The 69,172-nt window shown below is 49.8% G+C and overlaps 4 protein-coding genes across 14 annotated transcripts in view; 3 read left to right on the top strand and 1 right to left on the bottom strand.

Moving 5' to 3' along the window:
• The first annotated feature begins 16,040 nt into the window (after positions 1-16,040).
• Positions 16,041-24,217, top strand: AQP2 (aquaporin 2). Of its 2 annotated transcripts, XM_017894818.1 has the most exons (5): positions 16,041-16,523; positions 17,283-17,420; positions 19,486-19,650; positions 19,976-20,056; positions 20,752-24,217. In XM_017894818.1, the coding sequence occupies exons 1-5, from the start codon at positions 16,164-16,166 to the stop codon at positions 20,959-20,961; spliced, it is 954 nt and encodes a 317-aa protein (XP_017750307.1). In that variant the 5' UTR covers positions 16,041-16,163; the 3' UTR covers positions 20,962-24,217. The 2 variants fall into 2 exon arrangements, with proteins under 2 accessions (XP_017750307.1, XP_017750308.1); XM_017894819.1 differs by lacking the exon at positions 17,283-17,420 and having other exon boundaries at positions 16,045-16,523.
• Positions 24,218-26,760: 2,543 nt separating this feature from the next.
• On the top strand, positions 26,761-30,919 carry AQP5 (aquaporin 5). The gene is made up of 4 exons (XM_017894820.1): positions 26,761-27,639; positions 28,728-28,892; positions 29,344-29,427; positions 30,239-30,919. Exons 1-4 carry the CDS (start codon positions 27,277-27,279, stop codon positions 30,422-30,424), a joined length of 798 nt encoding a protein of 265 aa, XP_017750309.1. The 5' UTR covers positions 26,761-27,276; the 3' UTR covers positions 30,425-30,919.
• Positions 30,920-38,416: 7,497 nt separating this feature from the next.
• Positions 38,417-42,837, top strand: AQP6 (aquaporin 6). Its single transcript, XM_017894841.1, has 4 exons — positions 38,417-39,152; positions 39,947-40,105; positions 40,369-40,449; positions 41,146-42,837. Exons 1-4 carry the CDS (start codon positions 38,751-38,753, stop codon positions 41,356-41,358), a joined length of 855 nt encoding a protein of 284 aa, XP_017750330.1. The 5' UTR covers positions 38,417-38,750; the 3' UTR covers positions 41,359-42,837.
• A 12,544-nt stretch (positions 42,838-55,381) lies between these two features.
• Positions 55,382-69,172, bottom strand: part of RACGAP1 (Rac GTPase activating protein 1) — a 36,167-nt gene continuing 22,376 nt past the window's right edge. For all 10 annotated transcript variants that reach the window (XM_017894809.1, XM_017894810.1, XM_017894808.1 and 7 more), the window contains 12 exons: positions 68,458-68,511; positions 67,388-67,468; positions 65,807-65,924; positions 65,332-65,462; positions 63,232-63,396; positions 60,648-60,743; positions 60,365-60,563; positions 58,738-58,843; positions 58,432-58,564; positions 58,162-58,297; positions 56,890-56,998; positions 55,382-56,557 (listed from right to left, as the gene is read on the bottom strand). In XM_017894809.1, coding sequence (XP_017750298.1) covers positions 56,482-56,557; positions 56,890-56,998; positions 58,162-58,297; positions 58,432-58,564; positions 58,738-58,843; positions 60,365-60,563; positions 60,648-60,743; positions 63,232-63,396; positions 65,332-65,462; positions 65,807-65,924; positions 67,388-67,468; positions 68,458-68,511 — 1,404 coding nt within the window. In that variant the 3' untranslated portion in view covers positions 55,382-56,481. The remainder of the gene's footprint in view (positions 56,558-56,889; positions 56,999-58,161; positions 58,298-58,431; positions 58,565-58,737; positions 58,844-60,364; positions 60,564-60,647; positions 60,744-63,231; positions 63,397-65,331; positions 65,463-65,806; positions 65,925-67,387; positions 67,469-68,457; positions 68,512-69,172) is intronic.

Below are 69,172 nucleotides of genomic sequence, written 5' to 3'. Positions count from 1 at the left end.
TTAAATATGTGACCTTTGGTGATTGGCTTATTTCACTTAGCATAATGTCTTCAAGGTTCTTCTACGTTATAACATGTGTCAGAATTTCCTCCTTCTTAAAGCTAAATAATATTCCATTGTATGGACATACCACACTGCTTATCCATTCTTCTGTTGGTGGACACTTGAGTTGCTTCTCCCTTTTGGCCACCGTGAATAGTGCTGCTATGAAAACTGGCATACAGTGATCTGCTTGAGAATCTGTTTTCAGTTCTTTGGGGTGGGTACCCTAGTACTGGAAGTGCAATATAGCAATTCTATATTTAGCTTTTTGGGAAAATACCACATTGCTTTCCACAGCAGCTGCACAATTTTACATCTCCACCAGCAATATATGAGGGCTGCGATTTCTTCACATCCCTGTCAACATTTGTTAGTGTCTGTTTTTGTTATAGTCATGATAGTGGGTGTGAAGTAGTATCCTATTGTGGTTCTTATTTGCATTTTCCTAATGACTAATGATGTTGAGCATCTTTTTATATGCTTATTATTATTAGCTATTTGTATCTATATTTTGGAAAATATCTATTCACATCTTTTGCCCATTTTAAATTGAGTTGCCTTTTATTTTTGAGTTGTATGAGTTCCTTAGATATTTTGGAAACTAGATCTTTATCAGACATATGACTTGCTAATATTGTCTCCCATTCTATCAGTTGTTTTTTCATTTTCTTGATGGTGTCTTCTGAAGCACAAAAGTTTTAAATTTTGATGAAGTCCAATTTATCTTTTTTAACTTGGGCTTTGGATGTCTGAATTGCCTAATGTGCCTAATTAAAGGTAAAATATACTTACCTCTATGTTTTCTGAGAGTTTTATTATTTTTATTTATTTAATTTTTGTAGAGATGGCGTCTCACTATGTTGCCCAGGTTGGTCCTGAACTCTTGGCCTCAAGTGATCCTCCTGCCTCAGCCTCCTAAAGCGTAGGGATTACAGGCATGAGTCAGCAAGTTTGGCTGTGTTTTCAGAGAGTTTTAAGTTTTGCCTCTTACATTTAGGTCTTTGATCATTTTAGTTAATTTTGTTTAGGGGTCCAGATTCACTGTCATGTAGATATGCAGTTTTCCAGGATCATTTGTTGAAAAGACTACTATTTCTCTTTTCTCCCATTGCCCTGGCACCTTTGTTGAAAACCAATTGCCCATAAATATATTGGTTTATTTCTAGACTATCAATTCTATTCCATTGATCTATGATATCTATCCTTATGCCAGTTACACACAGTCTTGATGCTTGATACAGAGTATGAATATAGCTTTGTAGTAAGTTTTAAAATCAGGAGCCGGTGTAGTGGTGCACATCTCTAATCTCAGCTACTTAGGAGGCTGAGGTGGGAGGATCTCTTGAGCCCAGGAGTTTGAGACCAGCCTGAGCAACATAGCAAGACCCTGTCTCAAAAAATTAAATTAAAAATAAAAATAAATTCACATAGTTGGAAAGTGGCAGAACCAGGTGTGACCCCAGGACCCTGCTATAAAAAAAGTTTTAAAATCAAAAAGTGTGATTCCTACAACTTCATTCTCCTTTTTCAAGATTGCTTTGGCCATTCTAAAGCACGAATTCCTTTCATAGAAGGGAAAAAATATGTTGCTATTAACAAAATCCTGCATATTCAAGTCATTCCAAGCCAATTGCTATGTCCTCTAGGGAACTTTCCCCAGGCTCACCATTTGGAATATGCCTTCCTCTGGACATTTTGTTAGTATTCCTCTTAGAGTGTCTTGTATTCAAATGAGGCTGCTGGGATCTCCAATCTTATTGGAAGGTAAGCTTGTTAAGGGCAGGGGTCTTGTTCACTTGAAAGTATTCCCCAGGCCAGGTGCGGTGGCTCACACCTGTAACCCCAGCACTTTGGGAGGCTGAAGTGGGTGGATCACCTGAGGTCAGGGGTTTGAGACTAGCCTGGCCAACATGGTGAAACCCCATCTCTACTAAAAATACAAAATTAGCCAGGCATGGTGGTGCATACCTGTAGTCCCAGCTACTCGAGAGGCTGAGGCAGGAGAATCACCTGAACCCAGGAGGTGGAGGTTGTAGTGAGCCAAGATTACACCATTGCACTCTACCCTGGGGGACAGCCTGAGTGACAAGAGCGAAACTCCATCAAAAAAAAAAAGAAAGAGAAAGAAAGAAAGAATTTCCTATGGCCCCTGGCATGAAGCCTAGGACTATGGTGGGGCTGAGGATTTGGTAAATGAATGAATGAGTGGGTAACTAAATGAATGCTATTGCATCATTCACACCATTTCTATTCTGGTCAGAACCTAGGCAAACATCCTTAACAAAGAAGCACTTGGGAAATGCATTCATTAAATTAATGGTCACACCTTTATTGACAAGCATAGTCATGTGTTGTTTCACCGGAGGTTTCTTTGGTTTATTATAGTCATTATAACACTCGTCAATAAGAGAAAAATGTGCCCAAATCACTTGAGGAATTATGTGTGAATTGCATACTCAGGCATTCCATAGCTAAGGCTCAGCCTCAATCAATACGGTAACCCAGTGACAGGTCTTATCAAACATTGGATCCTGCTTAAGTTAAAAGATTTTTAGCCTTTGAATTAGCACTCTGAACAGGACTCTTAATTAATCTGCTAATGATTTTCTTTGTTTAGAGGGATAGTCCCAATTGATTCTAATATGTGCTCCTAGAGATATATGCACTTATATATTCCCTTAAACAATCCCGACAAGAGAGCTGGAGTGTCGTAACCCCTGTCCTCAGGGACGGCACAGTCCAGAATCGGAGGCAGCACACCCTACTATTCTGATTGGTGGGGTGAGTGCTAGGTCATATGGTGGGTCCAGAGAAGGAGTAAAGGATTCATTCTGCCTGGGAGGCAAGGAGGTGTCAGGCCTCAGACCACATCACACATTTGAACCGAGCCTTGAAGCATGCCTAGGATTTGACCAGGTAGAGACAAGGCTGGAGGGTTTCAGGCAGTTGGATAAAGTGTTCCAGGCAGAAGGAACAGCTAGAATGAAGGCATGTTCACAGGCACATACTTGTACCAATACACACTCATACACTCAGCTGCATTCTTCACCCAAGAACTGGGCCAGTACGAAACTGTCTGAAAGATGTCATTGTGTTCACCTGAGTCAGCTCACAGTTCCAAGGTCCACCAGGCCCTGGGTTGCAGCTGTTCTTTGCCCAGGAGGGCATTTAATATCTGCTGTCTCCTGCCTGCCTTACTACCAGTGCAGGCCCTCTCCCTGTCACCAGGTTGGACATTCCCCTCAGGGTCCTTACTCACTGCAACTGCAGCTTAAATCCCAGGAGGCTCCATGTGACTGGGCCAGAGATTACTGGTCCTGATGAGGCTTGGGTATTGCAAGATGCAGAATTTTCCACCTCCCTGTGCTGGGGCCTTTGACTGACTGGCCAAGCTGCAGCTGTGGGGAGGGAGGGCCTCCACGGCACTGTGGACGGCTGATGGTGGTGTAATTCCGTCCAATAGTCAACACATTGCTTAGAAACAGGCCCAAGGTGCTGTCTTCCATCATTTAAGATGAGTATTTATTGATCGTTTAAATTTAACTTTTTAAAAATTTTAATTGAAGTATACAAACATACTTTAAAACGCACATGTCATTAGTGTGCAACCTGATGCATTTCCACCCACTGAACATATCTGTGTAACCAGAACCCTGGTCCAGAAACAGAGCTTGGCCAACACCCACACTCTACTTCCCCTTCCAGGTGCCACCTTCTCCAAGGGTGACCACTGTCCTGGCTTGTGACAGCATAGATCAATTTCTTCTGGTTTTGTACTTTATACAAATGGAATCATATAGTATGGACTCTTTTGGCACTTACTCTTGAACAAACAGGTTGGTCAAAGACTCTGGAGAGAGAAGGCAAGGGGATATTGAAAGACTGCTCTCATGAGGAATAGGAAACTACAAATGTGGAACGGAGTAAATCACATGTATGAGGGTCCCTGTGGTCCCCGGGAGAGTGGGGAAGGCAGGTGGCCTGGTAGAAAGTGCTCTGGTCCAGGAGTCAGGGACTTGTGCTCACATTTAGTATGTATCCATGGTTTGCTGTGCAGCCTTGGGAAAACTTCTTTCCCTCTCTGGACCCCAGGTACATCCCCTGCAGGGTTGGGGTGAATCAGTTCCTATCTTTTCACCAGAAGAGACACTGTCTTTTATCTATCTCCACCTCCATTGCTGCTGTGGATGTCATGCTTTGAAAAATGTTTCTAGGCCAGGCACGGTGGCTCACGCCTGTAACCCTAGCACTTTGTGAGGCCGAGATGGGTAGATCACGAGGTCAGTAGTTCGAGACCAGCCTGGCCAACATGGTGAAACTCTGTCTCTACTAAAACTACAAAACTCAGCCAGGCATGGTGGTGCATGCCTGTAATCCCAGCTACTCAGGAGACTGAGGCAGGAGAATCGTTTTAACCTGGGAGGCAGAGGTTGTAGTGAACCAAGATTTCAAAAAAAAAAAAAGAAAGAAAGAAAGAAAGAGAAAGAAAAGAAAGAAGAAAGAAAGAAAGAGAGAGAGAGAAAGGAAGGAAGGAAGGAAGGAAGGAAGGAAGGAAGGAAGGAAGGAAGGAAGGAAAGGAAAGAGAGAGAGAGAGAAAGAAAGAAAGAAAGAAAGAAAGAAAGAAAGAAAGAAAGAAAGAAAGAAAGAGAGAAAGAAATGTTTCTGATGGAGCAAAGTGAAGATTAATTTGTTTCCCCATTTCTTATTAACTAGGAGGAAGACTCATGGAGCAGACTCAGATTTGCAGCAGATAGCAAGCGGTGCCCCTGGGTGGACAGAATTCCAGTCAAAAGCAGAGGCTCTTTCTGGCTGAGTTACTTGACTGCAGCCTCATATCAGGAAAGTATTCAGAGCCTAGTGTACCCAGTGAAATATAGCAAATAGTTCGAGAACACTTAAACTATTGTACAGCCCTGGGCCCTGGGCCCAGGAACCACTGAAAAGACAGACAATCAGTAACTTTCTTTCCAGTTCTGATAAGTCAAAGGTCTGGGGTAACCCAGCTCTCCTTGAAATTGACTGCAGAGTTGTGGGGTGTGAAACCCCTCCCTTAATCTAGACCCCCAACCCCATCCTATGCCCTTCACCCCAGCAGGCCCCCTGCCCAGCCCATTGCTGGAGTCCTAGAGGACCCAGGGCTATCTCATGTTGCTCTGGGGGACTATTGGGAAACTGCTGATGGAGCCTGAGTCAGTAGAACACTTGACCACTGCTCCCTACAGCTCCATGAAGCTCCCTCCAGTCCAGGGAGAGAACCTCGGGGGGCTCTATAGGAATGTGACCTGGCCCCCAGGAGCTCCTCCTCCTACAGTCCTGGTTGCCCAGAGTTCAGGCTCCAGGGCCTCATTCCCCTCTGTGCACCCCCGAGAGTTCTCTGCTTTCTAGTCCTGTTTCCATTTCTGTCCATGATCCTAGGATAGGGTGAAGTCTGCTTGAGGACATTAAACCCCCTGATTGGGAGCCAGAACCACACCCAGAATAAGTCAGAATCTGACTAGAGCTGAGAACAGGGAGGAAGAAAGCTTAGGGGAAAAGGACTTGGTCAAGGAGAGCTTCTCGGCCAGGCACGGTGGCTCACACTTGTAATCCCCAGCATTTTGGGAGGCCGAGTCAGGCAGATCACCTAAGGTCAGGAGTTTGAGACCTGCTTGGCCAACATGGCGAAACCCCATCTCTACTAAAAATACAAAAATTAGCCAGGCATGGTGGCATGCATCTGTAATCCCAGCTACTCAGGAGGCTGAGGCAGGAGAATCACTTGAACCCAGGAGGCAGAGGTTGCAGTGAGCTGAGATCACCCCACTGTACTCCAGCCTGGGCAACAGAGTGAGACTCTATCTAAAAAAAAAAAAAAAAAAAAAAAGATTGCTTCTTGGAGAAGGGAACTCATGGATGGATGCAGAGGAAGGGGCCAGAGCTCTATGAAATGAGGGTATCCCAGGCAGGGATGTCGCAGTTGGGACAGTCTCCATGCAGTATTCTGAGCAGTATGAGGGTGTGCAGGGGACCCAAGAGGTCACCTCTGGAGGAATGAAGTAGCCAGAAATTCCCTAGAGTGATGAGGTGGGCAGGGGTGGCATGCAATGAGTCTGCTGAGAATTTGGAACTTGATATCAAGACACCCAAAAGCCTCAGTTGGATATTTAGACATGCCTGGGGCAGATAACTGAATGTCCAAGGACGAACAGCCCATCAATCCAGCATCTGATCCATTTTCAATGTCTTCAGGGCAGGTGGTGGGTCTTTGCATAGTGAGATGTAAAGTGGATTGAGGGGTGAGGCCAGTGGTGTCACCTTGGGAGGAAGAAATTCTTGCCCACTAGTCCATCTGGGTAGGCTTCTTGAAAGAGCAGCAATTTTGGAACAATGTGACAGGTGCGACAGAGGGTTTGGTTATAGGAAACGGTTATTGAGCATGTGCTCTGGGCTGGTGGAGCTCTAGAAAATAAGGGTGAAGAGTGGTAACCCCTACCCTGATCATGCCATTGCACTCCAGCCTGGGCAACAAGAGTGAAACTCTGTCTCAAAAAAAAAAAAAAAAAACCATATAATGTTTTTCAGGTTCATTCGTGTTGTAGCAAGCATCAGTATTTCCTTCCCTTTTATGAACGAATAACATTTCACTGTGTGGCTATAGCACAATTTGTTTATCCATTTATGTATTGATGGACATTTAAATCGTTTCTACATTTTGGCTATTGTGAATAATGTTGCTACGAACATGTGTGTACAAGTTACTGTTTGAACACCTGATTTTGATTCTAGGAGTGGGATTGTGGGATCACATGTTAACTCTGTGTTTAACTTTTTAAGTAATAGCCCATACTTCTAATTGCATTACTTAAATTCAAGCAGCGGTGGTAAGACAGGGGTAAAGATGACGTCTGAGAGTTCACACTGTTATTTTTCAATATTTACAATTTCTTTTCATCTCTTTTTCTTCAGGTTCTTTAAAGTGGAGGAGAACAAGCTGAGATGGGCCATCATCCAGTAAACTGCCCCACAGACTGAATAAACTCCTTTGTACTGTAAGCCCCACCAGGCCAGGGATCTTTGTCAGTTTCAATTCCTGACATATTTCAACTTTAGAACAGTGAATGGCATATGGTTGGCGGTCAGCACATGGCTGGTGCTCAATAAATATTTGTTGCATGAATAAATAAATACAATGAACTGCCTCAAGTGTGCTAAAATCTCAAGAAAACAGACATCCATCAAGTAGAACCAGAGGAGAATGGGCCGATTTTGTAGCCAGAGGTGCATGGTTAGACATGGTAAAGGACTTCCCAGAGCTATGGGGCCCTCAGCCCTTGGGGAAGCCTCAACTCCTATTCTTTTAACACCTGCCATGTGCAGGTCATTTTACATATGTTTATACGGAAGCTCTGAGAGCCTGGATGGCTGTGGATTCCACAGCCAGGCAGCCTAGACAGTGAAACCTGAATCCACCCCCAGGCTGCTGGTCGCAGGCCTTGCTCCCGCCGTGGGGACGGTGGTTCCTCCATCCCAAGGCCAATGCCGAGCCTTGAGAAGGCCTGGGGGTGAGGTCAGCCCAAGGGTACCCAAGAGGCCTTCATAAGAGCCGTGGAAAATACACAGTGCAGCCAGAGGAGGAAGGAAGGATGGCAGCAGAGCGTGCAAATTGGAGGCTGATATTGAATTGCAGCAAAATGAGCAGAGGATTAGATGCCCCACCTGGACCCACCCCAGAGAATACCAAGGCCTGGGCTGGCCCTTGTGAGAAGCCGGCAGGCCCAGTCCCAGGTGGAAGCCTGGCCCCTGGCCCAATGAGCAGGGACGATGAGGCAGGGTGGGTGATCCCAGGCAGGAAGACACCACTGGTTTGGCTGAGGCCCTCCTTCCGGGGCCCTCCACCCTCAGCCCAGGCATCCCACACTCATAGAGCTCCTCCTGGTTCTGGGGGCGGAGCAGGATCAGAGTCAAGCTGAGACCCTATCCCAAGTTTATGCCTTCAGAGAGTGCAGGGGAGAGGGGAATAGGAACACATCCAAATGCCCAGGATTCTGAGGGGGTTGGGGGAAGGGGAAGCTGCCTTGACTGAGTAAGTCAGAGAAGGCTTCCTGGAGGAGGGTGAAGGGTGTGGGGCTGAGATACAGGAAGATCTGGGTTTGAATTATAGCTTGGCTGCTTCCTAGCTGTTTGATCTTGGACAAACCTTTCGTTCATTTTACATTTTTTGGAGTGTCTACTCCATGCCAGTCATGTGTGAAATGTTGGGACAACAAAGGCGAATTCGATCTGGCTCTCGTCCTCGGAGCTTCAGCAAATCATCTGGGGTGGCGTGACCCGTGCTACGATGGAGGTGAAATACGGGGCTGCAGGGCGGGGCCACGGGACATGGTGGGCAGCTTAACCTCCTTAAGCCTCCCTATCCCTAATTCACGTGATGGGGTTTGTAACCACTTCTCACATCGTTGAGAAAAAAAGGTGAGCCTGACTCAGAGCTGTGGCAAAGGAAGGGCAGGGCAGGCTTTAAGGAGAGGCACAGGGCTGTCAGAGGCTAGGGAGGGGCAGGAGGGGGTGTGAGGCAGGGTGGGAGAGAGCACAGCCCTGTGCAGATGCTGAGCCAGGTCCTGCAGGTCACCCAGTCACTTGAGTCCCTGAATGCTGGAGGCAGGCACTGGAGAGCCAGGGCGGTTCAGCCGCAGCTCCTCCGAGCAGGGAGTCAAACAGGTTTGGGTGACCCTTGTGAGCAATGTCCCGGGGCATCACTAATTTCCACCCCCTTCTCTGGTAATGACCCCAGTGCAGCCTGGCCCTGGCAGTCACAGCTCCTCCCTCTCCCTATAGGGCTGAAACAGACATTGGCTCTCCAGGACCAGCTGGTAAGAGCTTCTCCACTGGCCCCCAGCCCTGAGAGAAGGAGTCCCACAGTGTGTATGGAAGCCCAGGGAGCTGGGAGGCTACAGAGGCACCATTGGCTCTGGGGCCTGCAGCCCAGACAGCCCCGTCCAGAGGTAATGGGGGAGGAAGCCAGGGACTGGGAGGAATTCAGAGGTCAGAGGAGGAGCAGTATCAGGAGATATGCCCTCCTGCAACTCCTCCTCCCAGCTGCTCTCCCCTCCTGCTAGTGCCCACAATGGCTCCCAGCTGCCTCCTATAAGGAAGCTTTATTAGCCTGCAGCTCCTCCACACAGCAGAGCTGACAGGACCCCCATTAGTCAGCTTATTCAACCCTTTCCCTGGTGCACAAACCCTTGCCAAGCTTTTCTGGCATTTTGCTCAGCCTGCTTGGACCCTCCAAGCAGGTAGGAATTCACTATTTCACAAAGCAGTGTTATTAGAAAGGTTTCCCTGACCCTAGCCCCCCACATCTAATCTTTGTCAAATGTGGGCAGACTTGTTCCCGGCCCCTTATCCCACCAATTCACACATGCACAAGCTCCCTCTCTCCCTCCAAGCTCCAAGAATCAACCTCTCCCCTGAACCAGGTCCCTGAGGACCACCACGTGGCTGCAACACAGCAGGTGTGGGGCAGGGCGCAAGTGGGCTTAGGGGAGTATAATGGCTGGCAGTTTGCTCATTGATTCACTCGACAAACATATACTGAGCACCTCTAAAGGGCCAGGGCCTGTGCTAGGCACTACAGTGCCATAGTGAGCAAATCCAGAAATGGACCCTGCCCTCTAGGAGTTCACAGTCCAGAGGAGAAGCCCGACGCTGAACAGAGGTGAGCAACACAAAAGGCAAACCCTGGGCAGACGCTCCCGGGACTGTGTGTTACGGGCTACAGGAAGCCTCTCCCAATGGAAAAGCAAGTTTTCAGCCAGAACCTCCACCAGTGTCTCTCAAACTGTGAGTGGCAACCCATTCGTGGGTCTTAAAATCAGTTTAGTAGTTGTGACCTGAATTACTTGTTAGTGAAATAGAGAGGAATTTACAACATCACATTTAGGAAATACTGTTTTGTGAAATGTTAGTTTCAGTTATCTAACTATCTGTCTTTCTGAGAGATCATGTTTATTAGTTAGGATATTAAATGTATTTCTCACTACAGATCTCAATCACAAAGGTCTGAAAGCCACTGGCCTAGAGTTTGAGGAAGAGTTAGCCATGAGAAATGGTGGTGACATGGGTTCCAAAGAGAAGAAACAATAGGTATCAGGCTCACAGATGAAAGGGCTAGAAGGAGGACACGCCAAGTTCAAGGTCTGGCCTTGTCTCGAGGGCAATGGGTAGCCATGGGAGGTTAGCAAGATCCCATCTTCTTCATCCCTGGGTCTCACCCAATGGGCAGGAGGGAAATGGCAGGAAGCTGTCTTTGTGTCTCCCCAGGAGCCTGGACCTGTGACCTTCCCTGCCTCCACCTGGGCCTCAACTGTCACGACCACCTGGGCTTCGAGGTAGGGTTTGGAGGAGGAAGTCAGCCTATTGTCAAGAGAAGGCTTGAATTTCTATATTCATAGCTTGTTTCTGTCACGTACTAGCCTTGTGATGATGGGTAACTTGTCTAATCTCTTTGTTCCTCAGTTTCCTCCTGTGTAAAATAGGTCTCATAGAACTGATTCCCAAAAGTCCTTGTGAAGATTTAGTTTGTAACCCAGAAGTCTGCAGACCTCCAGTGAAAGAATATGTTTTTAGTATTAGTATGTATGTCCCAAACATCGCTTGGAATATGCCTATACTAACAAAATCATTTGTTTTTTATCTGAAATTCAAATTTACCTGGATGTCCTGTATTTTATCTGGAAACCCTATACAGAAATCAAACGGCTCACGCTGTGTCTCAGAGCTGCAAGGATCCAATGCCCTCCATCCTTCGGTGGCTGTCTGAGGCCCCAGCCACGACTCCCACTCTCCTCTCCTGCCAGCCGCAGCCAGGGGCTGCTCTCTTCACTCCGTCCCGCTTTGCCCCGACTGTGGATCTACCCGCTCCCTTCTCCCTCAGTCCCCAAAGCACCAGACTCACAGGCCTGCTGTGTGACCCACTTTTACCGACCTTTCAGGGAGAGTAGAGGGCATTTGTGACTCAGCTCAGAGCAGGAAACACACCTCATGTCAACTGTCAGACAGCGCTGCTCCGAATTCCATCACAGTGCTCCAGCAGGGGGCGTCCTCACCGTCCATGGCCACAGCCACTGGTCAACCAGGCCCAGCTCCCAGACACCCTCCTTCCACCTCCTCTTTTCCACCGCCCCCGTCTCCTCTTTCAAGCCACCAGCAAACAACACCCTAATCCATGTCTTTATTATTCAAAGAACTTAAGCACTCTTTCCCACCGCGTTCCCATCTTGATTATTTCAGGGAGTGAGTTAGGGATTCACCTTTACAATCAAAAGTTCTCTCAAAGCCAGGTTACTGGAGTTCTAATTCTGCCTTCCCACTTACTAGCTGTGAAATCTCAGGAAAGTTACTTGACCTCTCTCTGCCTCATTTTCCTCATCTTTAAAAAAACAGGATGACAATATTTAGCTCCTAAGATGGTTGTGAGGGTTTAAGTGAGCTGATATATCCAAGAATGTCTAGAACAGTGCATGGCAGAATGGGCATTGCATATGGGTTTAATCTTGTAACTGCCATGTTTCACCAATTCTGAGGTGTATCTCGTTTCTCATCATAAGAGCTCTTCTGCTCGTGTGGCAGCTGGGAGTGGCCGTCATTGCCTGCACATACCTAAACTTGGTCAGGTGAGTTCCGCTCCTTCAGCTTAATTGCTGTTTAAAATGTCTTCAAAAAGGTTACACTGTGGTTTAGCATTTAAACACAGTTATTGTGTATGCAGAAAGGCGGGCAAACAGAATAGTGTAGCAAGAATTTGATATTAGTGAAGCAGTTATCATTGAAGAATGACCACAATTTCATATTTTCTTGCAAAACAGCAGCCAAGTGTTTTATGAGACCTAAGAAAGGAAGAGCCTCGTAAGTAAATGGAACTGTTGTGTTGTTTTATTACCGAGAAAAGGGCAAAATGATTGCTAGTCACACATGAAGCAAGAAAATACCGGCAATAAAGCTTGCAGAATGAGTAGCTGAGGCTTGAAAATAAATGCTGGAAACAATAGTGGACAATCTTTTAAAGAATGGCACATTGCCAATGCTCCTGATGGCACAGAAGATGATACCATGCAGAAAATCAAGGACTCTGAGTCAAAGACGGTTTCAGGAAAATTGGACTCTGAATGTGAAGAAATTTGGAAACTATTTTAGCCAATTTGTTTTACCTATAATTTCCTTTTATGCATGCAAAAGAGCAATTTTGACTTTAAAGACTGATATCTAAATAAATTTAAAATATCTTTTTTTTTTTTTTTTTTTTGTGATATAGTATCTTGCCCTTTTGCCCAGGCTGGAGTGCAGTGGTGTAATCTCAGCTCACTGCAATTTCTGCCTCCCAGGCTCAAGCAATCCTCCCACCTCAGCCGGGACTACAGGTGCACACCACCATGTCTAGCTAACGTTTTGTGAGTATTTTTTGTAAAGACAGGGTTTCACCATGTTGCCAGGCTGGTCTCAAACTCCTGGGCTCAAGTGATCTGCCCACCTTGGCCTTCCAAAGTGCTGGGATTACAGGCATGAGCCACAAAGCCCAGCCTATAAAATACGCATAACATAAAATTTACCATCTTAACCTTTTTTTTTTGACACTAATTTTCACTCTTGTTGCCCAGACTGGAGTGCAATGGCACGATCACGATCTCGGATCACTGCAACCCCTGCCTCCTGGGTTCAAGTGATTCTCCTGCCTCAGCCTCCTGAGTAGCTGGGATTACAGGCATGTGCCACCACACCTGGCTAATTTTGTATTTATAGTAGAGATGGGGTTTCTCCATGTTAGTCAGGCTGGTCTCAAACTTCCGACCTCAGGTGATCTGCCAACCTCAGCCTCCCAAAGTGCTGGGATTATAGGCATGAGCCACTGCGCCTGGCCCTCATCTTAACCATTTTTAAGTGCACAGTTCAGTGGCATTAAGCACATTCACATTGCTGTGAATTCATCAGCAATTTTTGTCATGTTCTAATTAATAGTGCATGATAGATGAATAGATTTCCTAAGACACAGCACAGTGACCATTTTAGAAAAAATGCAGCCATCCCTTCAGGGGAGCAGAGCTGCCAGCCAGAAGCACAGCCAAGCCCCACCAGCTTTGATGGGAACAACTTCTTCCTCCCTGGCATGAAGGGCAAATGCAAACACAGGCACGAGCCGGGTCATCGTTGGCCCCTTCCTCTCCTCCCAGACTAGGGGCCAGATCAGAATGTGAGTCCTGACTACTATTGTAAGCTGTGCGGCAGGTCACACTCTGGAATTCATGTTCTTATCACGGCAACTGAAATCCATGGGCAAGATGATCTCCAAGATCCCATCAGGTTCTAAATGTATGATTGTGTGGCTGAACAACCACACAACACACACACCACAAACATATGCAAATTCGGGTTGGGGCTTTGTGGTCTCCAAGGAGAAGCTGTCATACCTATCCTGGTGTATTGGGAAGCAAGAGATTTTACCTGACTGGGTTAGCGGTGGTTCTTCCCAGAATCAAGGGTCAGTGGGCCACTCCTCAAGATCGTGAATACCTTGACAAAAGAAGGAGAGACCAGAAAGGATGTGCGGCCCGTCCGAGAGCACACAGCAACTAAATGGTTGGGTGTGGATTTAGAAGCCACTGTCACAGCTTCAGTTCACATGAGGCCCAAAGAGAAGGTTTTCCAGGGACCCTGAGACTCAGTCCTGAACTTGGCCAGTTGGGGTGGACAGTATGTCCGAAGGTCAGGAGAAGTGATACATGAAGCCACAAAAGAAAGGATTAGGCCAGGCGCGGTGGCTCATGCCTGTAATCCCAGCACTTTGGGAGGTCGAGGCGGGTGGATCCCAAGGTCAGGAGTTGGAGACCAGCCTGGCCAATATGGTGAAACCCCATCTCTACTAAAAGAAATATAAAACTTAGCCGGGCATGGTGGCGTGTGCCTGTAATCCCAGCTACTCAGGAGGCTGAGGCGAGAGAATTGCTTGAAACTGGGAGGTAGAGGTTGTAGCAGCAGTGGGGAAGGCATATTCCCTGGGTGGGGGCAGAGGCACACCCAAGCCAGACCCCTCTGTGTCCTTGTCTCTTCCCATGTGCAGAGTCTGGAGGTGGGTCCCAGATGCCCTTTATATGACAGGGATAGGGGTCCCCCTCTCCCTCGATCTTCTCCCAGAGGACCCAGAATGCCTGAAGTTGGGAGGGATGGCTGAGGGAAGAGTGCTAGGGTGCCAGGTGTCTATGTGTCAGGCCAGGCGTTAGGCACTGGAAATACACTGGAGAACAAACCCCACAGGAATCCCTGCTCTTTTGGAGCATCCCTTCTGTATGGGTAATTTTTATTCTTTCTTCCTCCCCTTCCTCTTCCCCTTTCTCCTCCTCCTCCTTCACAATAGCAGGAGTCACGAGTCCCCATATATATGTGTATGATACATTCTCAGTTGCAAAATACTTTCCCGTTCATTATCTTACTGCATTCTCAAAACAACTTTATGGGGTAGGCATCTACACTCCCATTGTCCCGACAAGGAAACTGAGGCACAGAGTGTGGCTCTGTAGTGTGGGGTGTGGCAGAAAGCTCCAGACCAGGCTCAGTCCCAGCTCAGCCACTAACCTGCTGGAGCACCCTAGATGAGTCACTCCCCTCCCTGGGCCTACACTCACCCCACATCCCCATGATACAACATAAAGCGGTCCACTCCAGTCTCCAATCTCTCCCAGATTCTGTTGCTGGGACTGTGACTTGCCCAGGGACCTGCTGGACAAGAGCTAGGGCAGGTTGCAGAAGCCCATCCTTCTGCCCCCACTCTGAGCCCAACCCTGCTGTGAATGCCCAGGAGGGGGAGCGAGGCTGGAGGGATTAGGGAAGGGCCAGTGAGTGGGACTGGGGAAACTTCTAGAGTTGAATGCCTCCAGGACCCCAATGGCCACAGTGGCATTGATAGCAGGAGGCAGCACTGCCCAGGTGCTGGGCTGAGTGGGCACCAAGGCCAGAGAGCTGCTTATCAGCCATCATAGCCGCCCTGAGCCTGCACAGCTCACTGCCCCACAGAAATGTCTTTCTCTTGTGGCCAGAGTGGCCCTGAGCTCCTTGGGGTTCCTAGGACCTGTCACAGCTTCTGGGACCCCAACACGTGAGTGTGCAAAGACCTGTTCTCCTCAAAGTGTAAATAATACTGTAAGGAACGGCTGATATTCATTGACCACCTACTGTGGACCAGGCACTGCTCTGAGCACTTGACATACATTGTTTCATTCAATCCAAACCCCAATCCACTAGGTCAGTTTTATTCTCCCCATTTTACAGAGAAAGACAAGAAAGGTTAAGTCACATAGATGGAACAGGCTGATGTCAGAATGGACACCCTCAGCTTCCTCAGCTGCCCCCAGGTTGACTCCATCACCGAGGGCCAGGGTCCCAGTGCCCCCAGGCTCTAGGAGCTGCTATTTGGCTGGGGCTCCCAGGAGAAGGCGAAGCTTAATGATTTATGGGTGATTAGCTGCAAGAATGCGAACACAGAAGACACAAACCTTTATGTCCTGGAAATTTGTCACAAGCCAACCAGTTGTTTTCCATCCCTGTGAAGCAGGAGTAACTGGAGGTCTGACAGAAGAACTTCCCAGTTACCAGAAGGAGCAGCACTCATGTACTCTCTTAGTTTTGTGTGAGGTATTGCCCCTGCCTTGGTCAACAGTTTGAGTCAGAGAGAGGGGCACTGGGCACAATCCCCACCAGAGGTTCCCATTCACAAGACCCCATGGGGGCTGGGAGAGGCCCTGGGGCAGCAGCCCTGGGGTAACCAAGGGAACAAACACGGAAAACCAGGGACGTCAGTCCTTATCTGGAGCTCATTAAATGGGGAACATTAGTCAGCTGTGAAGGCTAAGATAGGGTGATAGGCACGTGGGTGGGCTGGGATGGGGCATGGGGGCAGAGGCTGCCATGGAGAAGAGGTACTGGCCTCAACGACTCCACCTCCCCACCACGTGCCCAGATCCGGGATGGAAGTACCCTATAAAGGCCCACAACCCAGCCTCCCCAAAGGCCTTGAGAAAGAGAGCAGTAGAGAGCGAAAGAGAGTGCCCAGAGCCTCCTGGCCCTGAGACGGCCGGGCCAGCCACGCAGGACTCCGCAGCATGTGGGAGCTCCGCTCCATAGCCTTCTCCAGGGCCGTGTTCGCAGAGTTCCTGGCCACACTCCTCTTTGTCTTCTTTGGCCTCGGCTCGGCCCTCAACTGGCCACAGGCCCTGCCCTCTGTGCTACAGATCGCCATGGCATTCGGCTTGGGTATTGGCACCCTGGTACAGGCTCTGGGCCACGTAAGCGGGGCCCACATCAACCCAGCCGTGACTGTGGCCTGCCTGGTGGGCTGCCATGTCTCCTTTCTCCGAGCCACCTTCTACGTGGCTGCCCAGCTGCTGGGGGCTGTGGCCGGAGCTGCTCTGCTCCATGAGATCACGCCAGCAGACATCCGCGGGGACCTGGCTGTCAATGCTGTGAGTAGCCACAACTTTGCCATCCACAAGGGGCAGATCCTGGGGAATCCCTTGTAAGGGATGAGATGGGAGGGATGGGCTCTGGGTGAGGTGGGGAGAGAGATGGAGACAGAGGCAGAGAGACAGAGAGAGACAGAGCCTGGAGTCAGGAACATAGCCACCATAGGAGGGTCAGGATGAAAGAAGCAATGATACCAGAGCAAAGGCAGGATGCAGACAGACTGTAGGCCTCTTCCACCCTGACCATCGTGCAGGAAGAGCCTCATCTGGGTTTCTGTTGGACTCAATGCCTACATTACAGTAAGGAGCAGGATGTACCTCAGCAGGGGTTAGTGTCCCAAGCAGACATGCTTTTCAAGCTGCGGGGAGCCTTGGAGTGCTCATGACAGGGTCCTCAAGAGAGAAGAGGGGCCCAGCCTTTCTTCTGCTTTGAGGGTTTGCAGGCCCCATGGCAGGTGCTCCTTCCAGGCCAGGCTCAGACACACCACAGCCCTACAAGCAGCAATGGGCATACTTCCTTCTCCAAACCCTGAGGAGGTCCCTGGAGCCCATAAGCTGGCTGCTGATTACATGACACGGGTGCTAACTGGGTCCCGTGGGTCCTTCGGGAGCGAGGGTGGTGCCACGGTCCCTTCCCCCATGTCCCACCCCCTTCCCCTCTCAGGTCTGTGTGGGCCCTGTGAATCCAAGAGACATGAGTGTGGAGGAACGACCTGTGCTCCCAACAGACCAGCTCTCACTCTGTACCCCCATCCTAAGCCAGGACAGCAAGTGCCTCTTTTGTGCCTCAGTCTCCAGTATTTCCTGGCCTCTTCCATCCCTGGGCCACTGGACAAGAGTCCTGATGTCTCTGACAAGTCCTGCACAATCTCTGTGGCCACCCGCGTCTCTGCACAGGTAGCCCTTCCTCATTTGTGGGACAGGGGTATCCCAATTAGGGAGCTTCTCTGTTTTGTTTTGTTCTGAGATGGAGTCTCATTCTGTTGCCCAGGCTGGAGTGCAGTGGTACAATCTCAGCTCACTGCAACCTCTATCTCAAGTCATTCTCTTGCCTCAGCCTCCCAAGTAGCTGGGATTACAGGCATGTGCCACCATGCCCAGCTAATTGCTGTATTTTTAGTAGAGACAGGGTTCACCATGTTGGTAAGGCTGGTTTCGAACTCCTAACCTCAAGTGATCCACCCGTCTCCACCTCCCAAAGTGCTAGGATTATAGGTATGAGCCACCACACCCAGCCTCTGTTCTTTAAAGAGGAAAATGTGACAAGGTTGGGGGCCAGGGGCCAAGGAAAGGCTAGGGGACAAGCAGAGGAGTGGGCTCATCTCCTCAGAGAACAAAATTAGTTCCGTTTACAGCAAGAAGAGATCCAGTTAGACTGAGAGCATGACCAGGAAGTTCTCCTGTAATAGCAGGGCACTGGCAGTGAGAGGCCATGGGAAACGCAGTCCTCCTCCTCCATCATTTCACAACTGACTGGGGCCCTCAGAAGAGAAAGGTCTGGGAGGACTCCTCCATGCCACTTCTCAGCATTTACCACCTTGAGGACCTGGGGAGAACCCTGCCTGGATATAATGGGGCAGTGGTTGGACCAACTTGTCCTGAAGCTAAAGAGAGCCAGATGATCCTCAAGACCATCCCACATGTCCTTTGAGGACACTGAGAGCCAGCCTGGCCACCAGGAAGTTAATCATTGACATGCACCCGCCCTATGCCAGGCCAGCTATCATCTCATCATTGGTACAATGCTATAAGGGAATTTCTGTGGTTCCCCCCTATTGTGAGTGGCAAATTGAGGCTCAATAGTCAATTGATCCAAGTCACAGAACCAACAAGTCATTTCCGGTCCTCCCACCGTCCTCCAGAATCCATTTTGTTATCCCATTTCGCAGAAGGAGAAACTGAGGCCAAATTAAATAGTCTCATGTCAAGTCAGAGGCCTCTAAAGTGTCTGCTTCCAAAGCTCTTTTCACTGTCCTCTAGAGACTCTGCATTGGACAACAACAGAAGGGATTGAGGTTAGACCCTAGAGAGACCCAAGGGTTCTGACCTGATGTCTTGGACCCAGGGGTGGGGGTTCAGGGCCTGGAGAAAGAGCGTGGGAGCTGAGAGCTGTCACTGTTCCACTCAGTGTAGTGCCCAGTCCCAGAAGGCAGGGCGTAGGGCACAGGGTGACAAAACCCAAGGAGAAATCCAGTGCTGGGTGTGGCCCAGTTATGAAATCACCTCTTTACTCAGCCCCGAGTTCTCTCCTTACCCAAGGCAGGGTCTGCTGAGACCATGGGCAACCTACATGGGTGTGGAGGCATTGTCTGACACAGCTCCGGGGCCCTCACCCCAACCTCCATAGGACGTGCAGGGAGCAAACCAACAGGGCAAAACTGAGGCCGGAAAGGCAGTGGAGAATAGACAAGGGTTAGGGAAAAAAGTGTATGGTGGACTCATAGCAGAAAGGGGCACACTAGGACCATCCCCCAGACCCAAGTCCCTAGACTGTGTCCCTGGGAGCCATTTGACCTCAGGAGGAAAGACCACGGGCCTCTCATTGCACCAGGGTCTGATGGTCTAGAGAGGGAAGGTCTTCCTGCTAACCAGTCCAAAGCTTCCTGAGGCAGCTGAAACCTCTTCTCTTCTTGTTCTTCAGGAAACAGAAATTCCGGATCTCAGCATCCTTTTCCTCTCACACTGCAGGCTCCCAACCTCACCCCCCAATCTAATGGGCTACAGAGTCAGTTTTCCTACCTCTGGCAGGGAAACCACAGGCATCCTGGGGGATCATGGGCTGCCTTTGGGCCAGGGCCCAAGAAGAAGGGATCAGTTGTTCCAGTTAAGGTGTCTGGCAAGCCCAGGTGTTCTGGTTCCCAGCCCAGAGGCCCCCCTGGTGCCTTGACTGCAGGTGGACAGGAAGATGGAGCCAGAGAGGAGAGTGTTCTCAGTGTTCCCCTACCTGCCTCTTTGTCCCCAGCTCAGCAACAGCACGACAGCTGGCCAGGCGGTGACTGTGGAGCTCTTCCTGACGCTGCAGCTGGTGCTCTGCATCTTTGCCTCCACCGATGAGCGCCGTGGAGAGAACCCGGGCACCCCTGCTCTCTCCATAGGCTTCTCCGTGGCCCTGGGCCACCTCCTGGGGGTAGGTCATGACCATAGGTCCCAGCCTCCCTGGAGGAACAGACACACAGACCATTCCAGAGACAGATACAGAGACCCCAAGAGGGACACATACACAGAACTCTCAAGAGGAACAGACACCCCAGAGGTTTGACTCCCAGATACCCCAGAGGGACAGATATGACTCCAGCCCCAAAAGAATACAGAGCTCTTTAAATAAAACGTGAAGTTAATTGTCCATCACGTGGGTTCCCTTTAGGCTGAGGTCAATCACTGCAGTGCGGGACAAGGACTTTCTGCCCTGTCCTCACCTGCCTTCTCTCTGTGATGCCCTCCTCCCACTGCAGATCCACTACACCGGCTGCTCTATGAATCCCGCCCGCTCCCTGGCTCCAGCTGTCGTCACTGGCAAATTTGATGACCACTGGGTAATGGCTGAAACCCACTGCCCTCCCTTTCCCTAAAAACCCATTTTAAAGGGAGAACAAGAGCTGGAATAGCATGGGATGGGGGCTCAGCAGCAGTACCTCAAACCCTCCACACTCCTGCTGGTCCTGGGGAGCCTTGGGTTCCACCCCTCAGATCTGATGCCAAAGACTCAGTTTCCACAAGTGTGAATGAGGATGACAACAGCTTACCTCATTGGCTTCTTGGGAACAGTAAGTGAGGCTACCGGTGTAACCCAGATAATGCAGTGTCTGGCACTTAGAACTCTACAAGTGATAGTATTTAGCACTTATCTGGTGCTTAGTATGTGGTGAGCCTTGTTCTGAGTGTTTTGTAAACATTAACTCATTCAATTTTCACAACCACCCTAGGAGATAGGCATTCTTATAGTGAAAGGCACAGAGACGGTAAGTAACTTGTTGAAGTGCACACAGCATCTAAGTGGTGGAATCAGGATTCACACACAGGCAGTGGCTTCAAAATTCGCACCCTTAACCTCGCACTGACAAGGCTTCCCCAGCAGCTGGCGTTGTCGTCGCTAAATACATAAATAAGCATTTCACTAGATTAATGGCGGGGAGGAGGGGTGCGGCCGCAGAGTGTGCCACCGGGGCCTGTGGGCTCCGCGTGCCGGTGTAGGCTCGGGTGCCAAGCCACTCTCTCCGCTCGCCCCCAGGGCTTCTGGATCGGACCCCTGGTGGGCGCCATCCTGGGCTCCCTCCTCTACAACTACGTGCTGTTCCCGCCAGCCAAGAGCCTGTCGGAGCGCCTGGCAGTGCTGAAGGGCCTGGAGCCGGACACCGACTGGGAGGAGCGCGAGGTGCGGCGGCGGCAGTCGGTGGAGCTGCACTCGCCGCAGAGCCTCCCACGGGGCACCAAGGCCTGAGGGCCGTCAGCGGCCTCTACGGCCCCGATGGACGCTTGTGAGGCCCGAGGCTGAAGGGCCCACCCCGTCCCTCCTCTCCCCCAGGTCTGAAGTTGGCTCCCCAGCGCAGAGTAGCTGCTTCCTGTACGTGCGCGCCGAGGCCAGTGCTGTGAGCAGGCGTAGAGGAGGCTGCGGGAGGGAGCCCTGAGCCTGGCAGTCCTCCTGCCCTGAGGCGTGAGCAGCCAGTAGTGGATCCTCCAGCCTTTTGCAGGGAACTGGGAACTTGGGGGACTGAGCTGGGGAGGGAGGCAGGTGGGTGGTAAAAGCGAAACTCTTGAGAGCCTGCACCCAGGTACCGGGTGGGGAGTGTACAGACCCTGCCTTGGGGGTTCTGGAAAGAGTGCAACTGATTTTACTAGTGTGCAAGTGTGTTCATCCCCGAGTTCTCCTTTGTCCTCACGTGCAGGGTTGTGCATGCCCCTGAGTGTGAACAGGTTTGCCTACGTTGGTGCAAGTGTGCACGTCTGGGGACTTCTCACTTCCCCTCGCACCCCTTCCTCCCCAACCTGCAATAAACCCACTTCTACAGTGGATGAGTGTGGGTGCCAGTCATCCTCAGGAGAAGGGAAGGAGGCCACTTTGAGAGGGCTGAAGGGAGGGCCTTGATTTCCAGCCGCAATCTGGCTCCTCCTGGAAAATGTCCCCCACCTGCAGCTCTGGGCCCCACGGCTTGCCAAGACTCATTGCTGGAGGCAGAGAGGTGTTAACCAGAGAACAGCTCCCCTAGAGATGGCCTCTGGAAAAAGGAAATCTTTGGTGACCAAAGATTTCCTTTCTGTGGTGAGGGAGAACCTCTCCAAAGAGGAAGCAGGCATATGAGTGTGCACGCCTTCACGTGTGTGTACGCTGTGTGTGCCCGGGACCCCCGTCTGCAGGGGTGCCCCAGATCCAGAGATTAGCCTCCCACTTCAGCAGAGAAAACAAAAGCCCTTTGTGGGACCCCGGCCTTTGTCTTGGGAGAGGCGGAGATTTGCAACTAGATACTTCTTGAAAGGAGACACTCGGTTTCGAAAGTTAGCCCTCTTGCCCAGCACACACCTATGGCTGGCTGGGCAAGGCACTCAGGCATGCAACCATGGGCACCAGGCAACACCCCTCCATCACCCATCTCATTCTCCCCAGTCCTCAGGCAGCAGCTCCTCCGCCCCAGGAACCTCTGTTCCTTCTCTCTCTGCCTCTCCACAGCCTGTGATTCCCTGCTTCTGGCTCCTACCACTGAACAGTCATTGTGGATAGAGCAGCCTGTTGCGCTCAGGACCAGGGAAGAGAAATGACTTGTCCAGGCAGAGGCAGATCTGAGTCTAGAACCTAGGCTTCTAAATTTCTAGGCCAGTACGACTGTTCTCAAATGAGATTAACTGGGATTAAGTGAGATGACGCATGTAAAGATGCTGTGTAAACTGTAATTCTTAATATCATTAACACGCATTACTAGAATCATTTTCATTATTTCTGCTTCCTGGGGGAAGGATGCAGAAGGAGTTTGATGCTCAACATCCCTTACCTCCTTTCACTGATGGCCAAAGCAAAGGAGAGTCCTGAGAGCCTGCAAGATCCAGGCAGAAGGAGATGGGTTTGGGGCTGGCCCCATCCTGGTCCAGCCTCTTAACCTCTCCTTACCCTGCATGTGTGCCCTATCTTTTCTCCCACCTCCTTCCTCCCACCACCGAGCCCCATCCATTCTCTCCTTCCCTCTCCAGCCTGCTGTATAAGTAACATGTGGGTCATACCTTGAACCCCCCACCCTCATGCTCTCTGTGGCCTCCATGCCTTCAAGACTTCTGTCTGTATCTATCTCACACTGCACCAAGCACCCCCTGTGCACCAGGCACTGAGTCTCTAGCCTCTTTCTCCCTTCTGCTTCCATCCAAGAAAGACAGTGTATAAGAACATCTCTGTAATTGTGTCCCCTCTGATCTATGCTCTTTACTGTCTTCCTTGACCAAAGCTCTCTTTGAGGTCCAAAAACGGCTGCCCCAGGCCATAGGTGCTATGGAGAGGACTCTCCCAAACCCCCAACAGCTAGTGACAGCCACTTGGCCTCACTACCAGAAGAGCGGGGGAGTCAGAAACCAAAGTGACCTCCACAGCTGTCCTCCTAGCACCTGAGTATCCTTGCTCTAGAGGTTCAAAGGCAGCAAGGCAGTGAGCTATGAGCCCATCATGGATGTGTCTCAGGCACCTCGTCCCCACCCCACCTACCCCAACAAACTCCTCTAGAAGAAGCCAAGAATTTATCTCTATGTCTGTTTCACTTCTTGGATTGCATCTCCCCCAAAACTAAATACGAAATCCCTACCACTTCCAGCCTCTATTGCCCATTGGGGTCAGAGGTCAAAAAAGGATTCCAAGTGATAGAACTCCAGGAGTGAAGGGAAATTGGCAGTTCCTGGCATCTCTTGTGTACCAGCTGCTGTGCTGGGTACCTTGCATGCAAGGGTTCATCTAATCTTCCTCAAACTTCAGATAGGTTAGGGAAGGACAAAGGTCCCCAGCCATAAAGGGTTTTGCTATTTCCAAAGCTTCCCCTTATCGTCCCCTGTGATTATCTCCCAACCCTGTGACAAAGGTAGAGCAAATATTGTTCTTCCCATTTTATAGGTTCAGAAACCAAGGCTAAGAGACTGGTCTAAAGTCTCACAGGTAGTACATAGTGGAGCCAAGACTTGAACTCAGAGCTTTTTATGCAAAATCCCACGATTTTTCCACTGAGGCAAATCCTAGGCTCCTCCTGGGAGGCCCTTGCAGAAGCCAGAACACATGGCTGGACCTTTCCAGGCCAACCCACTGTCTTGCAGTGGACAGAAAGCCTTGGTGAGGGCAGCAGGGTAGACAGGACAAAGAACGTGGGGCTGGTTTCTGCCCTTGAAGAGCACTGGTTAGTCAGAGAACGGAGATCACTCACACCAAAACATACAGGCAGGGTAGCGTGGAGACAGGTGGACAGACCTCCAGGTCCCCAAGCTGGGGACAGAGAAGGTTGTGAGCTGTCCCATACTCCCACTTTGTGCCAAATGACTTTGCACCTGCAAATGGTGCTTCAATGTTGTTTTGTATCTTTAAGCTGTGATGTTGTATATATACAATGCCTCCCAGCTAGACTGTAAGCCCTTTGGGGACACGGCTGCTTTCAGGTCTTAGATGGCATTCACCTATCTACCTTCCTTCAACTGCTCTGCATATAATAAGCACTCAATAAATGCTCATTTGCCAATAAGTAGTGTTCTTCCACAACGTGGCAGTGGTCAATACAAATACAGTCCAAGGTACCAGAAGACAGGCGGAACTCCCTACCATTTCTACCCCAGCCCTCAACTTCTCCCAGGGAACTCAGAGGTCCCCATATCAGGAGAGGAGGGGAAGGGCTCTCCCTGAGACATTAAAATGCCCCCTGCCACAAATGGGGAGACCCATCTCTCAACTACAAAAGGTCCCGGGCATTCCTCTGGAGGTGGCAGGGCAGGGCCTGAGTGCTTGAGCAAAGATAATTCCAAGCCATAATAGGAGTTTATTGTGATGACTTAGGGACAGAGGGACTCTATTGGTTAGAGAGATGGAGGGGCCTCAGACGCAGGCCTGGGAAACAGAATCAGCTGCCCAATGTGAGTAACCTTGACAGATGAAGTCTCCTTCTTTGGCCTCACCAGGCCCACTTCTGGTGACCAAGTCTGTGTGGCAACCTGTAGTTCCTATCTCAGGTCACTGTGTGACCCTGGGCAAGTGACCTCTGAGTCTGGGTTTCTTCGTGGGTAGCTTGGAATGAAATCACACAGTGGAGGCCAATTATAATCTCTAACTTTGTAGATCATATTCTGAATCTCTAAAATGGCAAGAACAAGGTCTTGGCCTTTACAGTCCCTCATTAGCTCAAATCTTCAGGTTGGAGCTTCCCCTGGTAGCCCAGCCTCTTGCGAGCACTTGTGAGCACTTGAGAGATGATGAGAAAGCAAGTGGAATGGTGAAAACTGGAGGCAAGTTCAGCAGCGAAGAAGCCTGGCCCCCAGTGAACTCTGGGGTCATCAGGGTCATTGTCCAGCCCAACCCCCAGACCCAGAAGAAAATCCTGCATACAACTGGCATGATTGGCTGGGGACAGAGCGCTGGGACCCATGGAAGAAAGGACAAACGGACCTCTGGCCTTAAGAGGAGAGACTTGGGGGAGGAGCTGCTCCAGCAGGAAATGCCAGAACTGGGCAGGAACAATAGTGGGGTTTCTTTGGCCCTTGTTTTCCTTGGCATCTTAGCTGCCACGGAGCCCAGAGCCCACTCTTCCAAGTCCTTAGCATTCCTGCAGGCTCCTCCCCTCAGCCCTGCCTGACTGACAGGGGAGGCACCTGTTCTCTGCTCCCTCTTTACCCTGCCACTGGACTCTTCCTCCAAGCTTAGCACCACACTAAACCCTCAAGGGGCTTTTAAAATTAACAGTCACAATGTAAGGAGACTTTACTGAGCCTTATTCTGTGCCAAGCACTGTGCTAAGGGCTTCTCTAACACACATGGGGATGGATCTCCTTTAATGCAGCTCCTCTCCCGGGATCCTAGGGGTCTTCCCCCTCCTCTAAGCCCTGGAGAGCCCTCCAGTCTCACTCCCACATGCCCGACCTGGAGTGGGTGGGAAGAGGGAGGGGGTGGTATGGAAGGAGGTAGCAGGTCACAGAGGGGCTATAAGCTCAGAGGGAAGGGAGATGGGAACTGGAAGAAAGTGTCACCCAGACCAGGGGTAGAAAAACTTGACTTTGGGGAAACTAAAAAAGACCACATGTAAGACAGAGACATGGAAAATGAGGTAGAAACAGACAGAAACAAAAAAAGGCACAGAAATTAAGAGGCAGAGGAAAGGTGAAAATAGCCAGGAGGCAGAAACTGCAGGATGAGATAAATGAATAGAGAGAAAGAGGCAGAGACACTAAGACAGCAAAAGGCAGGAAGGAAAACAGAAAATGAGAAGGTGTGAGAGAGACAGAGAGAGGGAGAGGTGGAAAACAGAGAGACTGAAATGAGAAAGAGACCTACGGAGAGAGACCGAGAGGAAGAGGCTGGCAGAGGGAGAGGGACAGAGACTAAAGACAGAGACAAAAAGAGAAACAGGATTTTGCAAAGACTGGCAGAAACAGATTTCAAGGGGAGAGAGACCAAGACCAAGTGAGGGTCTGAAGGAGACTGAGGGGAGGTGGAGGAAGAGAAGGAGAGTCTTAGATCTAGGGTGAGGGGCTTCTAGCAGGAAGAGGGGAGACGCCAAGACCGCGGTTGGGAGGTCAGTGGTGCGCCTCTACCCTCCCTGCTCCGCCACTCCAACTCCCATAGTCTCAAGGCTTCGCGTAACACCCCCCTCCCGTCACGTCGACAAGGAGAACCCGGCCTGGGAGAGGGCGCCTCCAGGGGTCCATTGCCTAGTGCAGGTACTGCCCAGCTACCGGGCGTCGAGGATTGCAAAGCATCGGGGCAGGCTGGCACGGTGCCCACATTTCCCAAAACGCCAGCCTTCCAAGCCTAGAAGCTCGCCCGGCCCAGGCCGGGAGAGGCCCACGACGGCCAGCCGGACCGCCCTGCACGACCCAGCCTGGCCGCCCGCCCCCGCCGCCGGCGGTGAGGGAGGTGAGCGGCGCCGACCTGCGGGACGAGCATCACTCCGACCCAGCCGGTGGTGAGGCGGGTCAGGATGCTCCGGTCGCAGGAGGAAAAGGAGGAGCTGGGCCAAAAGCCCGAAGAGAAGAAAAGGGGAAGCCCGCGCGTGGAGCGCGGTAAAGGCCGGCGGAGCTAGACGCCCTGAGGTAGGAGCTAAGCGCCGGGACCGAGCCCCGTCTCCCAGGGAGTCCGGGGCGCACGGCACCGAGGAGAGTGCGGGAGACAACCTGGGCGCATCATGCGCGGGGTCCGGGACGCGGGGCCCGTCTACACCGCCGCCTGGGTCACGTGGCCCGGACGGGCAGGCAGCTGCCCGGGCCGGGGGGCGGGGGTCGCGCCGAGGTTGCGCTGGGCGGCGGGAGCGGCGGGCCCGCGGCGGCCTGGAGCGCTCCAAGCCGTGCGCCGCGCTGGCCCCTGGCGTGGAGGCCGCCCCCTCCCCCCGCGCAGGCCCGCGCCCGGCCTCCCGCCCGTATATAGCGGCCCCAGCAGGGGCCCGCGCCAGCGACCAGCCTCGCAGTTGGGCGCCGGGGACGTGGCGCGGCGCACGCAGGCCAGGACCACCGCCCCCGCCGCCTTGCACCTCCTCAGCCGCCTGCGAACCCAACGGGCGCCCCCCGCCGCGGCCGCCGCCGCCAGGCCCCCGCGGCCACCATGAAGAAGGAGGTGTGCTCCGTGGCCTTCCTCAAGGCCGTGTTCGCCGAGTTCTTGGCCACCCTCATCTTCGTCTTCTTCGGCCTGGGCTCGGCCCTCAAGTGGCCGTCGGCGCTGCCCACCATCCTGCAGATCGCGCTGGCCTTTGGCCTGGCCATAGGCACGCTGGCCCAGGCCCTGGGACCCGTGAGCGGCGGCCACATCAACCCTGCCATCACCCTGGCCCTCTTGGTGGGCAACCAGATCTCGTTGCTCCGGGCTTTCTTCTACGTGGCGGCCCAGCTGGTGGGCGCCATTGCCGGGGCCGGCATCCTCTACGGTGTGGCACCGCTCAATGCCCGGGGCAATCTGGCCATCAACGCGGTGAGTGCCCTGAGTGGTTGGGAGTCGAGACCCTGGGGTGGGCTCAGGACCAGGCCTCTTACCTCACCTGGAAAAAGGGGTGCCGTAGAGTGGTCCAGCCCACACCCTTCACCAGGAAGGCAAGAGCCTCCGGAGGCCAGGAAGGCGACTCTCCAGGCTGCCCACCTCCTCTGCCCCTCCCCACATGCTGGCCCACCCTGGTCTCTCTCCAGTGTCTGCTGCCCCTCCTTTCCTGCCAGGAATTTCTGCCTCCTCCTGTCTCACCTTTGAGCGCCACCTTCCTCCTGGGCCCCTCACCTCTCCCATCTCCTCAGTGGAGCCTTTGAGTAGAAGCACCGGAGAGAAGCGGGCTGTCATCCCGGCTTTGGGTGACCCTGGCCTGTCTGTGCTTCATTGTTCTCAGCCCCTCCATGGGGATGGTCGTGCCTGCCACAGCAGGTGTCAAGGGGCTCATATTTAGAAACCATAGATAGGAACCCCCTAATGTGATGCCAGTGCAGAGCAGTCTTTGTAAGAGTATTGGTTCCCGCTTTCCCCAACCTGTGCTCCTCCCCGCAACCCCGCATCCCTGCCTCCCTCCCACCTCCTGCAGCCCCAGAGTCAGCCCCCAACCCCATGCAAACTGGGTTCATTAATCAAACATAGAGAAGGATTTGCTCGGCCATTGTCAAGCCGTGAGTCAGCCGCACTGGAGAGACGGGTTTAAGGTTGGCACTGGCATGGGGCCAGACATGGGCAGGAGGTGGGGATGGGGTGTGAGGCAGGCAAACTGGGCAGCTGCCCACAGGATGGAGGGTAAATGCCAGCTTATGGGGGCTGGGGGTTGGGCAGAGCCATTGATAGGACCATGTCCAGGAAAAGCTCCCCTGACACTCTGCTGTTTGGCTACAGGCCTGAGCTTCAAGCCTGTGTAAATTGTGAAATGTAGTGTCTTTAACAAATGACTTCGCTGGGGTGATGTCCACGGGGCTTGGCTTCCAGGTGTCAAGATGCTCTAAGTGTCCCTGAACGCCAAAAGCCCTGCTCCCAGAGCCCCTGGCTATACTGCCAGAAGGTGGCCAGGGTCCTAACACGCCATCCCCTTGCAGCTCAACAACAACACAACGCAGGGCCAGGCCATGGTGGTGGAGCTGATTCTGACCTTCCAGCTGGCACTCTGCATCTTCGCCTCCACTGACTCCCGTCGCACCAGCCCTGTGGGCTCCCCAGCCCTGTCCATTGGCCTGTCTGTCACCCTGGGCCACCTTGTCGGGGTAAGCAGTACTGACACTGGGCTGTGGTGAGGGTGGGGCAGGCACTCAAGGCAAATAATGGAGCCCCAGAGCGGAGCCCACTGCAGATTGATGAGTCCAGCAGAGTTTAAGGCCTGGATTTAGGGCTGCTGGACTCTGGCCCTACTGGGCCCCAGAATTGATCCCCCTAGAACCTCTGGGCTGAGGAAAGATGGGAGTTAGTAGGAGGTGGGATGGGACAGGAATCAAACCCAACCTCACAGCAGAGAAGAGAAGAGGGCATAATTAAGGGTCCATGGTTAACCGGGCAGCTGGGATCCTTGGAGGGAGGGGTTACCAGCCCAGCAATCAGGAGACCTGAGTTTGAGACCTGGCTGAGCCCCTGGACTGCAGTGTAACCTTGGGAGAGTCTAAGTTCTGTGGGAGTGGACTGGGATGTTGCCTTTCTCTCCATCACCCTGTCTCTATCCAGATCTACTTCACTGGCTGCTCCATGAACCCAGCACGTTCTTTTGGCCCTGCAGTGGTCATGAATCGGTTCAGCCCCGCTCACTGGGTGAGTCTGTTCCCTCCCCTGGCTCCCTGGAGAGGAGGGCCTGGAGACCCAGCAGTGGCAGCTCAGAGCTCACCAGATCTTCTGGATTCTGTGGGCCCAGAGCTTGGGGGTGAGCCAGGGAGCAGTGGCTGAGAGAGAAAGGGGATGGGATTCAGCCTTAGGGGCAAAGGTGGCTTTGTATGGCCTGAACCCCTGGGGACAGGGAGTATAAGTATCTGTCCCCTTAGGGGAGAGGTTCTTCCCCCTTAGGGAAGAGGCTGGAGGTGCAGAGGGGCTCTGTGTCAATTCCCTTGAGGATATGGTATCTGTCACTCTGGGTGTCTGTGTGCTGGTCCTCTCTGATGTTTTATTTATCTGTCCCTGTTGAGGGGGTTGGGAGAGTCTTCTTGTGGGTCTGCCCCTGTGGACAGTCTGTCTGCCCCCTCCTTTGAGAGCTCATGGTCACTCTCTCTAGGGTCTGTTTCTATCCCTATGTGGAGGGCAGAGGTGCTCTGTTCTCTCTCTCTGAGGATCCACGTGTCCCCTCTGAAGGTTTATTGGTTTCTCTTTCGGGTGTGGTTGGAGGGGGCCTGTCCCTCTGGGAATCTGTTTGCCTTCTTTGAGGGTCTGGGTGTCTGTGGTCCAGGCCTCTTTCCCTGGGAGTGGTGTATATCCGTCCCCGTGGTGGGAGGAAGTCTTTCTTCCTGAAGGTCTGGAAGTCTGCGTGTCTGTCCCCTCTCAGGGTCCATGGGTCTGTCCTCTGTGGGGTGGGGGGCATCTGGTCTTCGAGGCCTGGGGCTCAACGCCCTGACTCCTGCCCTGTCTCCACCAGGTCTTCTGGGTAGGGCCCATCGTGGGGGCAGTCCTCGCTGCCATCCTCTATTTCTACCTGCTCTTCCCCAACTCCCTGAGCCTGAGTGAGCGTGTGGCCATCATCAAAGGCACGTATGAGCCTGACGAGGACTGGGAGGAGCAGCGGGAGGAGCGGAAGAAGACCATGGAACTGACTGCCCGCTGACCAGTGTCAGGCAGGGGCCAGCCCCTCAGCCCCTGAGCCAAGGGGGAAAAAAGAAAAAGTACCTAACACAAGCTTCCTTTTTGCACAACCGGTCCTCTTGGCTGAGGAGGAGGTGCTGGTCCCCACTGGCTGCACAGTTAGAGAGGGGAGAAGGAACCTATGGTGGAACTCCTGGGGTAGGGGCCAGGGGCTAGGGTCTGCTGGGGATGGGTCTCTCTGAGACAGACCTCAGAGATTGTGAACACAGTGCCAAGCTCACAGGCTGCAAGGGCCAGGCTAGAAAAGAGTGGGTCTGCAGCCTGCATCCCCCACCCCTCCTCAAGAGCCGAAGGGATCCCAGCCCCTAGGTGGGCAGCAGCAGACCCTCCCCAGAGCTCCTTAGGAAGAAGACAGACTGGTTCATTGAATGCTGCCTTATTTATTTCTAGTGAGGATGCATGCGTGGGGCTGCTGGTGTTTGGAGTGGGGGCTACACAATAAATCTCTGATACTCACGTTCCGCCTCTGTCTGTCCCCAGAGTGCCTTGAGACACTCTGGCCCATTGCCTCTCCTCTTTGTCATCCCACATCCTCCACCACGATCTCCGTGGGGTACCAGGGGACCCCAGGACAAGTGCTCTGTGGGAAGAAAGAGAGGCTGAGGCCATGGGAGGCCCAGAGAATCAGAGAGATGGGAACAGAGCAGGGAGAGACCGAGAGAGAGAAGACCGAATACCAAAATAGAGCTAGAGGCCAGGAAAGAGGGGTCCTCACTGCAGTCACCCTCCACCCCTCCCCCTCAGCCATGTCAAGTCCCTGCCACTTGAGGAGGGTTTGGCTGGCACTTGAGGGGAGTGCCAGGGTGTGACAGGCAGGGTGGAGGAGGAGTGAGTCAACCGTAGCCCCTCGAGATGGCAAGGGGGTGACCAGCCAGGTTCCATCACAGCCCTGGGCTCCTTTCTCTGCACCTTGATGTTACAAAAAGGTGCCCTCCTGGGAGCCTGTGCCCAGAAGGAGCAGCTCCCCAACCCCCCCAAAAGCCACATGTGGCCCAGCCCCCTTTTCCAGGGCTTCTCTCTCATGCCTCGGCCCACCAGTGTCCCCACCGTCCTCTTCTCTGGGCCTGAGCTCTGCCCTAGCCTGCTGTTGTCCCACTGTCACAGATACTCCTTGGGTAATCTCCTTAAACTCTCAGAGCCTCCATCTCTTCATCTGTAAAATGGGGATAAAATATCACTTTCCTCACAAGATAGTTGTGGGGACTGGATGAGGGCATGAGATGCCCGGGACTGGTCAGCTTTCTGTGAGGAAAAGGCGGAGGTCATGCAGTGAACAGCTCCGCACAGCCCAGCTTCGCAGTGAGCCCAGCCCGGAGTCAGTAACTACCTGCATTCCAATCCGGCCGCGGAACTTGGGGCAAAATAAGCTCTCTGAGCTTTAAGGACCTTCCCTGCAAAACAGGGGTGCTTTTTCCGACCTCACGTGCTGTCGTGAGGAGAAAATGAGAATGAGACCATGTCTGGAGGTAAAACGCTTGTACAAACGGTCAGGCGCCTTGGAGTGAGTGCTCAGTAAAGTCGTGTGAATAGACACCCACACGTACCTGCCTAGTCTGGGGCCCCAGCCACATGCTTCTGCCCTCCTGGGGGTGTCTGGACCTAAGCACCTGTCCAGCAGGGCCAGGAGACGGACTGAGAAGGGTTGGGGGAAGCCATAGGTCTTGGCCATTGAGAGGCAGTCCCAGGGGCTGGGGTGAGGAGCGGCAGACACCCAGCTTCCTCCACACTTAAAGTCTAAGTATCTACAAGTGAGAGGTCAGCCACTCATGCCCGCCCCATAGGCTTACAGTAAACACCACATGGCAGTGCGTGAGAACCCCGGGAGCCCAGGGAAGGAGCAGCCCCCGACCCACCGTGCCCCCTTCCCACTTCTTCCAACATGCCCCAGGCTGGGGGAGCCGGGCTGCAAGAGCCAGCTCTGGCCAGTAGGGGGAGACGTCGTCCACCGAATCCACAGGGTGGCGCTTCCTCGTCCACAAGTCCTGGGTCTGGGCTCTAGCCAGATGGGGGTGGGGTGGAGGACACAGGGAGTCCCTCATGCTTGAGTCCCCTGAAGCCACCTTGAGGCAGCCTATCCCAATGCACCCCCGCCCCACTATCCGGGTGAGGCGCAGAAGAGAGGGGGGCCCGTCCCCGCTCAGTCTTCAGAAGACTCAGGTACAAACACAGCCATGACCAGAAGGCTGGGCTCTTCCACCAGCCCAATGGGGACCACGGCAGGTTGGACAGTGAACCCTTGGGAGACAGACCCGCGGGGGTGGGCGAGGCACCCAGTCAGAGGGGGCTACCGGCGCTGAGCTTCTTGCAGGTTGCCTCGCCTGGCCCTCGAGCAAGTGTCCAGCTAGGGGCTTGGGGCTGACAAGTGCCGTGGTTGGGGCGGTGTGGCCAGCAGGGGTCGCTGTGTCTGCGTGTCGGATCTTGCAGGAGCGACAGGTCTGCGGGCTCACAAAGTCCCGTGCACACGCGCGCGCGCACACACCCCACACAGACCCGGGCTCGCGGCCACACACTGACCTTCAGTCGTGCCTGAGGGCTGCATCTTCTGGGTGTGTGCATCTCCTTCCCTCCGCACGCTCACTCGAGTGTGCAAAGCCACATCAGCCCTCCTCCAGCATTCGCTTACAGGGCCACCGTAGGCCCACACCTATGAGCCTGGCTCCACGGGTTCTCAGAGGCACACCTGTGCGCCGTCCAACACAAGCACACACAGGCCCCGTCACCTCTGCTGCACCTAAAGAGGGAACCCGGGGAGAGTCTGGATTCTCCTGTGGGAGGCTCCCTTCCCTTTTCTCCCCCTCTTCCTCTCCCCAGGGGCTGCCAGTTCTCACTAGCTGGGAGGTGGACAAGGTGATATGGGGAGAGATGGAAGAGGACCCGGAGGAGAGGTGGAGAGCGGACAGAGGGGGCTGGTTGTTGAGATGGGTGGACAGGAGGAAGGACGGCTGGGAGGACCAGGTCTCTCCGCTCCTCTTGGCCTCAGCTTCCTCCTCCGTCACATGTGGATGAGGACATCAGACCTCCCGACCTTTCCAGGTTTTGTGGGGATCGGTGAGATGAGGCACGGGAAGCCACCTTGAAGTCCCTCCCCATCAGTTTGTGTTCTCCCTCCTCTTCTCTCCCGGTACCTTCCTCCTTCCCCTCCCCTTCACCCCCCTTACTTTCCCCAATCTCTGATAGGACCTCAGTCAGAGCTGCATTGACAGGCAGCCCTAGGCAGCCAGGTATGGAACCTCGGCAAAAGGTTTTTGAACATGAGTGAGCATGGGTGAGCTTAAAGCTTGGCACTAGGCCGGGTGCAGTGGCTCAAGCCTGTAATCCCAGCACTTTGGGAGGCCGAGGCGGGCGGATCACGAGGTCAGGAGATCGAGACCATCCTGGCTAACATGGTGAAACCCCGTCTCTACTAAAAAAATACAAAAAACTAGCCGGGCGAGGTGGCGGGCGCCTGTAGTCCCAGCTACCCGGGAGGCTGAGGCAGGAGAATGGCGTAAACCCAGGAGGCGGAGCTTGCAGTGAGCTGAGATCCGGCCACTGCACTGCAGCCTGGGCGACAGAGCGAGACTCAGTCTCAAAAAAAAAAAAAAGCTTGGCACTAGAGCCCAGTGCTGGCTGGGTCTGGGCAGGTGCTGTCTAGGACAGGAAGCCAGGCCTGGAGCAAGCCCTGGTCAATGCCCACCTGGCCTCAGGAGGTGAAGGACCTTGTCCCAGGCCCAGCAGAGGTCAGGAGACTCAGCCCCAGGCTGGCTGGGGACAAGGGCTGCTGCTGCACTTAGTGCTTTCAGGCTCCAGGGCCCAGGGCAGGTACTGAGGTGCCTGTCTTGGAGCGGCCATGCAGCCCCGTCCCCACAGCTGTCTCACAGCAGGGGACGGGGAAGTTACAATCCTAATCATTCACATTTTCTGACTCGGAGGCCCTCTCCTAGGTATCAGCACATTTACTCCTAACTACACACAGGGAGGAGGGCATTATTAGCATCATCCCTATTGTATAAATGAGGATCTTGAGGTTAAGCAACTGCTTAGGGTGCAATACACATGGCAGTGTTCACAGTCCTTTCACTGGCCTCATCAGCAGCTCTCAGGTCAGCGTTACTGCCACTTGGCACCCATTTAACAAGGGCAGAAACTGAGGCTAGGTCAGATGAAAGGACTGGTAAGTGCCTGTCCACCAAGCCCTCTACTGGCCCTGCTTGAGGTGAGGGAAGCAGACAAGCACCCTTGAACTACCCTGGAACAGCCCCCAGCCAGGGAACCTTCCGTGCCAGGGAAGAACAGTGCCCACGCTGCCCCCACAGCCATGCCCTGTCATCCCCTGAACATTTATTGAATGACTCCTCTATGCCAGCCAGGGATGGAAGTCTGTGCTGGAACAGTGGAGGCATTGAGGAGGCAGAGGCTACAACAGCCCCTGGCTTTGCTCAAGTCCTGCTTCTCTAAGAAGCTTGCCCTGATTCTGCTGGAGAGGGAAATCAGGGCAGGCTTCACAGAAGAACTGCACTTGAGCAAAGTCTTGAGAGACAAAAAGGAGAGGCATCCAAACTCCATAGCAAAGGGCTCGTTCTGGGGAACTATGTCTGGTTGTTTGGAGTAAAGGGTGCAGGGTGGGCAGTGGGAGGGGAGGCTTCCTTGCATGTTAAACATGGGTATTCACACCTGATTCTGAGGCAATGGGGAGCCATTGAAAGCTTTTGAGCAGAGGAGTAACGTGATGAGCTTTGCATTTTGGAAGGATCTCTCTGACAGTGAGTGGAAAGGAGAGTGGTGTGGAAGGGCACAGATGTGTAGTGTTGCCTGAGAGCCCAGGAAGGAGGTTAATGCAGTCATCCTGGAGAGATGATAAGGGCTGCACTGGGCCAGTGGCAAGTGGGGATGGAAAGAGGTGTCAAATACGAGAAAGAGCTACCAGGAACCTGGTACCAGGAACCTGTTTCCTGCGGGCTGGGGGAAGGGGAAGCATCGATGATTCCTGTGTTCTGGCCTGGGCAACTGAGTGACAGTGGGGTGAGAAGGAGCAGGCCGGAGGGTCCAGTGAGAGGTGAGTGGGTCTGGAGTTCAGGAGAAAGATCTGGGCCAGAGGCAGTGTTGAGAGTCGACAGTATCTGCAGGGTGTGGAAGTCACAGGTGGGAACAGGGCTGCCCAGGCACACTCATCAGGAGTGAGGGGCCATTGGCCAGGAGTAGACAAGGCCTGGGCTTAAGGATCAGCAGAAGAGGAGCCAGCCACGGAGGCAGAGATGCCCTCACAGAGGTGGGAGGACAGCGAGGAGATGTGCCTCAAAGGCAGGGAAAAAGGTGTCAGGAAGGAGATGGCCAGCATCCACAGTGGGCTGGAGAGGAAATCATGCTGGCCTTTGCCAGAGTGGTTTCAGTAGCCGGGGGCTGGGAGCTGTTGTGCAGTTGATATGTGACTGGAACCTTGACTCCAAACCATGACCTTCCACTGCTCCGCGACTACGCAGGCACATTTGTAGGGAAGAAGTCAAGAGAAGGGGAAGCCTGAAAGCCACAGGTGAGACTGGGAATGGCCAAGAGAGGGTCCCAGTCACTCAAAGGGAGCCAGAAGTCCAAGGAGGGTCCCCTGACCCCGACTTGTACACCGGAGAAGGGCTGCCTCTACTTCAAGGCCACAGGGCAGCTGGCAAGGACACGGGGCAGTTGCAGGTGAGTTTGACTGGGAGGGAGGATGGGAAGAAGTCTTGCCTGGTAGCTTGGCTTTCTAAGTAGGGTGGGAGGCAAGGGTGGGTGCTCTGCTGAGAGAAAGCCAGAGTGAGCCGAGTACTTGAAGAGAGTGGGGGAGGTTTAAAGAATGGGGGGAGAGCTGTGGAAGGATTGCTGAGCAGAGCTGCGATCCCTACTGGGGCCAGAGACCATGAACTTGTCATGGCAGCAGTCCGCATGGCTGGGCGAGTTTCTCCAGCAGTGCTCAGCAGCGCAGATGGAGGGCAGAAAGGCATGGAAGAGGATGAGAACAGAGACATGTAGCAGGGACGGGGTGGAGAGGACAGGGAGCCAGGACCATGGGGTGCTGGCAAGAGCCTGCTCAGGGTGAGATGCCCAGGAGTTCCCTGGAGAGGACAGGGTGAAGTCGAGACAGCAGGGAGAACAGAAGGGAATGGGTGAGGGATGTTACTGGGACTCAGACAGGGATTGAGGAGGAACAAAGCCTGTGGTCCAGAGTTGAGATGTTTCTCTTGAAGATATCAGAGGATCAGTCCCAGGTGGGGGAAGGTATGAGTATAAGGCTGAAATGAAGCAGACATAGTCATCTGCCCTGGGAAGTCAAGAAGTGTTTGTTCATTCATTCATTCATTCAACAAATATTTATTGGGCCTTTACTGTGCCAATCTCTGTGCAAGACACTACATGCAGGGGTGAACAAAACTTGGTTCCTGCCCCACAAAGGCCTTCCTGCCTTGCCTCACTGGGGAGACACATTCACATCATGACAGCACCCTGTGGTGACTGCAGTGTAGGAGAATGCTTAGGTGTGGTGGGAGCACGAAGAAGGGTCCCCACCCAGGAAAGGAGCAAGCGATGTCAAAGCTAAACCTTTGGGATGGGAGTTACCCAAGCAAAGGGAGTGCAAGGGATCTCCAAGAAGAGGAGAGAGCTTTCTCCAAGGAGAGGCCAGCAAGAGTGTGCATTTGGTGAAACCAGAGGGTAAGGTGAGGAGAGGTGAGGTAGAGCTGCAGGGTCCCTGAAGGCAGGCACAGAGCTTCCAGAGGGATGGGAGGCTTGGAAAGGATTTTAGCAGGGGAGCAGCATGATCAGATTTGCATTTTAGCACTTGGGCTGCAGTATGGAAAATTGATTGGAACGGAGCAAGGGAGCAGACAGAGAGACTGGTTAAAGGCTGCAGGGCGGCAGGAGTGGCAAAAAGAGGGCACAGTCAGGAGATATTTAGGATTCAAAATCAGCAGGACTTGATGCTTTTCCTGGATGGGGGAAGGAGGGAGAAGAGGGTCAAGGATGCTTCCCAGATGCCACCAGCTGAGCTGGAGAAAACAAGAGGAGAACATGGGGGTTGCGGGGGGCGGGGGGGTACCAGGAGACAGGAAGATCACATCTGAAGACAGATTGCATTTGAGGAGCCTGAGAACAACCAGGGTACATCTGTGGGCAGGTAGATATGCCAGGGATGAGGTCAGGACACCCAGCTGTGGTTAAGAGGGGAAGACTGTTATTTCAATAGCTTGCCAGACTCTTCTTAGGGAGGAACTTTTGTTTGAGAAAATACCTTGCTATCTGCTAGGGTTAAAACGGGAAAGCCTAGGGCATGCGTGACCGTAGGGCCAGGGAAAGCCTAGGGCATGGGTGACCATAGGGCCAGTGTAGCCACAAAAAAATGGTTAAGCTGCCTTGTGTGAGAAAGGAGTGAAATCTGTTTGGCTCCTGAGAGGAGGAGAGCAGAGAGAGAGGGGCTGAGAAGGGAGGGGAGCGCGGGGAGGGCAGGGAGGCAGGAGGAAGTGAGTGAAGGGCCAGTGGAAATTCCCACCGGTGGACAGCAGAGGTGCCCATGGCCTTGTGATCTGATGTGGTTTGAGTCACTGTGGAATAAACCCTTTCTCCACCTGCCCCTCTGCAACCCCATAGGCCGCAGTGTCCACAGTGTCCTTGGTAAAGTGGACTCTATTCACATTTGCATTCTGTGAGTGCGGGTATAGGTGGGAGTGGAGGAGAGGACTTACTTTCTGGGTTTACAGGCATGGTGTGGTGTCAGCCCATTTGGAAGCAAAGCCTAGATATGGAGGGGGCCAGACGAACAGGACCTGGGAATGCACAGGACCCCCTGAAGCAGGCTGGGGATCTGAGGGATCTTGCTGCATCTAAGCTGACATTGGAACATAAACAGTCTGAAATCCCATGACCCCCGCTGCCCTGAACCTGCGACCCTCAGGCCACATCTTGGACTGTCTACAACACGAGTCAGGCCCAACCTGCCCTGGAAATCGTCCTAGGAGGTTCCAGCTCACTGCCCAGAGACAGCCCCCACATCCCACCCCATCAGGTAAGCGCAGGCTGGAGCAGGCATATGAGCAACACCCCTCATTCCACCCCTCTACACACGCATAACCCTATCCGCCTGCTCCCTGCCAGTCTGACCAGCCCATTCCTGGGGACAAGAGCGTGGTGGAGGAGCTGCAGGTGGGGGCCAGAGAAGCCTCCACAGAGAACAAAAGCCAAGGTCAGCCAGAGACAGGAGACCAGAAGAGACAAAGGAGATCAGAGACCAGAGGAAGAGACAAGAGGCCTCAGAGCAAAGCAAGGAACAGCCAAGGCACCAGGATATGGATGCAGCGGATCTAGGGGGATGTGGCTGGGCCAACGTGTTGGCGTGCAGGCTTTGGAAAGCCATCAGCAGGGCGCTGTTTGCAGAGTTCCTGGCCACGGGGCTGTATGTGTTCTTTGGCGTGGGCTCCGTCATGCGCTGGCCCACAGCACTTCCCTCCGTGCTGCAGATTGCCATCGCCTTCAACCTGGTCACTGCCATGGCTGTGCAGGTCACCTGGAAGGCCAGTGGGGCCCACGCCAACCCCGCCGTGACACTGGCCTTCCTCATAGGCTCCCACATCTCTCTGCCCCGTGCTGTGGCCTATGTGGCTGCCCAGCTGGTGGGGGCCACGGTGGGGGCTGCTCTGCTTTATGGGGTCATGCCGGGAGATATCCGAGAGACCCTTGGGATCAACGTGGTAGGTGCAGGGAGGGGCACCTGGAGGGTCAGGAGGTGGGAATGTGCACAGGTGGTGAAGGTGGAGGCCAGGACAGAGGCGAGGGAGCAGAGGAGGAAACAAGTCAGCTGCAGGCTCCACATCCCCCCAGGCTGGGCCCCAGGACCCAGAGGACTGAGATTTTGACCTCAGTCTAGGCAGAATAGAAATGGGATAGTGGCACGAAGAACAGGTGGAGAAGGAAGAAGCCACATAAAGGAGAAGGAATAGAAGGACCAGGCATTTAAGGGTAGACGCGGCCAAGGGAGTGTGGGGACTGTGGGCAGAGAGAAAGCCTGAGAGAAAGCAGGCTTCTTCACCTTGACTTTGGGGAGGACTTTCGAGGGGAGAGAGGACTTCATTTTTCTCCCAGATTCCACCCACGTCCTCTGCTCTCCGATTGCTCCCAAGTTCTTCCCTCCACCTCGAGGCCTGCCTCACTCCCCCCTTCCCCATTTCCTAACCTTCTGTGTTCCACCTTCTTCCCTCAAATCTCCTTCCACACCTGCTGCCAGTCTCCTCTCAAGCAAGCCTCCTGAACCACTGGCCCCAACCAACCCACTGGTGGGGTGGGAGGAGTGCCACTCACTTCTACAGGGAGCAAGGGTCCAGAGCAGTTATGGATTCCTCTGCACAGACCTCCTGAAGTCCTGAAGCTGGGTGGCAGTGAGGTGTCACCCCCTTCCAGCTGAGGAGACCAGGCCCAGTGGCAGGGGTTTCTCTGTCTGTCCGTGGGCAGAGCCCACGTCTGGTCCAGAGTAACTCCCTCTGCCCAGGTCCGGAACAGTGTCTCAACTGGCCAGGCGGTGGCAGTGGAGCTGCTTCTGACCCTGCAGCTGGTGCTCTGTGTCTTCGCTTCCACTGACAGCCGTCAGACATCGGGCTCCCCGGCCACCATGATTGGGATCTCTGTGGCACTGGGCCACCTCATTGGGGTAAGGAGCAGAGGGGACACTGTGCACATGCACACACCGGGTCCATTCCTGAGGAAACTGTGGAGCCCTGAAGGCTAGGCAGTGTCCCTCCCTGAGCCCCTTGTGCCTTGGAGCCAAAGTGGTACCCCCTGCACTCTAGGCCCAGGATATGGCACTACAGAGGCTGTGGCTGCGGCTAAGGCTCCGGGCCAGGACTGAGAAATGGTCCCCTCTCAGGCCTGCCTTAAACCTTCTCCCACCCTGACCCTGTACTTGCTCCCCAGATCCACTTCACCGGCTGCTCCATGAACCCAGCCCGCTCCTTCGGCCCTGCCGTCATCATTGGGCAGTTCACAGTCCACTGGGTGAGCCCCTCTGCCAGCAGCCCTGGGGAAGGGAGAGAGCCTGAGCTGGCGATAGATGGTGGGTTTCACTCGCAGCAGGTCCACACAGATGGGGTGATGGGCGCCCCAGACCTTTCTGAGCCTGAAGTGCAGCCTTCCCTAAGCTCAGAAGGCCAGGGTGAGTGTCCTGGCTGGGACTTCCTTTCTTTTCAGCTTCAGTCGCCCAGGATACCCAGTAGACTGGCAAGAAATGGGCCAGGGCAGGAGCTGCAGCCTTGGCCCAGACTTTTAAGTCCTGGCTGTTTCCTTATTCACTTTCTCCAGCTGGACCAATTTTCAAACTTGGATAAAGATAAAGACAAACAGAAATAGACACACACACCAGCAGAGACAGAAACAGCAATAGCCAGGACTCATGGCTAAAATGGGGGAAGCGAGAGGAAAGAGGCGGGGGCGGGTAAGGAGATTGGCCCCAGGCCCCAGCCATGGCTGCAGAGCCTGGGCTCAGCCCCAGGGAGGGCAGGGAGAGCAAGGGGCAAGGTCCCCTTACGTTGTGGGCTTGGGAAGCATGACTTGTGGTTCTCAAATTTAGCACCTTACAGACAGTTGAGGGAGACCTGGGAGATCAAGTCGGCACTAGGGAAGCAGGCAGCGGTCCCAGAGCCACCCTATGGTCCTGATAGTTCCTGGGTGGGGTGACGACATCCTTCTCCTCAGGTCTTCTGGGTGGGGCCCCTGATGGGAGCACTCCTGGCCTCACTGATCTACAACTTCATCCTGTTCCCCGACACCAAGACCCTGGCCCAGCGGCTGGCTATCCTCACAGGCACTGCAGAGGTGGGGACAGGGACAGGGACAGGGGCAGGGGTGGAACCCCCGAAGAAGGAATCCCAACCCGGTTCGGGAGCCGTGGAGATGGACAGTGTGTGAAACAGCCGAGGCCTGGCTGTGCCCTTGGGCTTCCTGCCTTGCAGGGCCTGCATGGAGGTTCTCCCTGGGGGTGGTGGGAGGGGAGGCTTGACCTCTAGTCCTGACCAGGTGTGCCGGAGGGGACAAGCCCTATCCCTGGCATTACATTTCTAGGTAGAATCTTCGAGTGAATTTGTCCCATTCCCTCTCTATAGGGCTTCCCTGCCTCTCAGTGGGACAGAGCAGGGGAAGGCAGGGGACTTAGGACTGCCTTCCCCTCCTCTCACCCATTGGACCCTGTGGGAGTCCTGAACCCCCAGATGCTCGAGTCCTGGGGGAGAAAGGAATGGGAGCCCAGACAGCCACTCTGCTTAGACATTGGAGCTATAGGGACCTCAGGGAATCCCAACTTCTTACCCACCCAGGAAACCCTTGGTCCTGAGGGGACAGGCTCTTCTGGAGGAATCAGGCCCTGGGACAGCCTCTGAGCTTCTCGGGGGATTTCTCTGCCCTTGGGTGTGATTTTGGGGGCTATATTTCCTCCTTCAGACTGGGGGCTTCCTGAGGACAGAGACTGCTCTACCAATAGATCTTTATTTGTTTGTTTTGAGACAGAATCTTGATCTGTCACCCAGGCTGGAGTACAGTGGTGTGATCTCGGCTCACTGCAACCTCTACCTCCCGGGTTCAAGGGATTCTCCTGCCTCAGCCTTCCAAGTGGCTGGGATTACAGGCACCTGCTACCACGCCCTGCTAATTTTTTGTAATTTTAGTAGACACGGGGTTTCGCCATGTTGGCAGGCTGGTCTTGAACTCCTGACCTCAGGCGATCTGCCCACCTCGGCCTCCCAAAGTGCTGGGATTACAGGCGTGAGCCCCCGTGCCTGTCTTTTCCCAATAGGTCTTTATTCCTCACTCCTCCAAATGCTCTGGAGAGGGCCCCACCCTTGAGAACAGCTGACACAGAGAAGAACATTTTCTCAGGCTGGTAGAGGGGTGGGATAGAGGAAGGGAGGTTTGAGCCAGGCAGGCCTTACCCAGGGAAGCCTCCTCCCAGGTGCTTGCCCCAGCTCCCACCCCACAGCCCACTCTCAGGCAGGAACAATCCTTAGAGGGAAGCGCCTATCTAGCCATTGACTCATGACCTGGGTCAAAGAAGCCATCTCCAGCCTCTCTGTCAGTATTACAGGATCCGCAAAAAGCTGTTGAATAAGCCCTAAGGGTGGTAGGAATCCAGGAGGGACCCAGGAAACTGATATTTGAGATTCAGTGCCTCTGAAAGACTACCAAAGTCTCAATTGGTTTAATATTTAAAGGCTGCTATAGATTTATTCTGCCCACAACTTGGGGGTCCTGTCTGGGTCTCGGCTTCTCCAGCTGTAAAATGGACACAATCCTCCTCCAGGGACTGCTGTGAAATCAAGAAATTGGAAAATACTTTTTGGAAGTTAAAATGCTAGAAAAACAACCCCAATAAATGATGATGATTGTTACAGTTACTGTAATTATTGGGTTTGAAGACAATTGCTGTTGGTAACGAGAGGGAGGAGGGAAAAAGACAGTAAGGTGACTGAGAGGGAAGGAAGAGAGACTGGGTTTTCTCTCACATCATTGGATCTACTTAACCAAGGACCTGTCTCCTCTTCTCTGGGTCTGCTGACCTTGGGTCTTTGTGGGTGTGAGGGGCTGTGGGAGGGCCCTGGAATGAAGAGGCGAGCCAATAAAATCAGTTCTTATCTCTATGACGCCCATCACCACGGTACCCTAAGATGCAGCAGCCAAAGTCATTTAGAAGATGGGTCCTGGCGGCCAGGCACGGTGGCTCACGCCTGTAATCCCAGCACTTTGGGAGGCTGGGGGGTGAGATCACGAGGTCAGGAGATCGAGACCATCCTGGCCAACATGGTAAAACCCTGTCCCTACTAAAATATAAAAAATTAGCCAGGCATGGTGGCACGTGACTGTAGTCCCAGCTACTTGGGAGGCTGAGGCAGGGGAATCACTTGAACCTGGAAGGCAGAGGTTTCAGTGAGCCGAGATCATGCCGCTGCACTCCAACCTGGTGACAGAACAAGACTCTTATCTCACAAAAAAAAAAAAAAAAAAAAAAAAAAAAAAGATGGGTCCTGGCCTGGTGCAGTGGCTCCCACCTGTAATCCTAACACTTTGGGAGGCCAAAGTGGGAGGATCGCTTGAGGCCAGGAGTTCGAGACCAGCCTAGACAACATGGCAAAACCCTGCCTCTACAAAAAATTAAAAACAGCCAGGTGTGGTGGCTCACACCTGTAATCACCAACACATTAGGTGGCCCAAGCAGGAGGATTGCTTAAAGCCAGGAGTTTGAGACCATCCTGGGCAGCATAGTGAAACTCCATCTCTATTATTCAAAATGAAAAATTAAACTATAATACAAACAAAAGATAGATCCTTTTTAATGATATCTCCTGAGGGACTGGGGATGGGGAAAAGGCTGCCTAAGTCTTCCAAGGGCAGCGTGACAGGCCCAGCCTGTGACCAGTGCAGTAGCTGAATCCCTGGTGCTCATGGCCCCCGTAGCTGTGCTAAGCATTCTGTAATATCAATGCAGATGCTACTCCTATCTCTCCAAGCTGGGCCCCACTCATCTGTGTTCACAATCTCTCAGAGCCCAAGGCTGCCTATGTCCTTCTATGAGCAGGGAGAGCGGGGCGTCTGTATGTATGCATGTATGAGAGCGTATGTGTACACAGAGGACATGATTGACTTGCTCAAGGTCACCCGGTTCGGGAGCACAAACACTTAAGGTCTCCCCAGCTCCCAGTTTATAATCTTCCAAAACAGAGTTCCTGGGGGGCTCATACAAGCTGCAGCCCCAGGAAGGAAGGAAACAGGAACTAGAGGGTTGAAGGGGATGGGGGTGTGGAGCTCCTACAGTAGGCTCTTAAGCTCCTTGACAAATGATCACTGCTTTTTGTCCCCAGAGCCAAGCACACACTGGGTGCTCAATGTAAGTTTGATGAGTGAATAAGGCTGGGCAGTTGGGGAGGAGGGAGGCAGTAATAGATCAAGAGGAGAAAATTTCAGGAGTTACAGTTCCAAATAAGCCAGTATGACAGCAGCTGAGAAGCCTATGCTTCCAGGTTTGGGCTGGGGAGAGGGTGCATCGCCAGATATTTGCTGTTCCACCCACAATTTCAGAGCAGGCTTCACAACGTCTGTCCCAGGAACTTACAGGTCAAAATATGAGGGGTTGCCTGAAGAGAAAGTTGAGGGGCTATTTTCACTAACAGTTCTTCAAAGCAGTTCTCTGTCAGGACAGAGCAGGAGGAAACAATGTTCCTGAGAAGTGGGGAATTAGGTTAGCCTCTGAAGAGCATCCAAGGTTAGATGTGGAAATAAGTAACCAAAGGTTCGCTTCCCCTTCTCTGGAGCCCTTTAATAGGACAGCAGGCCATCTGTTTGAATGAGGGAAGGACTGGCCTTTGGAGAGCTGAATCTCAGTGGCTCCAGCTGGGGGAAGCAGGCTTCATTGGCATAGCCCCTGAGCCTGGGTGGGGGCAGGGGACATGGGGAGGACAGAGACCCAACCAGGCCAGCCCTTGGTGTGCATTCCCTTCCTCCTGTTTGTCATGGAAGTTTTTAATTAATGGTGTGTAATCTGATCTGACCCTTTTCCCTGCTGAGCACTGCCTTCAATCAGTGGAGCCATCTGCAATTGCAATTCATAATTCTCCCAAAAGGGAGGGGGACTCAGGCCGGGTGCCTTGGTGATTAATACAATTAGCCTTTTATGTTGATGATTGTCTTAGCAGGAGCAGATGATGCTGCGCTGGGAGTCTGGGCGGTTGCGTCCCGATTGGCTGGCGGGAAGCCCCTCTCCACTTCCCACCCCCACTGCTCATCTTCAACCTACTACCTCCAGATATAAAGAGGACAGGCCTCATCTGGGGCCATACTGTGCAAGGGGGAAAAGGCCAGGAAGGGGTCAGGCTCTGAGCCACATTTGGTCTCCTAGGACTGAAGGAATAGCAGAGTCACACCATGATCTGGGCACTTTTACATTCCAAAGAAAATCACTTTCACCTAAAGGATTGTGCAGACCAAAGTTAAAAAAAAAAAAAAAAACTGCATAAACATAGACTAGGGGTTAACAGAGTTTAAATATAGGCTCAGGCACTTAGCAGCTGTGTGAACTTGGGCAAGTTACTTAAGGATCCTGAGCCTCACTTTCCTCATCTGGAGGATGGAGTACAGTCAAAAGGGAGCTGGAAGAACTACATGAGATATGTGTGTGTTTCGCACCATGACTGACATGCAGTCAGATCTCAATCAGTGGTAGCTATTTTTACCACCATCATCATCGTGGTAGATTGCATTCTGTCTACCATAAGTTCAGCTACTTCCCCTGCAGTTTCTAATGAGGCCTGGGCTATTACTAAAGAAGGGATCACATCCTTCCCATAATCCAGGCTTAGCGTGAGCTGGAGGGGGGACGAGAGGAGAAAGTGTATGTGTGTATTTGGAGGAAAGGGGGAATGACAGAAGAGGAGTCAAGAATTAAAACATCAGAATTAAACACAAGAAAGAGGCCGGGCTCTGTGGTTCACAACTGTAATCCCAGCACTTTGGGAGGCCAAGGTGGGTGGATCACTTGAGGTCAGGAGTTTGAGACCAGCCTGGCCAACAAGGTGAAACCCCATCTCTACTAAAAATACAAAAATTAACCAGGCGTGGTGGCGCACGCCTGTAATCCCAGCTACTTGGGAGGCTGAGGCAGGAGAATTGCCTGGACCTTGGAGGCAGAGGTTGCAGTGAGTCGAGATCATACCACTGCACTCCAGCCTGGGCGACAGAGCAAGACTCAGTCTCAAAAAAAAAAAAAAAAAAAAAAAAAGAGAGAGAGAGAGTGAGAAATAAGGACCTATCATAACGGAGAAGTGGAGCACTGAAGTGATCACACTGGGAGAGTTGGGAGACTCCGGGAATGGGGGTAAGAAGTCTGGGTGGAGTGGAAAAGAGGTGAAAAGAAGCAGAGCTTTGAAGATTTGAAATTTCACATGAAAGCTAAGTAAACAAAAAGGGAGCTGACATCAGAGCTGAGAATTAAATGGGTAACACAGACCAAAATCACTGTGATCGATAATGAGGTCAAATGATCTGAAACAAGCAGATCTGGGTTTTGATGGAAGACTCTACCGGGTCAGGGAAGGGGATCAGCTCAGTCCCTCTGGCCCCACAGTGCTGTTTTCTGTGACCTGGAGCAACACCCGGGAGTGCAGGAAACAGGCCCAAGGAGAAGAGAGCTCGATGCTTATACTGAGAGGGATTTTAACCTACAGCTTAGTGCCAGGCCCTCTCAATGTCAGAGAGGAATATGGGGAGGGAAGAAGTTAAGGGCTAATCAAGATGAAGCATCCGGCCAAGCTGTGACCTCTCTGGGCAGCTGTGGCAGGGGGTCAGCTCAGCCAAGATCTGTAATCACTTCTCAGGGAGAGGCAGCTATACTACAGCGCAGTCACGTATTTAGCAAAAGCTGGGGAGGCAAGGCATGGTTAGTGAATGGGGTTTATGGGAGTGGGGAGTCCAATAGCACTAATTAATAGGCTGCAGTTAATTAGCGGAAAAGGGGGAAATGGAAAACAATGTTTCAGAGCTCTGATTAAAACCCATAAAGGGGCAGCTATTGCCAGAGCTGCAGGTGGAGGAGGCCAGAGACAGACGCAGGGACAAATAACTCCCACTCCACCCCCATGGACAGACGAAACAAGCTCCAGCCAGGCCAGGGTGTGGCAGGCCAGGTCTCACTAACGCACGCCTCCATAACAACTGTTTCGGTACTCACTGACTGGTTAAGTTAAATATTAAAAGCTAAGAGAGGCAGTGCCCTTATACAAAGGCTGGAATATAACAAAAGGCCACCAAGAGTTTTGCCTAGGTAGCTGGGAGTGGTGGCTCACGCCTGTAATCCCAACACTTTGGGAGCCCGAGACGGGCGGATCACGAGGTCAGGAGATCGAGACCATCCTGGCTAACACGGTGAAACCCCATCTCTACTAAAAATACAAAACATTAGCCAGGCGTAGTGGCAAGCGCCTGTAATCCCAGTTACTTGGGAGGCTGAGGCAGGAGACTCTTTTGAACCCGGGAGGCAGAGGTTTCGGTTAGCTGAGATCTCATCACTGCACTCCAGGCTGGGCAACAAGGGCGAAACCCCGTCTCAAAAAAAAAAAAAAAGAGTTTTGCCTAGGCCTTTCCTAGGCCTTAAAGCATGACAAAATAATGAAGGAATTCTTAACAGGACCTGTTTAGGATTAAACAAGTTTATTGGGGATCCGAAGGAATTCCCCAAACCTCCATGGTTTAGCAGGAGAGTAGCGTAATCACCCCATCACCTGGACCCATTTAGATTAAGTAAATTTACTGAGGTTCCAGAGGAAGGTCTTCAGGACTCAGATCTCAGTTGTAGATTAAAAGAAGTTATGTCTTTAGATGAATGCACACTTACAGACAAACATCTAACTTAGAAGGTACATAAGTTCTGGAAAACTTTGTAATTTTGAGTCGGTGTGGTGATAATTTCCAGGCCTTCTCCCTGTAACCGGTTACAGAAATGAAAACTCCCTTCTCTCCCAGTTCGCCTGCGTCTCATTATTGGGCCACGAAAATAAGCATCCCGACCCTGGGTTTGATTCGGGAACAAGGGCCCAGCCTGTAGTGAGGGAAGAGGCCAGGATGGCAGTTAGGGGCGTTTGGTTCTGGAGCAGCAGGCTGGAGGGGCTTTCTCTGTCTGGAAATACGCTCTGTCCCTCCCTAGCTGCCTGGCACAGCCCGAGTCCTAGCTCTCCTGTCAGGACCTGAAAGCTCTGTGAGCTCCCCCAGCACTCTGCACCACGTCTATCCCGGCACTGAACACTTGACTTCAGAGTTATTTGAACATCTGCTTCTAACAGGAATATCTCCTTAAACAAAATGATATGTTTAGTCTACTTCTAATTTCAGGGCAATATATTCCTTAACTATCTGTCCTATGAGACAGGCTTCCTTTTCCCCCCAAATCATGGCCTTTCGGTTTCAAAAGAGGAAAGACCTTCCTCTGATATTCTAGACTTGATGAGTAAGATGGTCAAAGGATTGCAGCATACACTCCCAAAACTCAGCCAAAACAGAAAGTCTAAAACCTCTCATCTCTCATATGTTGAAGCAGCCTGGCATCCACCAGGATGTACTGTTATTTTGGTCAGATCACTGATTCACAGTGGCTTTCCCCTGATGGCTCTGGGGTCGACTGGGTCCAATCTTGATGCTGCCCCACACATTGCTTGTCTGCTTCTTCATGGTATGTGTCTTGGACTGAGCCTTGGTTTCTCTGCTTTTCCTATACTGTAACTTCCTTTCAGACCAGGGGGAACTTCCTGTTTTAATCTCTCTTTGACCACAGCAAAGTCGCTGTTTTCTTGGCCTGCACAGCTAGTCCATCCAACAGCCTATCTCACGTGAATAGCTAACACTTCCAACCCAAATAACATTGATTACAAGATGCACTACTATATCATGAGCTACTGAGAAACACTGCATTATATTAGTAAGATGCCATTGATTATAAGATGTCCCAATTCTCAGAGATATTAACAATATTTTCTAAACTGCATCTTTTCAATCAATGAAATGATCATTTCTTGGCTCTTTTTTTTGAGACGGCATTTCGCTCTTGTTGCCGAGGCTGGAGTGCAATGGTGCAATCTTGGCTCACCGCAACCCCTGCCTCCCAGGTTCAAGTGATTCTCCTGCCTCAGCCTCCCAAGTAGCTGAGATTACAGGCACACACCACCACGCCCGGCTGATTTTGTATTCTTGATAGAGATGGGGTTTCTCCATGTTGGTCAGGCTGGTCTTGAACTCCCGATCTCAGGTGATTCGCCTGCCTCGGCCTCCCAAAGTGCTGGGATTACAGGTGTGAGCCACTGTGCCCGGCCTAATCTTGGCTCTTTACATCGGGTTTCAATAAAAAGAGGAATGGAAGGCTGAAGTGAGGACCATCTTAGGTGTCTTCCTCCTCCCAGGGGAATGGATACATTGCCCCCATACGCTCTCAACTCTGCACATCTGTTGCTGTACCAGCTTTTAAATACCCAGGCCACCCTTCACAGTGAACGTCTCCTCTCCCTCAGTGCCAGGGAGTCCACTGAAGAGAAGCCAGCCCCCTTTTTCCACAGAGGCAAAACAAACACAAATCACACCAAGCTGGGACCACAGTTTTAAGGAGATAGAGCCTAGCACTCCAACACCATTTATCCAACCACTTCCCACCCCACTGGGTTATTTTCCCCGGAGCCTCCAGAGCAATGTCATGAGAAGATGCAGAGATTAGTCATTTCCTCCTAATCGGGCTAAGACAGCTCCACTAAGCTGCCGACTGCAGGCGATTCCCGTTAAAGCAAACCAGCTGGAAAGGGCTTAGCCCTTTAATGCCAGCAGCTGTATCTTCACAGTGCGGCTGCTCAGCTGAGGGGTTGGACTCTGTCCAGAAGCACCAGGCGTTTAGCCCCATTCAATGTATATTAACCTAGGAGGAGAGAGCCAGCTCCCTGGGAGGAAGGGAGGTGGTTCCTTTAAGCACCTCCACCCCCGGGCTTTGCTTTCTAATGAGAAAGAAAAGTCCCAGCCCCTTTGAATCTCCAAAATCCGGACAAACTATCATCTCACTGGCAGAAAGAGCTTTCTCTGTGGTGGGAGCAACTCAATTTTAAAAGCTAACCTAGCCGGGCACGGTGGCTCAAGCCTGTAATCCCAGCACTTTGGGAGGCCGAGACGGGTGGATCACGAGGTCAGGAGATCGAGACCACCCTGGCTAACACGGTGAAACCCCGGTCTCTACTAAAAAATACAAAAAACTAGCCGGGCGAGGTGGCGGGCGCCTGTAGTCCCAGCTACTCCGGAGGCTGAGGCAGGAGAATGGCGTGAACCCGGGAGGCGGAGCTTGCAGTGAGCTGAGATCTGGCCACTGCACTCCAGCCTGGGCGACAGAGCGAGACTCCGTCTCAAAAAAAAAAAGAAAGAAATAAAAGCTAACCTAATAACAGATTCACTTGCTAGTTTTGACAACAAAAAGACTTTAGGTCACTAACCATGGAGACTCATTCTCCCTTGAGCTGGTTTTTTCCTTTGAGGTCTAAAGCAGTCTTCAGATCCCAGGTATGCATATGTGTGGACACAGCACACTGACCTCCCCTTCTTGGAGAGCACTGGGCCCTAGGGTTGATGAGGGAGAACGCTGCACAGCCCTCGGAAAGCCCTGGCGCAAAGCAGGCTGTGAAGAGAGATCACTCGAAGACTTCTTACTCAAAGCCAGATGGTGAGCATGAGACAGGGTGAGAGCTAATGCCACTCAGGGGGAAAGCTAGTAAGTTAATCCACTGACACGTTTCTAGAAGCAGGCTGATGGCTTTGGCTAAGACTTGCCTATCCTTGGCTTTGAGCATCAGAGCACACAGGATGCGCAGGGGTGGCCTGGAAACAGACTGCCACCAGGAGCAACCTCAAGCACTCACACAGCTCATCTTGCTCCTTCCACACAGAAAACAGCTCTACATCACCAAGCCCAGGTCTTCCACTCTCCCAGACAACCATTAGGAAATTCTGCCCCACATGCCTTCTCCAGCAGTCTGGGCTTCCCTGCTCTTTCTGGGTCATCTGCTGAGAATGCATAATGAGAATGCATACTACATCCACATACATACAGTCCTCAGTGCAATCTGCGGCTCTAGGTTGGGTGTGACTTAAAAATTTCTTAGGATAATAGGGAGAACTCCTGCAATGTAAATGATCATCTCTTTCTACAGCCTGCTCATTTTATAGTTGCTCATTTTGCAGGACAAGATCCTTCCTTGCATGGAATATGAATAACACTGGCTCCAAGCAAAGGCCATTTACTAGTATTTAAGTACCTAACAATACACTTACAGGCCCCACAATGCTCTCTGAAGTCTGAAATAGCAAGCACCAGGGCTAACCTTCAGACTAAGCTATAACTCCCAGATTCTAACCCCAGGTAAGCTACACATTAGTTGGTAGGAGTTTGGGCCAAATCACCTCTCTGAATTTGTTAACTGGGATAGTATCACCTGTCCTGCCCCACCTCCCATTGAGTGAAGTGAGATCAAGTAAGATGATAAATGAAAGCGCTCTGTATATGGTAAATCACCATATTAAATTCCCTAAAGACTTTATGGGGAATCAGTTCCTAATTCCATCTTCAGTGATGACCAGAGAAGATTTAACTGGTGCTTTATTATAAGTCTAAATCTCCATTTACATGTGTTTGAGCCTAGCACACAGATGGTACCCAATTGTGTGAGATATGAGAGTAATGCTGCATAAAAAAACAATGCAGCTAAATGAAGCCTGGCAAGAGTTATAGAGGGAGAAAGGTAGACAAAAGGAAAAATTCCTGCTTCCAACTAGGAGTCCCTGAAAAGTAGCCTCCTTCCCCATCCCACACAATTGCAGAGGACAAAGCTCCCACATGCTACAAGGTTATTCCTGGTGGCGTCAAGCTGTCTTCCACCTGACTTTGTGAACACAAACCATCAACAAATACAGCTCTGAGAACCAGTGTGTAATAAATTACTCAAGTTAGGGACCTCCTGGCCTGGCACCTTCACTTATTTACAAAATATCCCCACTACAGGGGGCATATAAACAAATTACCAAGTTCTTAGGTTAAGTGGCCATTCTCCAAACCCTGTTTACACTAAAAGCAGAACGGCTAACGTGTCCCAACTCTGCATGCTTGAAAGCTTTTTCCATCAGTGGCTGAAACCTGAGTCATCACCCAGACTATCATCAAAGCACATTGATCAAGAACCTACTGTGTGAGCTGTGCCACCCTCACTTCTCACATCTTGGTGTCCACACCAGCTCTTGCCCTGCCCATGCTGAGAGCCTAAGAAAAGGTGATGCACGATTGAACTCCTTGGCCTGCCAGGCATAGCAGTGGGGCCTCTAAATGCTTTTCCAACAGGAAATCATGTGTAATGTACGTGTGTGTGTATGTATGTATCTATGTATTATTCCGTTCTCACACTGCTAATAAATACATACCCAAGACTGGGTAATTTATAAAGGAAAGAGGTTTAATTGACTCACAGTTCAGCATGGCTGGGGAGGTCTCAGGAAACTTACAATCATGGCAGAAGGGGAAGCAAACATGTCCTTCTTCACATGGCAGCAGCAAGAAGTACAGAGCAAAAGAGGGGAAGCTCCTTATAAAACCATCAGATCTCGTGAGAACTTGCTATCAAGAGAACACCACAAGGGTAAATGTCCCCATGATTCAGTTACCTCCCACTGGGTCCCTACCACGACATGTGGGGATTATGAGAACTACAATTCAAGATGAGATTTGGGTGGTGACACAAACAATATCAATCTATCTGAAGCTAGATAGGTGTCCAGGTAGACCCTACCATAACAAAACAAAAACAGCAAGCCTGATACCTTTGCTCCCTGTACTCACTCAGCTCTCTTTGTCATATTGTGCTGCCTAATAACTTAAGCATGCAAGAACTGGCTGGGCACAGTGGCTCATGCCTGTAATCCCAGCACTTTGTTGGGAGGCTGCAGCAGGAGGATCACTTAAGTCCAGGAATTTGAGACCAACCTGGGCAACATAGTGAGACCTTGTCTCTATAAAAAAATTAAAAATTAGCTGGGCATGGTGGGGCATGCCTGTTGTCCCAGCTACTTGGGAGGCATAAAATAAATAATAAAATAAAAAGAACACAAGACCACTTTCAATGCCACCGGTTCAGTTCATAACCAAAAATGAGTACTTTTTTCCCCTAGTAAATCAATTGTGCACCCTAAACGTCCTCTGAACAAAACTCACATTCCTTCTTCTATCTCTGCAACCAATGAATTCACCTTCTTAAGGAAGGCTAAGTTGTTAAACACCCAGTAATAAACTCAAATTGTTGCGGCTGAATCCAACCATGTAATGCTTGCCCAGTTAGATAAACATCAAACTCAGGAATCTTACATAGATCAGGGAGAACAGAGGTAAATGTCACAATTTAAAGATTCTGTTTATTAGCAAGTGTGACAGTAAAATTAAACTGCATTAAAAGAGAGGAACGTCAAAGGGTTAGGAGTAAGAGATGGAGTGATGCCTACTCCAAAGCACTGGACCCCCTTCCACAGCCCTCACACTGAGGAGGTATAATTTAATTAAGAAGACCCTGGAAAGTCAGACTGTTCCGCAGGAAGTACTGTTAAAGAAGTTGAAGGTGGGTATATATTTCCCTTTGCTATCATCAGAATTATTTTCATGGCTAAGGTCTCTTGGCCTAGCCCAAAAACTGAGCAAATGGTTGCCAACATTTGACACACAGGACCATTTCCTTTTTCGTTAATGGACCATTGGTTCCTGCATAGGGTAGCCTTGCCTTCACTAATGTTACACAATCCATTTACTTCCTCTACATTAGTGACTTGAAATGCACCTTGGGGAGATACTACAGAACAGCAAATATGGAACCAGGCCAACACTAGGATTGCAAAGACATAAGAGGTAGCATCTAGGGCAGAGTTTTAAAAAATAAGGCCTAGCCGGCATGTGTGAAAGGGGGTATGGGACCCATCCTCTGTCAATTTGCTGAGGCAGATGGGCCCTGCTATGAAGCTGCCCCCTCCTGGGAAAAAGCCAATAGGTTGCCTCCTCTCTCCACAGTTACATATTAAGCCTGCAACTGTTTACGTTCAATCTCAGATACATTCTGTTCACCAGCTTCAGAGTTCCAAGTGCAGGTGCCCTCAGTTAATCATTCCAGCTCACTCCAGAGTCACTTCCAGCAGTGAAGGATGTTCTAGGCAGTCAGCCAGCCAGAGGCAATTTTTTTTTTATCTGCACCATTTTGGTCCCTAAAGACTTGTTTAAAAAGTTGTTGTTGTTATTTTTTAAGTACAGTCACACACTACATTACGTTTTGATTAACAATGCATCCCACATACAACAGTGGTCACATAAGATTATAATAACCATAGTTTTACTGTACCCTTTTTCTGTTTAGATACATAAATACTTACCATGAGTTACAACTGCCTATAGTGTTCAGAACAGTCACATGCTATACAGGTTTGTAGCCTAGGAGCAATAGGCTCTACCATATAGCCTAGGTGTGTAGTAGGTCACACCATCCAGGTTTGTGTAAGGACACTCAGGTTCACACAACAATGAAATCACCTAATGAAGCACCTCTCAGAATGTATCCCCGTCATTATGCAACTCATGACTGTGGGTTCTTTAAACAACACAACAGGCACAGGACAACTCTACAACTCCAGTTTGGACAAAGAAAGACTGATGAGAAATGAAGAAACAAACTCCCGGTGGTTGTAAGGCTAGGGTGCATCCAGAGAGTGGGAAATGGGGAGTCAAGACACGTTGAAGGAAGTAATTTTTTCTTTTTTTTTTGAGACAGGGTCTCACACTCTGTCACCCAGGCTGGATGGAGTGCAGTGGCACGATCTCAGCTCACTGCAACCTCCACCTCCCAGGCTCAATTTTACCACATCAGCTTCCTGAGTAGCTGGGATCACAGGTGTGTGCCACCATGCCCGGCTAATTTTGTATTTTTTGTAGAGACAGGGTTTGGCCATATCTCAAACTCTTGACCTCAGGTGAGCCACCCATCTTGGCCTCCCAAAGTGCTAGGATTATAGGCATGAATCACCATGCCCAGCCCCAGAAATGATTTTCTAAAAGGCATTGAAAATTACCTTCCAAGACAAGAATACCAGCCTCATGTTCATTTTGAAAAGCTATTTACTTTTTTTCCAAATATTATCCGAAATAGGTGTTTTACAGGTAAAGGTCAATATGAAGTNTTTGTATTTTTTGTAGAGACAGGGTTTGGCCATATCTCAAACTCTTGACCTCAGGTGAGCCACCCATCTTGGCCTCCCAAAGTGCTAGGATTATAGGCATGAATCACCATGCCCAGCCCCAGAAATGATTTTCTAAAAGGCATTGAAAATTACCTTCCAAGACAAGAATACCAGCCTCATGTTCATTTTGAAAAAGCTATTTACTTTTTTTCCAAATATTATCCGAAATAGGTGTTTTACAGGTAAAGGTCAATATGAAGTCAAACATTCTATAGAAAAAAATCATTTTACAGATATTAAGAATAATTTTAACAGATGAAAAGCTCACATCTATCTAGATGTGGCTATGTTCCATGGGAAAATTTCAGCATCCAAAGTGCAAAGAAAAAATGACTGTGGCTTTTCTTACCACATAAAATATTGACAATCTTCCCTTATAGCCTACTCTTTATTGTTAGCTAGGATGCCAAAGGACATATTGACCTTTAGAAGTTGGGCTCCACTGGACAAGGTTGGGGGTATGGGGGTCAAGCATCAGAATGAATTCAATTTTATAAGAAAAACTGGCTTTGACCCCAATGAACCCAAAGTTCAGCCAGTGGCACATTAGAGATAAATACAAGTTGTACTTTCACATTTACAAGGTGTGCCACTCAACACCATTAAAGATCTAATCATCCAAATTAAAGCTACACATATTCCCATCACTCGTTCTGTCCTCAATGTATCCCATTTTTATGAAAGCTCCATATTATAGCTCAGTTCATAATGGGGAATGAGAACTTCCGGTTCTTAGGAGGCATCCTAAATCCTCTCGTCTAATCCTTTATTGCCCTGCCCTCCCACTTCCCACCCTGAGACAAGCCAATCTTATCAGATAAGTAAGGTTTCTGTCATTGTCTCATGGAAATCAGTTCTAAACGAAACTAGAGAAAGATTGTTCACTCTATGAGCAGCATTTGGCTTTAAGCCAAAGGAACAATAACCCCCTTCCCCAAAAAGAATCATAACCAATTCCATACTAACCCTTCTACCCCTGGAAAGATGTCTCATCTAAAAGCTCCCAACAACGACCAGCACAAATTGCTGGTATTATGTGACTTGAGGAGAAGGAAGGGAAGGTATACATAGTTTTAATAAAACGATCAGGCACAATTAAACTTGAGTAAAAGCCTGGAGAATGCTAAAAGTAGTAATGAGTACAGGAGGCTGCAGAGCAGAGTACAGGTGTGTCCTTTCTTATAGTCAGTCAATGCTGGGAAGTAACAGGCAGATGTGACTTCACTTGAGCATTGGAGAAGCAAAAAAGTTGCCTTGTCGTCCTAGGTTAGTGGCAGACTTGCTTTTGCTCCCAAATCTACAATGAAAAGACAATGAACTGGACAAGTATTCTATAAAAAATGGTTGAATAAACAACTATAATATTACTTGATATAACCCACTATAAGTAGGAAACCCTAGACAACTATTTTGCAAGGTACTCTTAGTCACCTACAATGAGAGCGGGGAAATAGTAAAGACTTTCAGAACCTTTTTAAAGAAGGAATCCTTATAGCTCCATGTTCCCTTTTATAAAGTCTAGTTGCTAGCTAAAATCTAATGCAATTTTTCTTTCAATAAGCTTCAATATAATAAGAAGTCTAAGAAAGCAGTTGTTTTTTATTTCCTAGGAAGGCCAATTCTGCATACCTGGGAGTGTTCTTGGTGAGGGTGGAACGGACTCTTTGTGACAGGGAACTAGACGAAGGAGTTTTGAGAAGCTGATGTTCAGGAGTGGTCACAGGTCCCAGTAAACTCACTTCAAAGTTCAGACATATTTTTAAGAGAGGTGGGAAAAAAGAAGGCATCTTTTTAGATGGCTAGTTTTAAGCTGATTACCCTCTGAAGCACTTAAGAGCTAAGGTTAGACATCTAGCAAAGTCCCAGAAATCATTTTTGTCATCATTCTGTAACACACTCGTGTATCTTTTGAACTCAACGAATAGCTGACACTTCCTGATTTAGGCCATTCTCTAACTCCACACTTCACAAATCTAACATCTAAACATCTGACTTTTAGCTATACTAGAAGAAACAATATGCTCCCTTAGAAGGAACTTGCAATAATGAAAGAATGGGTCTCCAATGACAGTGAGACTGGAGTGAAACCAGCCTATTCATATCAAATTGTTGGTTAGCAATAAAAATTGGAAAAGCCTATAAGAAATTTAAGAAATCAAGTTGGTAAAACATATCAAGATTCATAAAAATGTTTAAGCCATTTAATTCAGTGATTTCCACTCTTGGGAATTTATCATTAAGGGAAAAGAGGATACATACATATAATATTGACTATAGCATTACTTGTAATTATGAAAAATTATAAAATAATGTTAATACCTACTAGAACATTTAAGCAAATAAGATTATATATGAGAAAAAGTTCTCACAACATGCTAAGTGAAATAAGATTGGATTATATTTAAACTATTATTATATCTTTTTCTTTTGGAGATGGAGTCTCACTGTCACCAGGCTGGAGTGCAGTGGCACGATCTGAGCTCACTGCAAATTCCGCCCCCTGGGTTCTAGCGATTCTCGTGCCTCAGCAGCCCGGGTAACTGGGATTACAGGCACGTGCCACCACACCCAGCTAATTTTTGTATTTTTAGTAGAGATGGGGTTTCACCATGTTGGCCAGGATGGTCTCAATCCCTTGACCTTGTGATCCGCCTGCCTCGGCTTCCCAAAGTGCTGGGACTACAGGTGTGAGTCACCATGCCCAGCCTATTATATCTATATTTAAAAAACATATATCCATATGGATAAAGAAAGGAGAACATGGAAAAGCGATGGTAGAATTATACAAATTTTCCTTTAATGTTAGAATTTTCAAACAGCTCTAGCAAAGGCAGGAAGAGGGCACATGACTAAAACTAAAGAGGGAGCCAAGTCCCTGAAGAAGCACATCTTGGGCCTTACCTTTAATATCTGGTGTCTGTGGTGTTGAAAAGGCATTTGAGTTTTCAATGACATGTAGGGGGTCAATGTTCTCTTGCTCTACCATCATGAACTGACTCCAGTATTCCAGGGGCAAGGAAAGCAGGCGCTCAACCACCTAAAAGCCAGCAAATCTGTTAGCAAACTTCCAAAGCTCAGGGCTTCTCGACTTTCTTTTATGTTATCACATTACACAAGTTCACACACACACACACACACACACACACACACACACACCCCGCACCTGCCTACCTTGGGTTGACGCTTGATGTCCTGTAACATTGTTACTGGGTCTGGATTGGGCACAGCATGGGCCACTATTGTAGGGCCAAAGACTTTAGCCAGATTGGCAACATCCATTTTAGTATGTGGACTCTGAGCCACTCTAAGCAAAAGAATATTAAATTAGAAGTCTTGCTCCTTGCTTAAATGCAGACCAAAATATAGATTCTATAAGAAAACAATTCATCCCTCATACTCCCAAACACTCAACTCACATTATCTTCCCCTTGGAAAAAAAATTCCCTAACTCCCAGAACAAGTTTCTGCGGTACTCACCTCTGCAAGTGAATCATGAGGAAAGCTAATGTGTCCCTGTTGGCCTGGGGCAGTTCACCAACAGCCTGGTACATGGCAGCTATGCTGTTGTCTTCATCTGTGATTTCTGTAATTGAAAAGAAAGCACCAAGAGGCCTAGACTTCTTTCCCTTGACAGTGGGCTTCCAAGTTATTGACCACAAAGTCTCATCTATACAGTAAGCTTCTGAAACTCCTGATTAGTTCATGACTACATCAGACTCTGGTTTCATTAACAAGCAGGATACTGGCCAACAGCTCAATATTAGAAGTCAGAACTTTTAAAAAATCTGCCTTTGAAGTTAGGGAAAGCAGTTGGCAACCGATGTGCTAGGAAGACAGGCATACAATTGCAGTGACTACAATTACCAAGAAGGTATTCATTCATAAAACATATTTAAGGGCCTACGATGTGCCAGGTACAAGTGCCGAGGATAAAGGAGAAGTAAAGCCCTTACCTTATGTAACCTACATTCTATTGGTGGAGTCAGTCAAAAAGCAAATACCTATCAGGTAGAGTGATACATAAATGAAGAAACAAGGCAGGCAAGAAGCTGGAAAGAAATGAGAGCCGTTAATCTAGACAAGGTTGTCAGAAAAGTGTTTCTGGGGACGAGGTATATGAAGAGAAATATGAAAGAAATAAAGGAGCAAACCATACAGTATCTAATGTAAGAGCATTCAGGTTGAGACAACAAATGTGAAGGCCTTACAGTAGGGAGTAAGGTTGGTATAGTCTAAGAACTGAAAAAGCTCCAGCCTAACTGGAGAGGAAGGAAAGAAAGGAAGAGCATTGTCCACAATAACATAATGAGAAAGGAAGAGGACAGGCAAAGGTGACACGCATACAGTTACCCATCCATCAAACTACTTGAGCACCTACTATGTTTCAGGCACTGTACTAGGCAGGAGCTAATAAAAAGAGTAAGGTGGCCAGGCGTGGTGGCTCATGACTGTAATCCCATCACTTTGGGAGACCGAGGTGGGTGGATCACCTGAGGTCAGGAGTTTGAAACCAGCCTGGCTAACATGGTGAAATCCCATTTCCACTAAAAATACAAAAAATTACCTGGGCGTGGTGGTGCATGCCTGTAATCTCAGCTACTCAGGAGGTTGAGGCAGGAGAATCTCTTGAACCCAGGAGGCGGAGGTTACAGTGAGCTGAGATAGTACCACTGCACTCCAGCCAGGGCAGCAGAGACACCGTCTTAAAAAAACAAACAAACAAACAAAAAAGAGGCCCGGCATGGTGGCTCACGCCTGTAATCCCAGCACTTTGGGAGGCTGAGGCGGGCGAATCACGGGGTCAGGAGATTGAGACCATCCTGGCTAACAGGGTGAAACCCCGTCTCTACTAAAAAATACAAAAAATTAGCCGGGCGTGATACCACACGCCTGTAATCCCAGCTACTCAGGAGGCTGAGGCAGGAGAATCGCTTGAACCTGGGAGACAGAGGCTGCAGTGAGCCAAGATCACGCCCACTGACCTCAGCCTGAGCGACAAAGTGAGACTCTGTCTAAAAAAATAAAAAATAAATAAATAAATAAAAAGAGTAAGAAAACTACTGCCGTGAGGGAATTCATATTCAAATGTTACATCTGCCCTTACCTGCTGCTTCCATAAAGGCTTTGTTTAGGCGAAAGGTCAGAAGAGGTTCTTTGAGGTTTCGAAAAAAGTCTTTTAGAAGGCTACAGACAGCATGGATATCATCCACTTTGCTGAGGAGGGGTACAGTTTTCACTCTGAGGAATTTCTCTTTCAGCTCTTTTACTGTGCGGTCACAGCCGGAGATCCTATACAGGCCTGTCTATTATCAAGATGACATTTTTATTTAAAAACTTCCTAATTAACACAAATAACAAATTCACCATCTCCTACGGTTGACTCTTACCTCAGTCAGACCTCTTTGTTCAATCTCATTTACACAATGCACAACAATGGAGGGGATCATTGGAGAAGTCTGGGACACAAAGTCTGCCAGCATTCCCTGGAAAAAAAGAGTTTTAAATTATTATTTACACCATGTAGACCAACAGATGAAGACGACACACGAAGAACCACCTCCAATCTTATTCTCAGACTGGGACATCATGTCTACTTTTAAATTCCTATTCCCAAAGCATATATTAAAACAGAGACTATCAATTATTTTTCCTACCTCCATGCCAGGACTGATTTATTATCATACATAACACACTTTTTTTTTCTCTTTCATATATACCACACTCTTATGTGAACAAGGAATAAGACCACCAGCTATAACTAACTCCTTCTCATCCACTCAAGGACAGCAGAAAAAAGCAATAATGAAGTTACAGGTATAGCCTTTAATATGAAATAATTTATTACTCTAAACGGATTTTTTTTTCTAACAGAAGAAATCTGGAATAAGAGAAAAATAATCTTTTATACTTTCATTATTCTCAGTAAAAAAAATTACTTAACACATCTTATCACAGTTGATCATGACACAAACCTACCTGTAGGGGAGAACTCCATGGTTCTATATTAGAATACAGAACATGTGTAAAAAAAATGTACAGGTGGCCAGGTGCGGTAGCTCACACCTGTAATCCCAGCACTGTAGGAGGCCGAGGTGGGCAGATTACCTGAGGTCAGGAGTTTGAGACCAGCCTGACCAACATGGAGAAACCCTGTCTCTACTAAAAATACAAAATTAGCCAGGCGTGGTGGCACATGCCTGTAATCCCAGCTACTCAGGAGGCTGAGGCAGAAGAATCGCTTGAACCCAGGAGGTGGAGGTTGCGGTGAGCTGAGATTGCGCCATTGCACTCCAGCCTGGGCAACAAGAGTAAAACATCCTCTCAAAAAAAAAAAAAAGTACAGGCATGGATGAGAACTTGTAAGATTAGGGGAAAATAACATTTCATTTGCTGAAAAGTAGGTAGGAAGGTAGTCATTTTGATTCTTGCTAATGTTGCTTACATAATAAAATTTTTTTTTTTCGAGATAGGGTCTTGCTCTAATCCCGAGGCTGGAGTGCAGTGGTGTAATCACGGCTCACTGCAGTTTCAACCTCCCCACCTTAAGCAATAGTCCAACCTAGCTTCCTGAAGTAGCTACAAACACGGGCGCACACCACTAATCTGGCTAACTTATTTATTTATTCTTTGTAGAGATGGAATCTTGCTTTGTTGTCCAGGCTGGTCTCAAACTCTTGGGCTCAAGTGATTTTCCTGCCTCAGCCTCCCAAAGTGCTGAGATTACAGGCATGAGCTACCATGCTCAGCAATAACTAATTTCTTAATGGATTTAATCAGTTTGGATTAAACTGGTTAAATATTTGGAAATAAGCAACTTAATCTTGATACCCTATGATGAAGTATGTCTAACATAAAAGCAAGAATAAAAAGATAATTTTATCACAGACAAAATTATATGATAGCTGAGATTTGCTTCCAAGTAATTCATTGGACAGAGTTAGGAAGAGGCAACGATAGTATTGATAAATCAAGAACAGACATAAAGGCTGGGTGCCGTGGCTCACACCTAGAATCCCAACACTTTAGGAGGCCAAGGCAGGTGGATCACTTGAAGTCAGGAGTTCAAGACCAGCCTGGCCAACATGGCAAAACCCCATCTCTACTAAAAATACAAAAAAATTAGTTGAGCATGGTAGCACACGCCTGCAGTCCCAGCAACTTGGGAGGCTGAGGCATGAGAATCACTTGAGCCCAGGAGACAGAGGCTGCAGTGAGTCAAAGTTGCAATACTGCACTCCAGCCTGGGCAACATGGAAACTCTGTCTCAAAAAAAAGAGACATTAAAAAAAGAATGGACATGGCCGGGCACAGTGGCTCATGCCTGTAGTCCCAGCACTTTGAGAGGCTGAGGTGGGCGGATCACTTGAAGTCAGGAGCTTGAGACCAGCGTGGCCAACATGGTGAAACCCCGTCTCTACTAAAAATACAACCAAAAAAAAATTAGCCGGGCATGGTGGTGGTACATGCCTGTAATTCTAGCTACTTGGGAGGCTGAGGCAAGAGAATCACTTGAGGCCAGGGGGGCAGAGGTTGCAGTGAGCTGAGATCGTGCCAGTGCACTCCAGCCTAGGCAGCAGAGGAAAAAAAAAAAAAAGAGAGAGAATGGACACAAGTTAGTAGTCATGGAAGTTAAGTGATAAGAACCAGGGGTTAGTTACACTAATCTCTTTAGTTTGATATATGTCTGAAATTTTCCAAAATGGGATGAAGGGGAGGAAGGAAGGGAGAAGAGGAGGAAAGGAGAAGCAGGGAAGAGGAAAAAGGAAAAAGGGGGAGGGCAAAGAAGTTTGGTTTAGAAAGGTATTAGACAAACCCAAATAGGACTCTTCAAGTAAATATCTTACAATTCTATTCATTATTTGTGGAAAGAAACATATTTGAGATCATTAATTTTAGAACAAAAACTGATACTAAGCCTTTGAAAGGCGAATCAAGAGGCTATAAAACAATGACGGCTCGTATAAGTCATACCTCTCCAATCTTGACAGGTGTTCCTATCAGGGTAGGAATGCAGGGAAGGGGACAGCGGTCCCGACATTCTGGATGAGATACCACACGACAGTCTCGGCACTTCAGAGATAATTTGCCAAATTTTATCCGCTTTCCACATGGAACACAGGATTCAGGTTTAATAACCTGGGATAAAACAGAGCAGAAGAAACAGAGTGATATGAATTAGAAAATTATCATCATAATCAACTTTTTTTTTTTTTTTGAGACTGAGTCTCACTCTGTCACCTGGGCTGGAGTGCAGTGGTGCAATCTCAGCTCACTGCAACCCCCGCCTCCCGGGTTCAAGTGATTCTCCTGTGTCAGCCATTCAAGTAACTGGGATTACAGGTGCCCACCACTACGCCCAGCTGATTTTTTGTATTTTTAGTAGAGACGGGGTTTCACCATGTTGGCCAGGCTGGTCTCGAACTCCTGACCTTGTGATTCACCCACCTCGGCCTCCCAAAGTGCTGGGATTACAGGCGTGAGCCACTGGGCCTGGCCTTTTTCTGTCTTTTTTTGAGACGGAGTTTCACTCTTGTTGCCCAGGCTAGAGTGCAATGGCGTGATGGAGGTTGGCTCACTGCAACCTCCACCTCCCGGGTTCAAGCGATTCTCCTGCCTCAGCCTCCTAGGCAGATGGGATTACAGGCATGCGCCACCACGCCCGGTTAATTTTTATATTGTTAGTAGAGACGTGGTTTCTCCACGTTGGTCAGGCTGGTCTTGAACTCCCGACCTCAGGTGATCCACTTGCCTCAGTCTCCCTAAGTGCTGGGATTACAGACGTGAGCCACTGCTCCCAGCCATAATCAACTAACATTTATTGAGCACTTAGTATGTGCCAAAAATTTTTCTAAGCCCTTTACACATATTTACATATGTAATTCTCACAGTAATCCCGTAAGATAGGTTTTGTTTTCTTCATTTTAAGATGAGGAAACAGAAGCAAAAAGAGTTTAAGTAACTCATTTAAGGTCATCCAGCTGGAAGGCAGCAGTGTGAGGTAGTGAAAAGAACTCGCTTAGAAAGAGCAGAAAACCTGGTTGTTGGATGTTGGCAAGGCATGGTAGCTCATGCCTATAAACCCAGCACTTTGGGAGGCTAAGGCGGGAGGATCACCTATGGTCAGGAGTTCCAGACCAGCCTGGCCAACATGGTGAAATCCCATCTCTACTAAAAGTACAAACATTTGGCCGGGCATGGTGGCGGGCGCCTGTAATCCCAGCTACTTGGGAGGCTGAGGCAGGAGGATCATTTTAACCCAGGAGGCAGAGGTTGCAGTGAGCCGAAATCACGTCACTGCACTCCAGCCTGGGCAACAGAGTGATACTCCATCTCAAATGAAAAAAAAGAAAAAAAGAAAACCTGGATGTTAAATGTGTCACTTACTATCATGTGGCTCAAAAATGTCAACTCCTCTGAACCTCAGTTAATTTGCTTGGATTTTTATAAGGAAATCAAATGGTACAAAAGCAAAACATTTTGAAAATCTTAGGTGATATATTCAAGAAAAAATGTAAACATGTGTCACTAAAAAGTACTAACAATGGGCCAGGCACGGTAGCTCATGCCTCTAATCCCAGCACTTGGGGAGCTGAGGCAGGGGGAGCACTTGAGCCCAGGAGTTCGAGACAAGCCTAGGCAACATAGCAAGACCAGGTCTCTACAAAAAATTTAAAAATTAGTCGGGCATGGTGGCACACATCTGTATCCCAACTACTCAGGAGGCTGAGGCAGGAGGACTGCTTGAGATTGGGAGGTTAAGGCTACAGTGAGCTATGATCATACCACTGCACTCCAGCCTGGGTGATAGAGTAAGACTCTATCTCAAAAAAAAAAGTACTAACAATTGCTTCAGAAAAGGTTGGTCTCTTTAATTTAGTATTACTCACAGAATGGAAAGTAACTTACCTCTGTAACCAATGTTACTTCTGGAGAGTAAAATTGGAATGAGGAAGAAAATTTGACATTTAACTTTATAACACTAAAGTATTTAACTTTATTCCTGGTATTTATTACTTTCACAATTAAAAAATTAAAACATGCCTAAAACAAAATGAACAATCACAGACTTACCGTCTTAGAAACAAAGTCATGCAGGCGCATCCCTCCATTACTCTGTGGCGTGCCCACACTGTCTGTCTCAGTTCTTGGCTCCAGCTGCCTGCTGTTCAGGGTGGAGTCACTGTTCCAAGGTTGTAAAGTACCTAGAAAACAAGCAACTTTTAAGCTTTGTTTCTTAAGTATTTTGTTGCTTCTAAATTTTAGCTCCAATTTTAATTGGGAGATAAACAGTAATCTGTCATCATAGCCAAAAGTGAGTACTAATGGCTATGTAAAAAAATAGTTTCAAGAAAAACTAAAGTTATGCAAGTGGGCTAGCAATTCAAAGGTAAAGCATGACACAAGCAGTTATCTGGTCCTCGGTATGCAGCAGTAAGAAACTACCCAATACATCCAATCCCTGCCTCAGGAGGGTTCTAAGAAATCAACGCTCCAAAATTTTACTAGTTGTTTTACACAGGCCAGTTTAGTCACAAATTCAATGGACCTGTTTTCCTTCGGCTCCTGGTCCAATATGGCACAGTCTCAATAGTGGACACAGCTTCGATGGGCCCACCATCATTGGGAACAGTCACTGTAGTTTTTGCAACTATGGATTCATTCCCCTGCAACAAAAGTAGTAATGAGAGAAAGACAAACAAAGCATCTAACTTACCTTCTACTATAGGGTATTTTGGAGCAGGTTAAAAATTCCTTAGTCTTAGTCAAGACTTAAGACCCCAGTCTGAAACTTTTTTTTTTTTTTTTTTTTTTTTTAGAGTTTTTCACTCTATTGCCCAGGCTGGAGCACAGTGGCATGATCTCGGCTCACTGCAACCTCCACCTCCCAGGTTCAAGGGATTCTCCTGCCTCAGCCTCCTGAGTAGCTGGGATTACAAGCCTGTGCCACCACACCTGACTGATTTCTTTTTTTTTGAGACGGAGTCTCGCTCTATCACCCAGGCTGGAGTATAGTGGCCCAATATCAGCTTACTGCAAGCTCCGCCTCCTGGGTTCATGCCATCCTCCTGCCTCAGCCTCCCGAGTAGCTGGGACTACTCCTGGGACGTCCACCACCACGTCCAGTTAATTTTTTGTAGTTTTAGTAGAGACGGGGTTTCACCGTCTTAGCCAGGATGGTCCCGATCTCCTGACCTTGTGATCCGCCTCTTGGCCTCCGTGCTGGGATTACAGGCATGAGCCACCGTGCCTCGCTGACTGATTTTTGTATTTTTAGTAGAGATGGGGGTTTCACCATGTTGACCAGGCTGGTCTCGAACTCCTGACCTCAGGTGATCATCCACCTGCCTAGGCCTCCCAAAGTGCAGGGATTACAGGTGTTAGCCAACACGCCTGACCTGAAACATTCTTATGTTGAAATCTCATGTTTGGCTGGGTGCAGTGGCTCATGCCTGTAATCCCAGCATTTTGGGAGGCCGAGGTGGGAACATCATGTGAGCCCAGCAGTTCGAGACCATCCTGGGCAGCAAGGAGAGACTCCCCCTCTACTTTAAAAAGTAAAAATAAAGAAATCTCATACTTAAGAAGATAAACATAGGTGATGGGGCATATATTCAAGCAACTAAGACTCACTCTGACAGTTGTTTACTTAATCAGAGTAATTCGATTCACATGGATAAGGATTCTACTGCATAGAAAAACTTTAACCAAAGCCAGGTGCGGAGGCTCATGCCTGTAATCCCAGCACTTTGGGAGGCTGAGGCGGGCGGATCACCTGAGGTCAGGAGCTCAAGCCCAGCCTGACCAATATGATGAAACCCCTTCTCTACTAAAAACACAAAAATTAGCCAGGTGTGGTGGCATGCGCCTGTTATCCCAGCTACCTGGGAGGCTGAGACAAGAGAATCACTTGAACCTGGGAGGCCAAGGTTACAGTGAGCCAAGATCATGCCATTGCACTCCAGCCTGGGCAATAAGAACAAAACTCTCTCTCAAAAAACAAACAAAAACTGTAACCAAACATCATCTCTCTCAAAACAATGCTGCAATGCTGACTCAGAGGAGTTTTAATGCTCGGGGCCTGTAATCTCTGTTATCTTGGCCTGACTACCTGGCCAAGTAGACTTACCTGGTCTACTGTGGAGCCAATGGAACGAGTTTTCTTTATAGGTCCAGGGGGACCATCAACAAACTGTCGGCTACTAGAGCGCTAAAAAGGAGACAAAGACCCGTAACTTCAGTGCCAAGCAGAACTGAAGCACAGAAGATAAAATTATTCCATCAGACAACTTGGATACAGGTCCTAGGGATTAGAGCTACAGTAAATAACAATGTGCTCTCTCTCTCTCTCTCTCTTTGCCTATTTCCACATGAAGAATAAGCTGTTCCAAAAGAATATGTTGTACAAAAATGCTCTCAGTGCCCTAGAAAAAATGAGCAAGCTGTGGAGAAATTTAGATGACACTACCAGAAAAAGTACAGCTGTAATCCTAACTAAGGACATGAAGTCTTGGAAACACATTAAGTACCCTAAACAAGCATACACAGATAGATCTCTATATATCCCATTATACACGCATTTCATCTGAAGCTTATATTACAGCACAAAAGTTCTGTGTAAAAATTCATATGACAATTCAAAACAAACAAGTTTATCCTTTTCCACTGTACGAATGAATTGAAATGCAGCCTAAACAGTGAAATGGACAGGATCCTGTCCTAAATTACTACTTCAAAGAGTACCAATACTGGTTGGGAGCAGTGGCTCACGCCTATAATCCCAGCACTTTGGGAGGCCAAGGCAGGTGGATCACCTGAGGTCAGGAGTTCGAGACCAGCCTGGCCAACACGGTGAAACCCCGTTTCTACTAAAAATACAAAAATTAGCTGGGCGTGGTGGCGGGCACCTGCAATCCCAGCTGCTTGGGAGGCCAAGGCAAGAGAATTGCTTGAACCCAGGAGGCGAAGGTTGCAGTCAGCCAAGGTTGCGCCATTGCACTTCAGCCTGGGCAACAAGAGCAAAACTCCATCTCAAAAAAAAGAGAATATCAATACTGTCCCCACAGCATAAATTCATTTGTACTATGTGCTTAACAATGGCTAGAACAACATGTCAGGAATGCAGTATTATGGCAAAATTTGCAAAAATAACTCTATTATTACTATGTTTACAAAAAAGACTAAACAAACCATACATACCCTCTTTTCTCTCTTCTTCAGTTTGAAAGTCTTCACCAGAGAAGAGTCCCAATCCTGTTGACAATTACACTGTATTAATTTCTTTTTTTGGTTAGGCCTTCCCTAAACCCTGCACAAATAAATTTATAGAGAACTTTAAAGGCTTCGTCAGTCAGGCTACCTAATGTACAATTTGGGGAGAGTTAAAGAAGGGAAGGTCTCAAGTGTTTGAGCTATACAGCTATAGTAAGTTAATGTGCTTTCTTTCAAAAATTGAAGCTATTATTATAAAATCAGGAATCAATACCACAGAGGCAAGAAAAGGTAAAAGAATCAACTTCTGCCGTGATTATTTCCGGTGGCTGATCCTTTATTTCTGATTATTTTTGTAATTAGTTTTAAAACTTACAGAATGTTAGGCACTATACTGATCGTGTTAGATGTGATTCTTGCCCCCAAGGGACTGCCATTGTCTAATCAGATGCTCTGCATAATGTGGCCACTTAAAAAGTTCTACAGTTTAGGAACTTGGGACCTAAAACATGTTCACCACTAAAGAACTATTTGTCTTTTATTGTGGTCACATTTCAATTCACCTATTTTAACTATTTGCATTCATTTTAGTAGTTACCTGTGATTTCCTTACTCCTGATTATCCCTGAAAACAGTATCTAGAAATAGTGGTATACAGCAAATAATAGCTTAGCTAAATAAATTTAACTTCCCCAATTCATGG

This window comes from Rhinopithecus bieti, unplaced genomic scaffold (assembly GCF_001698545.2).
Source record: "Rhinopithecus bieti isolate Rb0 unplaced genomic scaffold, ASM169854v2 scaffold_24390, whole genome shotgun sequence".
NCBI lineage: Eukaryota > Metazoa > Chordata > Mammalia > Primates > Cercopithecidae > Rhinopithecus > Rhinopithecus bieti.
The sequence above is the reverse complement of the archived record's forward strand: the minus strand, read 5'-3'. Positions and strand labels throughout refer to the sequence as shown.

Coding starts and splice junctions, on each gene's coding strand:
- AQP2 (XM_017894818.1), top strand. CDS start 16,164: ATGTGGGAGCTCCGCTCCATAGCCTTCTCCAGGGCCGTGTTCGCAGAG. Junction 17,421..19,485: donor CCACCCGCGTCTCTGCACAG/GTAGCCCTTCCT, acceptor CTTTGTCCCCAG/CTCAGCAACAGCACGACAGC. Junction 19,651..19,975: donor CCCTGGGCCACCTCCTGGGG/GTAGGTCATGAC, acceptor CTCCCACTGCAG/ATCCACTACACCGGCTGCTC.
- AQP5 (XM_017894820.1), top strand. CDS start 27,277: ATGAAGAAGGAGGTGTGCTCCGTGGCCTTCCTCAAGGCCGTGTTCGCC. Junction 27,640..28,727: donor GCAATCTGGCCATCAACGCG/GTGAGTGCCCTG, acceptor ATCCCCTTGCAG/CTCAACAACAACACAACGCA. Junction 29,428..30,238: donor GGTTCAGCCCCGCTCACTGG/GTGAGTCTGTTC, acceptor TGTCTCCACCAG/GTCTTCTGGGTAGGGCCCAT.
- AQP6 (XM_017894841.1), top strand. CDS start 38,751: ATGGATGCAGCGGATCTAGGGGGATGTGGCTGGGCCAACGTGTTGGCG. Junction 40,106..40,368: donor CACTGGGCCACCTCATTGGG/GTAAGGAGCAGA, acceptor CTTGCTCCCCAG/ATCCACTTCACCGGCTGCTC. Junction 40,450..41,145: donor GGCAGTTCACAGTCCACTGG/GTGAGCCCCTCT, acceptor CCTTCTCCTCAG/GTCTTCTGGGTGGGGCCCCT.